Here is a 71,544-nt window from a genome sequence, read left to right as displayed (position 1 = left end):
GACTTCTGGGAGTTCAAGATGCCTGAAGCTTTACAGGTTAAGAGCCTTTGGAATAAGCGTGCTTGTGGTCTACTTCTTGTCATAAATCAAGTGATAAAATGGTTTCAAGGAATCACCGTAAGGAGACAGAAACAACTTCAATGAAGTTGGCAAGGAGGTACTCCGCATGGATGTCAAAAGATTACACTAAATCGTAGAGCAGGCAGAGAGCTTTGGAGTGCATATGAGACCCGGGACAATTTCCGATGTCTGCACACTCACAAAGTTGGTTGTTAAGCAACGCTGAAAACAGAAAATAGATGTCACCTACCTGATGACATCTATTCGTTCCATCTGCAGCCATCATTGGTGGTGGCTGTAGATGGCATCTTGGGTATACCACCAACCCCTAAAGTATTATCCACTTGTAAGGAGTGACATTCAAGTGAATTTAACTGGTCATTAATGTCATAGCCCCAAGCAATTCTTTTTATAAATGAATACTCTGACCATCGAGGAATAATTGTAGGCTATTAGGAGTTATTTTTATTTTAATTTTTTAATGTTTATTTCTTTTTCAAAGAGAGAGAGACACAGGGTGTGAGCAGGGGAGGGGCAGAGAGAGAGGGAGACCCAGAATCCGAAGCAGGCTCCTGGCTCTGAGCCATCAGCACAGAGCCCGACGCCGGGCTCGAACTCACAGACCGCGATATCGTGACCTGAGCCAAAGTCGGACGCCTAACCCACTGAGCCACCCAGGTGCCCCAGGAGTTATTTTTCTTTTAAACACACAAGCGCACACACTTTATTTAGTCCCTGTTCTTTCCAAAATCTGTTTTAAAATTTCTTCCTCAAGGTCCTGTCCTGTCTATGGGGGGGAAAAAAAAAACCCACCTCTGCTTTGCATATTTCTTATCCTTCCCCAAATCTCCTATTTGGATTTTTCCCCCTCATTTTCTACCTACTGCCCAGGAGAACCACATGACAATTTTATATTCAAAGGAATTTGCATGATATAAATGCGCTCTTAAACAAGCATAATAGAAATGTATTGCTCTATTATAAATTACTAATATAATCTCATTTCCATCTGGGAATTCTATAAGGCATGGTTAAATTTTTAGTAATGGTAAGTTAATGACATATTAAAAATGAAACAGGAACCATTTATCTGAAGTATCAACAATATTATTATTATATGTTTTAAAAGGTCATCATTTATTTGAAACATAATTATAGCATGACTCTAAACCACACAGAGGCTTACTTTTAAAAGTATACATTACATTTTCCCACTGATACTTAGCTGTATTTTAAACAGTGGTGGTTGGATTTTTAAAGAGAGGAAGCACTATATCATTATCGTGTGTTTGTCCTTTGAACAAATTTGGCCCATAGGGCAATGACCTTCTAAAATCAAAACCAACGGTGCCACATGAATGAATCGATAGTGTTGGGTCTGCTCTTTTCTTTTGCCCTAGATTCAGGTTCTAGGGGTTATGTGAACTTAAGATAAAAAGGAATATGATGAAAATAACTTGGCTCGCTGGGGGGAAAAAAAAACGCACTTGGGCAAATGGGGAAGAGTCAAGTGTACCAGTTAAATGACACTTTTTTTTTTTTTTTGGTAAAGATCTCTCCAAATGATTATGATAAACTGAATGTGGTGTGTGTCGGCAGTTAATGCCAGGTTATTTAAGAAAACGAAGGGCGTAAATGATCCCAAAGAGGATATTTCAGGGCTTCTGTTTCACTTAACATGTATCTTCTGCCGTGTTTTTCTTAAACAACTGCTTAAGTCGTTTTACGTTGCCCCAGGGGCACGTCTCAGTCTGGCGGTAAGGGATACAGGCTCCTTGAAGAGTGCTGTGATGGGAAAGACCCAGGTCAAATGAAATAGTTACCACAGGAATATTTACCCATAGAAAGTTGAAGTGGTAAGAATTAATTGGTGTTTATATCACACTATACAATGTATACAAAATTTGCATATATGTTCCCCAACTCCGGGAGATAGGACAAGTATACATAGTTATTACTCCTAGGTTACAGATGGATGGATGGATGGATGGATGGATGGATGGAAACAGAGAGGGAAAGAGGGGGAGAGAATGAACCAATAATAGGATTTTATTCTTTTATTTATTTACTTTTTTTGAAATGTTTACTTTTGAGAGAGAGCCAGAGCACAAGTGGGGGAGGGGCAGAGAGAGAGAATGAGACACAGAACCCGAAGCAGGCGCCGCACCATCAGCACAGAGTCTGACACGGGGCTCGAACCCACAGACCGTGAGATCGTGACCTGAGCCGAGGTCAAGAGTCAGACACTCAACTGACTGCGCCAAGCAGGTGCCCCTGGATGCTAAGAATTTAACCCCACCCTCCGCCAAGATAAGGTGCTTTGGCTTTGGTGATGGTGGTTTGTTCACGATGTTTCATCCTTCTCAACTGGTATAGGGCAGAACAATTTTTGTAGATTTGAAAGACCCTAATTCAGTCATTTCAAACTCCAGGGCACTAAAAATTCACCAGGGGCACTTGTTTCAAAGGAGATGCCTGGTGGGGGGTTGCCTGACTGGTTCAGTCTGCAGAGCATGTGACTCTTGATCTCGGGGTTCTGGGTTTGAGCCCCACGTGGGGTGTAGAGACTACTCAAGAATAACATCTTTTTAAAAATTGAGATGCCTGGGCCCTACCCCCAGATATTCCAATTGAATTTCTCAAGTAGGGCCAGTGAATTTGAATTTTTGACACCCTCCCCACCCCCAACCCCGGGAATTCAAATAAATGAGATCGAGAGACTCATGTAGCCCTCAAAACGTTTCCAACAAGATGCATCTTGCCCATCTAGGCATACCCTTTCTTTTGAAGCTGATTCATAGAACAAATTGAGAATTCATCCAAATGCTTGGAGCTCTCATAAGAGGGTGGGTGATCTTTGTAAATCCCTCTCTGTTTACGACGAATGCTCTGTTTTCTCGAAGCACCTTGACCATAGGGATGAGTGAATCGTGGGCTGTGTTCTGCTGTGGGTCTGTCGATCTCTCTCGCTTGACAGTGGGCTACCAAAGGCAAGGGCTTCCCTGTTAACAGTCTCTCCCCTGCCTTGAACTTGCCCGGAAGAGGTTTGCAATAAATGCTCACTTGACTGGCCTAAATGGACAGGATTTTAAAAATGAGAGACGTGTGTGCTTTCCTATTCCAAGAATTGCTCAAAATTGCCTTGAGATAATTCTCTCCTCCCCCTGGGCAGGGGAAGCTGCCTGTAGGTTCTCTCTACCCTCCGAAGAGGCACGTGGAAAATACGGTTTTAAAGGGCTGTTCCCCCTGTTTCAGGCCTCCCTTCAGCCCACCCCAACCACAAACTGATGGAGAACAGAGAACTGACCTACCCATATTTTCCTAAAGTATTTTCTCATATAACACTTGGATCCAAGCAGAAAAATTTCACTGAAATGTTGAACCCATCGGAAAGCTTTTTAGTGAGGTCTCTGTTCAGGTCTTGTTTGATTAGTTATGAGCCTGAACCACATGCGTGCGCGTGCGCGCGCACACACACACACACACACACGTGTCCTAGCAACAACATCTGCAAAAATGTCCCTGACCATCGTTCCATCGTGCTACTCAAAAATATAAAAGAAAATGAGTTAAATAAAAACACACAACAGTGAATGTGTCTGCCGGGAGAACTTCCTTGTGTTTTACATTATCACAGCTCAACATTAAGTCAGACCCTTAACTGGATTTTAATGTATTTAAGCAATAACCATCAAGGCGCAGGGTACTTTCTGGGAATTAACGAGAGGCACCGAGGGTTGATGGCCCAAAGTCAAACCAAGGACCGTTAACCCCAGCTGGCTATTAATTCCCCAGGAAATGCCTGGCTGAAGCTGGTATTACTATTTATAAGCCCTTTATATATATGAAGAAAAGAAATACATATATCCCCCCTGCCGTGCCTTCATTTTGCAGAGTGCTGTGGGAAAGTGGGGAGCTGAATCACAGTGTTGCTGCCGCATCAGGCCTTTTCTGCTAAATTAAAAGTAATTATCAAAATGAAGGCTTTGGTCGACAGCCAAAGACATACGTCAGAGCCCCCACACCACCCTCCTCTTCCTCGTCCCTGCCACCGGTAAATTAAAGGGAACCATTAACGGCAGCACCTTCCCGGGACATTTTTTAATGAGGTCTAACACACAAGCCGTAAAGTGCATGAATCTTAAGCGTACAGCTTGATAGAATTTTCAGATATGTACTCACTCGCATTATGACCCAGATCAAGGGTTAGAACACTTCCAGAACCCCTTAAAGCCTTCCCATTCTTTCACCCACGCCGCACCCCAGCAAAAGGGGGCCACAGTTCTGCCCTCGATCCCAGAGAGTCGTCTTGCCTCCTCCTAAATGTCATACAAATGGAATCATACAATGTGTACCCCCTTTGTGTCTTTCTTTTTCCCCCCTCACCCAACATTGTGTCTGTGAGTTCACACAGGTGGTCGTGTGTCGGCCTTTTGCATTGGTGCTCCCGTGTGACTTTCTTTTTCTTTTTAAATGTTTACTTACTTTCGAGAGGGAGAGTGCGCTCATGAGTAGGGGAGGGGCCCAGTGAGAGAAGGGGACAGAGGATCCGAAGCGGGCTGTGCACGGAGGGCACAGAGCCCGATGTGGGGCTCGAACTCACAAACCGCGAGATCATGACCTGAGCCGAAGTCAGACGCTTCACCTCTCCAGTGTAATTTTCAAAGGTGTTCAAGGTTTAGAAAGACAGAAACCGAAAACGTTTGTCTTTTGCTGACCTGTAAGAGGGTTTTCCGCCTCAAAGTGTGAATGTCCAGATTTTTAAAAAAAAATTTTTTTAATGTTTATTTATTTTTGAGACAGAGAGAGAGAGAGAGAGAGAGACAGAGCACAAGTGGGGAAGGGGCAGAGAGAGAGGGAGACACAGAATCCGAAGCAGGCTCCAGGCCCCGAGCTGTCAGCACAGAGCCTAACATGGGGCTCGAACCCAGGAACCACGAGATCGTGACCTGAGCCGAAGTCGGACGCTTAACCGACCGAGTCACCCAGGCACCCCCATAGTATTATTTGTTAAACTTACTCTGAATTCTGGATTTAGTGGGTGCTGAGTAATTATCAGCTATAATATATTCACTGAATCCTCCAGTAGCTTTTCATCGGGGGCGCGGGGCACATGATGGGCAATCGTTAACAGGGAGCCCACTGCCCTACCGAAATATTAGGAGATACTCTCTGAGCGAAGATTCCATGTTTCAATTGTTGAATATAAAAAGCGTATGGCACGATGATTAAATCACGTGTTGGGCAGTTACTCTGGTCGTCCATTGCTGTGTGACAGGTCACCCCAACTTCGTACCAGAGAGAAGAAGCTATTCTATTAGGCTCTCACATCGTGCAGGCAGGGGACAGGGGACAGCCAGTGTGGCTTATTTCTCTTCCACCGTGTCTGAGGCCTCAGCTGTGATGATTCAGACAGCGGTGCGTGGCCTGAGTGGCTAAGCACTGGAATCATGTAGATGTTTCGTTACAAATGGCTCCAGCGGGGGCACCTGGGTGGCTCAGTCAGTTCAGCGTCTGACTTCGGCTCAGGTCGTGATCTCACAGCTCGTGTGGGGCGATTTGAAGGCCGGAGGTAATAACTGGAAGACCTATACATGGTCTCTCCGTGTGACTTGGGCTTGCTCACAGCCTGGGATCTCAAAACAGTCGGACCTCTCGCATGGTGGCTCGGGGCCCCAAGAAAGAACGTTCTAGCAAATGAGGTAGAAGCTTGCACCGCCTTTTGTGATCCGGCCTCGGAGGTCACCCAGAACCGCTTTCACCGGACTCTTTTGGTTAAAACAGTCAGCCGCCCGGCAGGATTCCAAGAGGCCGATGGGGGACAAAGATTCCCCACCTGTCGATGGAAGTATCGGAGAATTTGCAGCCATGTTCCCAAATCATGACAGTTATGCATTCACTAATGACTTCTATTGAATTGCATAAAATCTTCACCGTCCCCAGAAAGCCAAGACCGTGTTGGCTTCCACAGGAAAACAATGGAACTGGAAGCTGTTGATTTGGGACTGTTTAATACTCTGGTACCCAACTAACTTTATTCTGTACTCACGGGACATCTTGGATCTTCAGGGAAGTCTTTAAACCAAGCCCTCCCATTAACGCGTGAGTGCCTCCTGTCTCCTCACCCCTTCCTAGGCAGTGCTGTAACTTGAGATTTTCTACCTACTTCTTCCCTGTCGGAGCTGAAGGGGAATTTCCTGCTTCCTGTGTGAGCAATGAGTATGCCTTACCTTAGAAAATTCTTGCTGGCTGGGAAGCTGCGATCCAGCTGAGGAGATAACCGTGAAGCAGAAGAATCGATATCTGAGGCCACAACCCAGGTCGATAACCTTGCGGTGAACGTGGCCCCAGTTATCTAGCAAACAGTTGCGCAGAGTACTTGCGTTTGTTATCGAGCAGATTCGTCATTTTGCAACCATCAATCTTTCTGTATGTTTGCGCGTTCTAATCTAGAATCAAATGGTCCACAACATCAGAGGGCACTAGGAGTTCGTATGTTGGTTCACTCTACGCATCTTACAGAGGAGGACACTGAGGCCAGGGAAGTCGCCGGGGAGCCTTCTCCAAGGTCAAATGGCTAGAAACCAACGGAGCACAGAATGGAACCCAGGCCTTCTTACTGCCCTCTCCATGCAGAGAGAGAGGGAGACACAGAATCCGAAGCGGGCTCCGGGCTCTGAGCTGTCAGCACAGAGCCCGACGCGGGGCTCGAACTCACAGACTGTGAGAGGGTGACCTGAGCTGAAGTCGGACGCTCAACCGACTGAGCTGCCCAGGTGCCCCTAACTATATGACTTTAGATATGCTCTCGACCCATTCTTAGATCCGTGCAGCGCCCTTCAGGCTTACTTTTAAAAATGCTACCCACAGAGGCACCTGGGAACAGAGGAACTAAGACACCTCTCTCTTTTTGCTTTTCCCCTTCTCCTTCCTGTCACTAGATTGAGGGCGGGACTTTGGTAGGAAGACCAATGGGTTGGAAGAGCCGGAAGAGCTGTTGGCCTTGGGTCGTATTTTTCTGGGGTTTTAACAGTATGTGGGACCTTTTCCCCCAGAGGCATATTTGGTATTTTGTTAAGTTTATTTATTTATTTTGAGAGAGACAGAGACAGCATGAGTAGGGGAGGGGTAGAGAGAGACAGAGGGAGAGACAGAACCCCAAACAGGCTCCCCACGGCCGGCACAGAGTACAGAACTCACGAAGCCAGATCATGACACGAGCCAAAACCAAGAGTCGGACACTCAACTCACTGAACCACCCGGGTGCCCCCATGGAGGTACAGTTAGGACCGGGGGTTACCTTCTACTTAGCAGATGTCTTTAGCTTCAAAGGGCTGAGGGTACCAGGACAAGGTTCAGAGGACAGGAAGTGTTTGCATGAGATTCAAAGGTAAAAGGTAGAGACATCGCAACCTCACATACTCCACATTTTCCCAAGGCAGCCTTGATTTCCATTTTTGGCTAAGTGTTTAGCCATGTATTAGATGGAGGGCTTTCCAAGCAAACTAAGAATAGAAAAAAAAAAACTTTTTCAACGTGGTTAAGAAAATCTAGGGCTGGGCGCCTGGGTGGCTCAGTTGGTTAAGCGTCCGACTTCAGCTCAGGTCACGATCTCGCAGTTTGTGGGTTTGAGCCCCGCATCGGGCTCTGTGCTGACAGCTCAGAGCCTGGAGCCCGCTTCGGATTCTATGTCTCCTTCCCTGTTCCTCCTCTGCTCACGCTCTGTCTCTCTCTCTCAAAAATAAATAAAGGTTAAAAAATTTTTTTAAAAAAAAGAAAAGAAAATCTAGGGGTGCCTGGCTGGCTCAGTCGACCGAACATGTGACTTTTGATCTGGGGGTTGTGAGTTCGAGCCCCACGCTGGGTGTCGAGATTACTTAAAAATAAAATCTTTAAAGAAAGGAAGTAAGGATCCTATAGTAAATTAGAAATAAGACACCGTTTTCCTAAAAGGTGATAGTAAGTAAGATAGTAAGATAAATTGTTTTTATTTTTTTAATTTTAAAAAAATGTTTAATTTGAGAGAGCGCAAATGGAGGAGGGGCAGAGAGAGAGGGACAGAGGATCTGAAGCAGGCTCTGTGCTGGCAGCAGTGAGCCCCATGTGGGGCTTGAACTCACCAACCAAGAGATCATGACCTGAGCCAAAGTTGGATGCTCAACCGACTGAGCCACCCAGGCGCCCCAGAAAAAATAAATTTTTTTTTAATTTTTTTTTCAACGTTTATTTATTTTTGGGACAGAGAGAGACAGAGCATGAACGGGGGAGGCGCAGCGAGAGAGGGAGACACAGAATCGGAAACAGGCTCCAGGCTCTGAGCCATCAGCCCAGAGCCCGACGCGGGGCTCGAACTCACGGACCGCGAGATCGTGACCTGGCTGAAGTCGGACGCTTAACCGACTGCGCCACCCAGGCGCCCCAGAAAAAATAAATTTTATAGAGATGTGCCTAAAGTGCAAATTGCATTACTAAATAAAAGTGACCATCTCCTATTTTTTTTAAGTTTTATTTATTTATTTTTGAGAGAGGGAGAGAGAGCGTGCCGGTGTGAGTGAGAGCGGGGGAGAGGCAGAGAGAGAGAGGGGGAGACAGAATCCCAAGCAGGCTCTGTGCTCTTAGCACGAGAGCGTGATTCAGGACTCGAACTCACCAACCCTGAGATCATGACCTGAGCTGAAATCAAGAGTCAGACACTCAACCGAATGAGCCATCCTGGTGCCCCTTCTAATTTTTGTGTGGATAGAACAAAGATCCAAGTCCCTTTTAGGACCATTTGAGATCATACTTTCAGAAACATCTAGAAAGACTGTATGTTTGACCTCATTACAAAAATGTATTCTGGGGCACCTGGCTGGCTCAGTCGGTAGAGCGTGTGACTCTTGATGTCCGGGTTGTGAGTTCGAGCTCCATGTTGGGCGTAGAGATTACTTCAAAATAAAATCTTAAAAAAAAAAAAAATGTGCTCTAACCGAGATGTCCTTTTGAAAGACATTCTGAATTTTCAGTGGAAATGGATGTTAAAAATCTGTCTAAATCATTGACAGCTGTATTGTGGTTATGTAAGAGAATGTCCTTTTTGGAAACACATTCTGAAAAATTTAGGAGCAAAGGGACATGATCTCATCAATGTGTTCTAAAATGGTTTTGAAAAAATACACACGTGCGCGCACACACACACACACACACACACACACACACACAGATGAGGATGATAAAGCAAATGGGGCAAGATGTAAACCGTTCGTGAATCTGGGCCAAAGGTACACGAGAGATCCTCAAATTTGAAATTATATCAAAGTAAAAAATTTCCAAAAAATGTCTAAATCGTATACCTTTTTTTAAAAGAATATTTATTCTTGAGAGAGAAAATACGAGTGGGGGAGGTGCAGAGAGAGGGGGACAGAGGACCCGAAGCAGGTTCTGCGCTGACAGCAGCTAGCCCAATGTGGGGCTCGAACTCATTAACCGTGGGATCATGACCCGAGCCGAAGCTGGATGCTCAACCAACTGAGCCACCCTGGCACCTCAAAATTGTATACCTTTCACAGCCACTGATGTAAGCTACCTGTCAATATCACATCTTCGTGGTGCCTAACCTGAACTGGAACTCCACAGACAAGGTTTTCTTTTTTCTTCTTTTTTTTAAATGTTTATTTTTGAGCGAGAAAAACAGAGAGTGAGCAGGGGAGGGGCAGAGAGAGAGAGGGAGACACAGAATCTGAAGCAGGCTCCCGGCTCTGAGCTCTGAGCTGTCAGCCCAGAGCCCGACAGCGGGGCTCGAACTCACAGACCGCGAGATCGTGACCTGAGCTGAAGTCGGACGCTTAACCGACTGAGCCACCCAGGCGCCCCTCCAGATGAGGTTTTCAAATGGTTCTTCGAATGTAGAGCCCCCATCTATTATGTCTTCACAAAGTACCCATTAATACCGAAGCTCCAAGCAAAGTTCCTGTCTTTAATTAAGCAAAGCCGAACAAACATTTTGTCAGAAATAATTTTTCTGACAATAGGAGCTGCCTGTCGATATGGCCAGGTGGCCCCAGAAAAAATTATTGCTTCCCTGAGCTAGAAAGGAACAGGAAGAGTGGTTGGAGGAGAGCATTCTTGTTTAAATAGGGATGAATATTTGATAAATATTTGAAAGGTGATAAAGGAGAAGAGGGAGGTCTAAGAGGGGTCGCAGTAAAGACTGGCAGGTGAGAACCTAAGGAAATAATAGGAATTTCAAAAATCATCATTCCTGGTACCAGACTGGAAAGTAGAAACTGTTTTTTTGCCCCTTTGGTGCTGCAAATAAAGGAAGCGGCTCTCCGCATAATTCCTGTTACATAAAAATGGCAAAACACAGGGTGACAAAAGGAATATGTCCAAACCTGGTGAGAAAATGAGTCCCAAAGACTGGTACAATGTATTTTAAAGAAAAAAAAAACAGAGGAAAATTACCCATCATTTGTTGGAAATGGAATCTTACTCAGCGCCACTTAATTTCTTACTTTGATGAAATGTGTTTATTCTTTCTGGTATTTTCTTGAAGTGACGGGGTCGTCTATCGAATTATAGTTCTATAAGAGTGAAAACGAACATAAGAATGGTGGTCATGTTTCTCGCTGGCGTCATGGTCTTCTGTGACCTGGCCTCAAATGTCATCATATGTCTGTATTCCCACATTGTATTGGGCAAAGCAGTCCCCAAAGGGAGCCCACAGTTCAAGGGTAGGGGACATAGGCTCTACCTCTTGAAGGAATGTCTGTCAAAGATACTAGCGATCATTTTTTACAATCGTTACACTGCATGACTGCGGCTGGTGCCTCGGTGCTTCCTTCCAGCCCGTCAGATTTCTACAAAGGCGAATTCACGGTCATTTCCCACGGACATTCCTTGATCAGCCATTGTATTAGTGTCTGATGTAGCGGCTTAAAACCACACTGACTTTTTCTCTCACACTTCCGGAAGTCAGACGTGCAAAATGGGTCTTGCAGAGCTAAACTCGAGGCATCCATCGCCAGAACCGCTTTCCTTCTGGAAAGGAAGGCAAGAATTCTCTGCGGGGAGAATATGTTTCCTTATGTCTCCCAGTTAGTTCCTAGCGGTCGCCTATATTGCTTGATTTGTGACTCCTTCCTTCATCATCAAAATGAACAGCGTTTCCTCTTCAAACCTCTCTCCCCACCCCTTCTCCCTGACCATGGCTTCTGTCCTGTCCTCACAGCTCCGAACTCGGACCCGCCTCCCTCTCTCTTATAAGAACCTTCGTGGTTACTTTGAGCCCACCTGGATAATCCGGGATCACCTCCCCATCTCAGGATCCTTCATTTATTTGCATCTACAAAGTGCCTTTTGCCATGTAAAGTAATACATTCACAGGGTCTGGGGATTAGAATGTGGACACCTTTAGGGGGTAATTATTCACCAGCCATAGCCAGGTGGCAGGAAGCAAAGGGTGGATTCTTGCCTTTAGAACCCCAAGGTTACTCCGTACTGCTTTGTAAAGTGCGGAGTTTAGGATGTGCTGGCCAAATTAAACTCTTAAAGAAACCAGAGGCAGTATGTTCCCTTTACCTGCAGAAATTGTTATTGAAAAGTTGGATGATAATCATCCATTGTATGACTACCAGCTTAATCTTGCCTTTGTCAGGCTTTTGTGAACGATTCCTGATCTGCTTTTCTAATTCTTCGTGGCAAAATTCTATGACAATTCTTTCCAGACTTAAGCCCACTGCCAGTCGCAGAGTCCATTTTCGAATAATGTGTGCCAAATGAATTGAATCTCTGCACTGCTGATGAAAATAATGGGTATGAGTTCTCTCTTTACCAGGTGGTGCCTTCACATTGCCAATAATAACCCACAAAATGTTTTCCTGAGAGAGTGTTTTCTTTCTGAGCACCATCATTTGCTTACGGAAGTGGTCAGATGATGTTTGTGATTCTGGCAAGTGGTGCAAAATAAACGAGATTTCTAGACAACTGGCAGCAAGCGGACATTGACCTTCTGAAGTAAGACGTTTTACACTTCTGTATCACAAATGCTAAGACTCGCCACCGACAAAGGGACTTTTCCCAATAATGTGTTTATCAAAGGAGAAGAGATGTAAATATCTCAGCTACTTAATTGCAGCAGAGTTCTCATGTGTACCTCCAATTTCTCCTCACGAAAACCCCGGGCCGGGCTGGCTAAAATAAACGCTCCTATTCTGATTTTGTCTGTATCCTCATTTTCTTTCCACTTAATTGGCCACGGTGGCCAATTCCCACCTCAACCCATGCTGAGCCATGTTGCTTACAGTTTTATATTAGGACTGAGATGTGAATTGCAGGGGATTTGTCTTTTCTTTTTTAAAATTTCATTTAATTTTCTAATTGTTTTATAATGTAGTTAACAGACCATGTTCTACTAATTTCAGGGGTACAATATGATTCAACAATTCTATACCTCACTCAGTGCTCATCATGAGAAGCGTACTCTTTTTTTTAATGATATAGTCGGATGTTAGTTTCGTTTTATGATATTTAAAAAAATTTTTTTTAACGTCCATTCATTTTTGAGAGACAGAGCATGAGCGGGAGAGGGGCAGAGAGAGAGGGAGACACAGAATCCAAAGCAGGTTCCAGGTTCCGAGGAGTCAGCACAGAGCCTGACGCGGGGCTCGAACTCAGGAACCTCGAGACAGTGACCAGGGCTGAAGTCTGATGCTTAACCGACTGAGCCACGCAGGCAGCACACCCCCCCCCCCCCGCCGCCCTGCTGCAGAATTGTACCCTTAATCCTCTTGACCTAGGTCACCCATCCCCCCACCCACCTCCCTTCTAGTAGCCATCAGTTTGTTCTGTATAGTTAAGAATCTGCTTCCTGGTTTTGTTTTCTATCTGCCAGTGCTCAGAGTTAAGAATTCCCATCACGATGTCTACATCACTGTCTATAGCCATTTCCACTTGCTAATGGAGAGATACATACAAAAATGGAAACTTAAGGAGGAAACCTTTAGAAAGGAGGTTCGCACATCAACCTCGCGGTGAGCAGAAACAAATAACTTTTAGGCGGAGTTATTTCTAGTAAATGATCCTCTCAAAGCTAGAAATCCGTATAACGTGTGCACATACCCCATGTCAAAGTCACCGTCTTCTGTTGGTCTGTGAGTGGCTATAAAAGCTACTCTTCCTTGAACACTGCATCTCCAAAGAGTCAGGCAACAGGTTTGCCCAGTGGGCTTCCACAGGGCTAGAGTTTCTCATTGGAAATGTCAGGAGATGCAAAAATGGGGGTCTTTAACAGAAAGCCAAGAACCTGCTAGAAAGCTAAAGTGTAAGCAACTAGACAAATCCAAAGGGTGTCCTAAATGTCTGGGCTAGAAGCAGGTATACGTACAGAGCCAGGAACCTAAGCAACAGAGAGATGGAAAGAAATGATATGGGTGGAAGATAGTAAATGGAGAGTATTCTGGGGCAAAAGCTTAGAACGGGAGCTACTGTCTATATTTTGCCTTTTTTTAAAGGTTTTTTGGGGGGTTATTTATTTGTTTTGAGAGAGAGAGGGAGAGAGGGCACACGCAGGGGAGGGGCGGAGAGAAGGAGGGACAGAATCCCAAGCAGACTCCGTGCCATCGGCGCAGAGCCTGATGTGGGGCTTGAACTCACGAATGGTGAGATCACGACCTGGGCCACGATCAAGAGTCGGCCGCTTAAGGGGCTGAGCCACCCAGGCGCCCCTGTCACATTTTCTTCAGAGTCCCTTTTGGGTATGCCTTCCGTTTCCTGTTGCTGAAACCCTAACGAACGTAGAGTCAGTGAGATGGATATTTACCATAGGTGGCTGGAAGTCTAAACAGGTCTCAACGGCGTTGCTATCTGTTGCGTGAGCCTGTATTCTGTGCTATAGCTCACCTTGTTGGGTGACTTGTGATTCAGGAAGAAAACGCTTTATTCCTGCCTTTTAGTGGCTCCTGCCGGGACGACAAGACTGCCAGACGCCCTTAGAACACCATGAAGGCCATGCTAAATATAAAGGGCAGGGGAAGATTTGCCCAAGTTCACTTGGTGTTTTCAGGTAAAGTCTCTGTTGGGAACACAAAGAAGGAATCACTGCTGGACCTCACGTTGCTTATCAGTGTTTGTTATATCTTTATCATAGAAGACCTTCCTGAATCAAGTCTGTCTTGGGTCAGGTTCCCCAGAACAGAGAACTGAGGGGAAGATTCAGGAAGAATCCCTTTATGGAGGACGTGCTCCCAAGAGAAACCCGGAAGGGAGCGGGGCGAGCAAGACCAGAATCCCTTTATGGAGGACGGGCTCCCAGGAGAAACCCGGAAGGGAGCGGGGCGAGCAAGACCTAGGAAGGGGGAAAAGCCACGACTGTGAATGCAGGAGTCTGCACCTCAGATCGTGTTCCCTTTGTGTCAAGAGAAGCGGCGGCGGGGGGGGGGGGGGGGGGCTTTCCTACTCCTGCGTCGTTCAGTTGTGGCTTATGGGCTGCCCAGGGTAGGAGGGGGAGGGTGGAAGGAACATTAACCTGCCGGGATCACAGCAGATCCAGCAAAGTGAATCGAGTAGCCCTAGGGTAGGTCGCCGAAGGCAGTTACAGGTGTGAGCAGTTAGGAACAAAGTAAAGCAAGCGGAAACTAGGGGGTACATAGAACCCATAAAGAAGGGTCTAGGGGATCTGACCACAGGACCGTCAACGGGTGAACCCACGGTTAAGCAAACTCCGGGGGGGGGGGGTGGGAAACAGAAACCCAGCTTTCCTCATATGCACATATTTAGGTACTGGAGACTCTGGAGTCGATTGTGAGTGACATCTTGTATCTAAGGTGACCAAACAGTATCCCAGGATGCTGGATTTTCGGTGCCGAAACCCAGGTGGTTCGGGGTAACCTAGGACGGTCAGTCACCCTCCCTGTATCTGAAAGGCCACCCAATGAAGGACTCTCAGGTTGCCTTATGGAAGTTCTAACCCAAGCAGAGGCAGCTGTTGAGTGTGGGAAGGTTGGAGACCCACCCTGATGTAGCTGCATTTGGAGCAGGAGTCTGGAGATCCGGAAAGAGATTGAGTCTCAACTAGGGATGTGGGGGGGGGGGGAGTGCTGCAGAAGAGGATGGGGAGGGCTTCCATTTTGGACTATCTTTAGGGCAAGGTGATGGCTTTTATGACCCAGGGCAGGAGAGAGTGTTCTTCTCAAGATACAAGTCTCTGGAGAAGATCCCAGTAATGGTGCTAGACAGATAAAACTCCCTCAGTATTGTTCTCATGCTCCTTAGTCTCCAGAAAGAAGGGCAAGAGGGGGGGGGGGGGAGATGTTTGAATGTGCGTTTGCATTTTTTGTGTGCCACCGAGTTCTATTGATGTGATAATAAATTTCCATTTAGCAAAATTCTTGTTTAGCTTCGTTTCAGATCTAATGGGAATGACGATGAGTAAGAACACTTCAAATTATATCAATTTTCTATATGAGAAAATATGCCATTTTCGTGCCATTTTTGTTTTTTAAAAAGGGGGAATCAAAAGGTGATTCATGACTGCAGCTTTTAACTTATGTATGAGTTGAAACATTTTCTAAAGAATGTTGGCATGATGATTTCATCCTGGATAAGCTGAGAATGTTTGAGTGAGGGTTTTAAGTTATTGCATTAGAGACAAGTTTGTATGCAGGCGTCAATTGTAACTGTAAGAATCTTTTGGATTTAATGATTCCCGGAGCTGGAATGGGGGTTCGGAGGCCTTAACTGCAGATGAAAAATATTTAGGGAGCTTTAAAATGCCCCAGGGCCCAGACCCCGCTCAAGACCAGGGAAATCTGAATTTCCGGGGGTGGAGTCCGGGCAGGTGGGCTTCGTGGGCCCACGATGTGTGTCGGTTCCACGGGGTCCTGCACTTACAAGGGCCCTGCCTTGGGTTTAATGCTCTGCCGTCTTGAAACCCGAAGTCATTTTTTTGAACGAGGGGCCCTGCAAATTATGTAGCAGGCCCTGGGTCTGGGCATTAGCATCTTTTTTAAAAGCTTCCCAGGCGGTTTCGGTGTAGGAAGCACTGAATAAAGTGTACTAATAAAGAAGCTTTGGATCAGCTTGCCAGTAAACAGTGGCCTCTCTGCTGATGAAAGAACCCGGAGCCAAAGCCTCTCGAAAAGACTGGCGGTTGCCCCGCCCCTGCGCTGCTGAGCTGGGCCTTCCCCCCGCCACCCCCCCCCCCCCCCGCGAGGCTCCTGACCCCGCCCACTTGCCCTGTGTCAATGGAAACTTGCAAGGGGCCTAGCGGTGTGAGCCTTGTGGGAAGCGCCTACCGCATCTCCTACGTCTAGCCCTGGAACCTAGGGTTAGACCCACAAGGGTGAGCACTGCTTTCCCCCGCCCCCCACCCCGGTCCCAAAAGGCGTGACCTCACCATTAGCAGGACAGAGACTAGGGAGAAAAGAAGGCAGAAAGCCCGAAGTCCTAAGTGCCTTCCCTTACTGTCCTCACCCTCCGGAGGGGACCTTGGGTGAATCTTGTGTTCTTTGAGTCAGAGACTTCCCTCCCCCATCTCTGCGGTTGGAACACTTGGACTTCTGCACAGAAAGCAAGGAAACTCCAGAGCACCTGGGTGGCTCCGTCAGTTAAGCCTCCGCCTCTCGGTTCGGACTCAGGGAGTACTGGAATGATCACTTCGGCCTTGGGCAGTGGGTAAGTTTTGTCCTCACTGCAGCCTGGGATTGGCTACCTTTCCCCTGCGCCCCTCCCCAAGGTTTAGTGCCCTGAGACCCACCTGCTGGGTGGCATTTCCAGGCACAAATCAGCCACCCGGGTCACACCATCAGGTAGGTTTACTGGTTGATGGAGTTCACGTGACTGTGAACGTCATAACAAAAATACCATGAGTGGACCACTAGCATTTTGGATTGTTGACTTTTCTTCATGGGCCCGATTAAAAAAAAAAAAAATCTAGGGGCACCTGGCACCTGGGTGGCTCAGTCGGTTAAGCATCCAGCGTCGGCTCAGGTCATGATCTGGTGGTCTGCGAGTTCAAGCCCCGCATCGGGCTCACTGCTGTCAGCACAGAGCCCGCTTTGGATCCTCTGTCCCCGTCCCCTGCTCGCACTCTCCCCCAAATAAATAATAAATATTTTTAAAAAATCTAATACAAAATTTGCTTTCATTCTACTGTGATACTTTGATTCAATCTGTGGGCTAGAGTTGAGCCACTCCCGCACATTTTCGGGAAGGACTAACTCCAGGGAGGTCTCGAGCAACTCCTGACTGCTTCAAACATTTTCAAAAGTTTCTAGCGTCTAGGTATCGGAGATCCAACCACAGACACACGGAGAGAATTATTCCGGTTTTCCTTTCTTCGGAGAATTGACACTCTGCTTTTTCTTTCTCTTGGCACTTCTCACTAAAGAACCACGCTATTCATGTTCCAAGCGGTGCAGTCTTCTCTCACACGGATTTGGTTCTCTTTTCCCGATGATATACGAGGTGGGAGGATTTCTGATATTGACTGTGGGTTTGTTTATATCGGGGTCTGTCCCAGGCGTACATTTCAAAAGGAGTTCGGCACTAACAGCACACCTCCAGCGTCTCCATTAAGGAAGGACACTGGGGCTGCATCTAATTGGAATTCGGAGGTGGGGGGCAGGCATAGGGAGTCCTGCTGGGGCTTGCTTGAGGTTGTATTTGCATTGCAAATGCAGTATTTTTCTTCAGTTCAGATATTTTAGGGGGAATGGCTGGAGAGGGGGTGAGAGCTCGTGGAAGTGGTTAGAGAGGCTTAACACCCCCCCTCCCCCCGCCCTGCCTCCGTGCTAACCTTTAGGGCCACGAATGCTTCCTGGCCTTGGGAGCAGTCAAGGGAATAAAGCTCCCAGCGGCCCCTTGACTTCCGTGTTCCAGTCCCATGTCATGACCAGATCCGAGTCAAGGCTATAGGACTTCTCGATCGAGCTCTGCTTCTCTCCGCCCTGCCCAACCTTCATCTAGTTCTTGCTAAGCTCTGCTTCTCACTTCAGCTTGGCAAACGTTTATGGAGGATGCTCTATGAACTCAGCGTTCTGCTAGGCAGTGGCAGGGGGGATATAACGATGAGCTGATAAACATACAAGTTGGGAACCGACAAGAGTTCAGGCTGGGAAGTCTTCCAGACTTATTTACATTTTAATTTGGGATTACCAAAAAGCGTTAGTTAACACAAAGGGAGGTAGGACTGAATCAGTGGAGCACGTTGGGTGTTGGGGGTGCAACGTACACAGAGGATCCCGTCCTGCACATTTTAAAGTCATGCCACCGGCGTATCACGCAGTCTCAAAAGAAGAGAAAAATCTCCAACATTCTTTGAGCACGTTAAGATTCTGTGACCCTATGATTCTCACTTGCAGCCAAGTTCCATCTCGGAGGAGCCACGAGATTAGGTAACGTCTTCCAATTCCTGGATGATCCTACCCTGCTGGCGTCCTTCATGTACAGAGATGATTCTGCCTATCAGTTTTAGACGTTCCCCAATTAGACATTTACTCTGTGCTCGATATGGCAGATTATGGGCTGGCGTCACCAGGAGTTGATGATTTCCCGGTATATTGGTTTCCTTAGGGCCGCGGTAGCATAGCATCCACACACGGGATGGCTGATGAAACCACTGAAATTTAGTGTTTCACAGTCCTGGGGGCTAGGTGTCCTAAATCAAAGCATTGCCAGGGTCTCTAAGGAAGGATCCTTTCTTGTCTCTTTACATCTTTGGTAGTCTCGGGGGTTCCTTGGCTTGCGCCAGCCTAACTCCGTCCAATCTGCCTTCACCTTCACACGGCCAACTTCCCTGTGTGCGCATGTCTCTGCTCTTCCAGCAAAAACACCGGTCATACTGGATCAAGGGTCCACCCTACTTTAGTATGGCCTCATCTCAACTTACATCTTAATTACATCTGTAAAGACCCAGTTCTCAAGTAAGGTCACATTCACACATATCGTGGGTTAGGACTTCAACATATCTTTTTGGGGGCACACAATTCCACCCACAGCATCTAGTGACCAACAACGTTTGTTTATGTCGAGGGATAAGGTTTTGATGGGCAGCCATGAAACAGACCAAAGCAAAATGGTCCACGGGGGAGGAAACCATGATCTGACTAACTTGATGTGCTTATCAGTTGTGCTAAAGAGTCCTACAGGTATTCTCCTATCTATAACAGTGGCTTTAACCTTCCTTCCTTCCCACCTCCTTCCCTCCTTCCTTCCTTCCCTCCCTCCTTCCTTCTTTCCCTCCTTCCTTCCTTCCCTCCTTCCTCCCTTCCTTCTCCCCTCCCTCCCTTTTTTCCTTCCTTCTTTCCTCCTTCCTTCCTTCCTTCCTTCCCTCCTTCCTTCCCACCTCCTTCCCTCCTTCCTTCCTTTTCTCTTTCCTTCCTTCCTTTCTTCCTTCCCGCCTCCCTCTGTCCTTCCTTCCTCCCTCCCTCCCTTCCCTCCCTCCTCCTTCCTTCCTTCCTGCCTCCCTTCCCCTTCCTTCCTTCCTTCCTTCCTTCCTTCCTTCCTTCCTTCCTTCCATCATGACATGATCTGGTTAAATATTTGGTGTTGGGAAATTGATGGGAAGATCTGGATCCGAAAAGAGTACTTTCGGAGCACCCGGCTGGCTGGCTCAGTCAGAAGAGACTGAGACTCTTGACCTTGGGTGGTGAGTTTGAGCCCTATGTAAGATATATGAGTTTACTTAAAATAAATAAATAAAATTTTTAAAAAAGGTACTTTCCTGTGAGTAAGGTAAATATTGAAGTACTCCTTAGTTTGTCACATACCCACAAACCATCAGAGAGAGTTTACCATGAGTTTCATAACTGAAGGATCTGTTGTAAGTATTCAGGTTTATATTTGGCTTTGGATTATACATACACCCCCCCCCCCACGCACATTTTAAGTAACTTAGCTTAGAGCACCAACGTTTCAATCTGAGCATTATGGGTGGTAACGTCTCTTATGTGAGATAACTGGGGACACAGTTCCCTGGCACCAAGAGACCAATTAAAGTAATTGGCATTCTGCACGTTTGAATCAATGATGTTGCTCACTGAGCCCAATCAACCAAAGTGAAGAAACCCAGTGCATGCTTTTCTTAGAGCCAGGAGAGGAAAATCTGGCAAAAGAGCTGTCCTCGCAGCCCCCCTTCCCCATAAAGCATTTCCAGTCCTCAATTATCATAGAAAAGAAAGGACAGAAGACTATGCATTATGTTCAGGCTCAGTGTGAGTTATGACGCAGCCCAAAGAGGAAATGGACAAAAAAATTACTAAAATAATGATCAGGAGAAAATTGCCCAAGAGGAGAAAGCTGGTGTGTCCTAAAATCCTGTGCCGGGGTGAGGATCAGAATGGATGCCGATAGGATGAAGCTGGTACAACACACTCGTGTTTTGTTTTAACCTCACTGCTTTGAATACGGACTGGGTCTACATGGGATGTTCGGATCGGTCCTCGTCAGATTCACACACGTTTCAAAACAACTTTTGAAAACAAATGGAGACTGACACGGGATCCCTAGGGACAGCAGGAGTGTCTGGTTGCACTTTTCTTATTTAAAGATTAGTGAAAAATTCTCACTAGCACAGGAAGGAAAAGGGAAATGTGAAATGTAATGGTATTTGGTCAGTGGAGCTAGGGATTTGTAGTGGTGAAAGAAAATACAGATGAAGTTATTTGGATTGTGCTTTTTATATATCTCTTAGCATAATTCGGGCTTAGAACGGATCTCCACTGTGATTTTGTTGGCTTAGTTTTGACCTGAACAAAACGGATTTGCTAGTTCTGTTTCTTCTTTTTATTCAAATGGCACACACCCTCCGGGTTTTGAGAAATCTGATGGTTATCTCTTAGTCAGAACCAAGCTTGCAGAAGTACTCCTTCCAATTTTGGATGGTTAATCATACTGGATTCTTACCAAAGACCTCAAGGGAGACTTAACTTGAAGGACAAAGATGGTTGTCAAGCGGTGGAAGTTCAGGGAAAATAGTTTAGGCAAAGGTGGATTCAATAAGGCAGACGGCAAGAAATAAAATATGCTTCTGGGGAAGAAGCAAGGCAAAGCAAACACACAGGAACTCATTAAAGAAGTATGAATATGCTTTTCATTAGTCAATTTAATTTTGGTTCAAAATGTTAATTAAAAAGTGTACATTTCATCCTTATAGGGCTGGAACTTAAAACAAAAAAACCTCTTGGTTCTCAAGTGTTGGGTTCAATTACTAAAAGCGGGGTTGACAAACAGGCTTCATCAGTGTGAAATTTAGTATCATGAGCCTGGAGTTTGATTTTGGTAATCGATTATAATGAATTTTCCTATCCCTTTCAGGAAACAAAGGCTCAAAAAATCATGGTTATCTATTGCTTTACTTACATTTAGGGAGAGAATTTTGAAGGGAACAAATGTAAGAGGACAAAAAACAAAACCAAACCAAACCTGTCCTTTGCCAAATCTAAGAACGTTGCCAACCTGGGAGAAAAAGGATCCATTTTCCTACATAACCACATGTAATAATTTCCATGAAATTGACATTTTAGAATGATGGCAAAAAGCCAAATGAAAATTTATGGATTCCTGATCCCTAAATTCTGAGCCCATTTGCTTAAGAAATACCTAAAATACACTTTAAAAAGAACCCAATTAATATAATTACAGAGGGTTGAAACAACGCACACAAACGGGATCTGTTTCCGTAAAACACAGCTGTTCTGTTATTTATATTTTGCTATTATTTAAAATGAGAAATGTGGCCATTATGTCAAGCAACTTTTTCAAAGGAGTGAATCTGTTGTCTTCTGCATCATTACATTTTTAAAAGGCCCCTACAACCAATTAGCTTGGAAATCTTATATTCAAGCCTCCTCTGAATATTGCCCCACTTGTAACAAGGAAAGCGTTACATCCAGGTATTTAACGTAACAGAAACAAGGCACAGGCAGCAACTTCTCTCTCGCTCACTCTACCCCCCGCTTCATCAACCCCCTTCCCCCCAAGAAACGAGGCACCCTTTGGGCCTCGGAAGGTGCCTAGCGGGGAGTGGAGCCGCCGGAAGAGCGAGGGCAGAGCGCGCGGTGCCCACACCCTTGACCGCGGGGTGAGCGCGGGTGGCCGCCGTTGGCGCGGGAGAGGGGCGCGGGGTAGGAGTGCGGGGTCTAGGCGGAGCCCCCCACCCCACCCCCCTCCGCCCGGGTCTGGGCATCTGCGACACGAGGCCCGGGGCCCGCAGCCCCCGGCTGGGCCCGGGCGGGGATGGGCGGGCGGGGGGCGGAGCGCGGCGCTGCGCGGCGGGAAAGGGGCGGGGAGGACAGCTCGGGCTCTGGCGGGCAGAGAGGGACGGTGGCAGAACCTGCGGGCTAGGTGGGAGGCTCACCCTCTGGGAGGAAAGGAAGCGAGGATCGCGCGGCCGGAGAGCGAGGAGACGCTTGGAGTCCAGGGCTCGGGCCGCCCACACCTCCTCCTGCGGCGGACACGGCACAGCGAGCGGCGCACCGGCCGCATCCGCGACCCTGCGCGCAGGTGGGCACCCCCGAGCGCGGCGCTCTGCGCCCTCCAGGGCCGCCGCGGGCCGATTGCCCTGGCTTCCAGGCCACCGAGCTCGCGGCCGAAGGCCGGGCAGGTCCGGGGGCAGCGGGAAGGTGCCCGGCCCCTTGGTGTGCACGCTTGTGTGCGCGCGCTGGGCGAGGTAGGGAAGAGGTGCGGCGCGGCTGCCTCCCTCGGGATTCTCCCCCTCGGGTCTCACAGTCCCCACCCCCACCCCCTTCTCACGAGCTGAGCCCCCGAGCGGCTTTGGAAGACTGCGCTCCCCCCACCCCCATCTCCGTGGTGCGTGCAGGTCGCCCCTCTCTTCGCACTCTACACCCGGCAACCATCCGGAGGCCCCCTGCCCTGGGCCCGCGGGACTGTAGAAACCCGGGGAAAGCAGAGAGTGGTGGCAGGACCAGCCGGGGCGTGTGCGGGGAAGGCTGGAGTTGTTCGAGTATTGTCTGCCCGACCGGTGCCTGAGCCCGCGCGCTCGCTCGCGCCCCAGGGCCGGAGTGGGGTTGGGGTGGGGGGGACGGGTGGGATGGGGTTTGCCGAACTTCTCTCTGAAGGCTGACGGTGCACATGCACTTGGCGCCCCGTGCACGTTTGGACGAGGGTTTAATGGAGGCACGTGGGAGCAGGATTGGTCGCTGGCGGGCCCCCAGAGAGCCTCTCCGGATGGCCCAGCGCGTGTTCGGGGTGGGGAAGGGAGTGTTGAGTGTGTGTGAAATGTCCGTCCTAGGGAGCAGGAGGAGAGTGGCTCAAGGAGACTTGATTTTCTTGGATTTGCTGCAATTCCTTAAACCGAACCAGGCTTTCGGGGCGTTAAAAAGGAAATTACCGGTAAGTGGGGACAGATCTCTGGTGGGGCTAAAAAAAAAAAAAAAAAGGCTCGCGGGGTTGCGGGCTCGGCGGGCACGCCGGCTGGGTGGCTTGTGGCGCTATCTCGCCCGGCGGGTGGGGGTGGGGCCGGGGGTGAGGGTGGGGGTGGGGGTGGGGGTGGTGCTTGTGTCTTTGGCTTAAGGTGCCGGAGCTGGGGTACTTGTTCTCGGTGGACTGTGGGACTCGCAGGAGGTAAAAAGCTGTGCGGCGCGGTGTGTTATTCGCAATTAACTCTAGAATCTGTGTCTCCGTCTCTGTTCGGTCTCTCTCACACGCGCGCACACACGCGCACACACACACCCTGTTTCCGTCTGTTATTCTCACTCAACTCTAGAATCTTTGTCTCTCTGCTCTCTCACTCACACAGAACACACCCTGGTTTGATCTGTGATTCTCAGTTAACTCTAGAATCTGAGTCTGTCTCTCTATCTCTGACTCTTCGCGCGCGCGCGCGCACACACACACGCGCGCACACACACACACACACACACACATCCCTCTCATCTCATGGCCGCATTAACTCATTGATAGTTGCTCGTGGATTTTTATTTATTGCTTGTTGTGCTCCTGGATTTTGATTCGTCTTTTTATTCCCCCCCCCAAGGGGGGAAAAAAACCCTACCTGTATTAAAATCTGTGGGGTTTCAGCGTTGTTCGTTCACGTTCAAGATGGGAATAGGGCAGTATGATGAAAATAACCCGATCTAGCTGCTGTTTAGATTGGATAAAGCACTAGTTCATTTTAGACTTGATATTATTATTTGAAATGTACGTTTTACAACCCCGTGGAGAAAGTATCCTTTGCCTGGATCTCGCCCTCTTTTTTTTTTTTCTTCCTTTGTGGTAATTGACAGAATTCTTAATTACCCAGTTAACAAAGTGGTTGAGTTGTCTTCTGATTTTAAATGGCAGATCTTGAAATGGTTGTAGGTTGGCGTGTGGATGACTCCATGTCTTTCTTTAATGAACTGATCAGAATGGTGTTCGTCTGAGACTTAGTGAGTGTATGTTTCGATTCCTAAGTAATTTCTCAAACCATCCGGGGAGAGGGACTCCTCAGAAATTCTCCACACAGAGGAGAAAGAACACTTTTACCTCTTGGAGCAAATATTTGGGCCACTTTTCCCCCAGTTGTCCCTGTTAGTTGCCTGGAAAAGATGTGTGGTTGATGAGTACATGGCTTATTTCTCTTTTAAGTCTACAGGTGGCAGTGTGGAATCCAAAACGGGAGCTTCCAGAAGTGGTGTCTGAAAAATAAGAGTGAATATGCACGAGGGAGCTCGGACAGGAATCACAAAAACCGCAGGTATGTGGAACAATTAATATACCTAGCCAGCTTTGTAATTATTGCATTCCAATATCTTGACATTTACATAGACTTTCATGAAGTGAAACATACTTTGAGGTATTCTCAGAGGAGAAAACAAAGCTCATTTTATTTTAGACGATGGATTTAAATAAAATGCTGCAGGTCTGTCTGTTGCGTTACTTTGTAACTGTTCTAAAAGAAGCGTTGCTTTTCTGTTGTGGCCATGTGGCGTTTGCCTTTAACCAGTTGTTGCTTGACGCTTGCTGTTAAAAACACTCCCTGAACAAATCACCCTGTTGAGCCTAGGTAACAGCTCTGCTTTTCACAAAAACTACGTCTCACAGTTAACTTGGCATACGCTTATCAGAATACCAGTGCGTTTTAAACCAGCGCCAACCCCCCTTTTTAACCATCTCGTCCTTTTTTTTTCTCCTGCCAAATCTAACACATACGAGGTACCTTCATAATTCACCGCTTCGCTGAATGAATGGCAGGTTTAATATGGGATCAACGACCACCAAGTTCAGCAAGTTTTTCATTGTGATGCATTTTCAGAGGATTTGCCTTGATGATCGTTCAAATAGAAAGTTTTGCATATTTTTTTTACAGTTTATTTGGAGGAAGAGAGAGTGACCATGAACGCGGTGGGGGTGGGGGGGCGCATAGAGCGAGGGAGGGAGAAACCCAAGCGGGCTCTGTGTTGCCAGCGCAGAGCCCGAGGAGGGGCTCGAACCCTTGAACCGTGAGATCATGACCCGAGCCGAAATCAAGAGTGGGATGCTTAACCGACTGAGGCAACCTCTGTAAAGTTTTGCGTATTAAGGCCCCTTTTCAGCAACTGGGTAGCCCAGTGTTATGAATGATAGAAGAAGTCGGGGGGGGGGGTCATCCTTGTGGATTTTTATCTTTCCTCACAATGTTGGGCCGTAGCTAATGCTCTCACAAGGAAACGAAAGTCATCACCATATTGGCTGTACGAGGGACAGGCATCAAAATGGCTGTTAGAATGAAGCTTTCTCGTTCCACGGGGTGTATGCATTCATCACAATGCCGGAATGTGGTGATGTCTTGTGATTTTTGACGTTCTGCCTTTACAGCTGAAGAGGGACTGAATTAGCCCCTGCCAGTTGAGGGTGTAAAACAAAGTCAGATGCTGTTCTCGAAGCTTAAAAAGATCAAATTGGACACTTACCAGTAGAAAGCAAATCGGGAGCTCTGACTCAGAAAGCATAGGCTAAGCTAGGGACCTAGAGGTTCCTACTGTAGAGACCCCACGGACCTATGGAGTGGCTTCAGGAAACCCCGTCGTGACATTTAGGAGCACGTAAGTTTGCACTGCGTGGGACTTCGATTCGTGATAGGACTCCGGCGCTGGGAGGTAACCAGTCATCCCCAAGGCATCTGGCACGAATAGGGTCTAATCTTCTAAGTCAGAAGGGAAAAGAGCAAACAGTTGAGATTTTATGCCTCTTTTGGATCCTACTGTTCTCATGGTAGAGACATGAGGTGCTTCAGAGATCTATCATTTTTGTGGTGTAACATGCATACAACAAATTGTAAAATGCGTTATGCTAAAGTGTACTGCTTCGTGAATTTTGACGTGTGTGCACACCCATCCATGGGAGCACCACCCAGGTCGAGATCTAGAACACTTCTAGGCACCCCCCCCCCCCCAGTTTTTATCCCATTTCCCACCTGAAGGTAACCACATTCTGGTTTTTCTTTCACATCGTGATTTGTCAAAACTGGGGGCGCCTGGGTGGCTGGGTTAAGCGTCTGACTTCGGCTCAGGTCATGATCTCACGGTTTGTGGGTTCGAGCCCCGCATCGGGCTGTGTGCGGAAGCCCAGAGCCTGGAGCCTGCTTCGGATTCTGTGGCTCCCTCTCTCTCTGCCCCTCCCCCTCTCACACTCTGTCTGTCTCCCTTTCTCAAAAATAAATAAACATTAAAAGAAATGAAAAAACATCCCTCCATCCACTAGTTTTGTCTCCCATGACGCTCCACATGAATAGTGTCCTATAGAAGGGACGCTCGCACCTGCCATTCCCATTAACACAATGTCTAGGACAGTCGTCCATGTTAGTGCGTGTGGTAGTAATTCAGTCTCGTTTATTGTTGATTGGTAGTTCCGTTGTATGGACGTAACCGCATTTGTTGATCCGTTCTGTTGCATTTCTGGGTTTTCAGCGTGTGGCCAATGTGAAAAAGCAGCTATGAGCATTCTTGCTAACGTTTTTCACTGCACGTACCCACTCATTTCTCTTGCCCACATTCCTGGGAATGGAGTGGCGGGGTCATAGAGTAGGCTTTTATTTAGCTTTAGTAGACAATTGCCAAATAGTCTTCCAAAGTGACTGCAGCAATTTAAAGTCTACCAGTAATTGGGGTGCCTGGGTGGCCCACTCGATTAAGCTTCTGACTTGGGCCCCGGTCATGATCTCACAGTTCCGTGGGTTCGAATCCCACGTCGGGCTCCGTGCTTGACAGCTCAGAGCCTGGAGCCTGCTTCAGATTCTGTGTCGCCCTCTCTCTCTGCCTCTCCCCCTCTCATGCTCTGTCTCTGTCTCTCTCTCTCTCAAAAATAAATAAACATTAAAAAAAAAATAAATTCTACCAGTAGCGTAAGGAGCTCTGTGTTTTTGCTAACACTTGGTTTTGTGGGGCCTTTTAACTTCATCTATTTTCTAAATATTTATTTTTGAGAGAGAGGGAGAGAGTGAGCGCATGTGCGAGCGAGTGGAAGAGGGGTGGAGAGAGAGAGGGACAGAGGATCCGAAGCAGGCTCCACATTGACAGCAGAGAACCCGATGCAGGGCTCGAACCCGTGGACCCGGAGATCATGAACTGAGCCGAAGTCGGACGCTTACCTGACGAAGCCACCCAGGCGCCCCTAACTTCAGCTGTTTTTGGTGGGGGCATTCTGGTATCTCCCTGTGGGTTTTAAAATTAAAAAAAAAAAAAAACCAACTGTCGTAAAAACACACATAACACTACCATCCATCTCCAGAACTCTTTTCATCTTGCAGAACTGAAACTGTGCCTGTGAAACAGTAAATCCGTACCCCCCCCCCAGCCCCAATCCCTGTTCTCTCTTCCCCCAGCCCCTGACAACCACCATTGTATTTTCCGTCTCTATGAACCAGACTACTTTAAAGGACCTCAGATGAGTAGAATCATAGAATATGTGTTCTTTTTTAACTGGCTTCTTTTACGTAGCATAATGCCCTTAGGATTCATTCACGTTGGGGCGCCTGGGTGGCTCAGCTGGTTAAGCATCCGACTCTCTTGATTTCGACTCAGGTCATGATCTCACGGTTTGGGAGATCGAGCCCCGCCTCTGGTTCTGTGCCCACCGCGCAGAGCCTGCTTGGAAGGTTCTCTCTCCTCTCCCTCTGCCCCTTCCCCCACTTGTGCTCTCTTCCTCTCTCAAATAAATAAGCTTAAAAAAAGAGTCATGTTGTAGTATGTGTTAGAATTTTTTTTAAGGCTGAATAATATTCTGTACACCTAAACCCCATTTTGTTTAGCCACTTGTCAGTCCGTGGACACTTGTTTGCTGCCCCCTTTTGGCCACTGTGAATAGTGCTGCTCTGAACATGGGTGTCGAAATATTTTGAGACCCTGCTTTTCTATTTTCTGGAACTGTGTGTAGGGGGTTCTGATTTCTCCTCATCCTTGCCAACTTCTCTTCTCCTGTCTCCTCTCCTCTCCTCTCCTCTCCTCTCCTCTCCTCCCCTCCCCTCCCCTCCCCTCCCCTCCCCTCCCCTCCCTTCTTTTCTCTTCTTCCTTTCCTTTCCTTTCCTTTCCTTTCCTTTCCTTTCCTTCTTTTTTCTTCTTTTCTCTTTTCCCTTTTCTTCTCTCTTCTCTCCTTTTTTTTCTTTTCTTTTTCACTTTTCTTCTCCCTTCTGTCTTTTTTCTTTTTTTCTTTCCTTTCCTTTTCTCTTTTTCCTTTTCTTCTCTCTTCTCTCCTTTTTTTCTTCCTTTTCTTTTTCACTTTTCTTCTCCCTTCTGTCTTTTCTTTTTTTTCTTTCTCTTCCTTTCCTTTTCTCTTTTCCCTTTTCTTTTCTCTCCTTTTATTTCTTCCTTCTTTTCTTTTTCCCTTCTCCCTTCTCTTTCTTTTCCTTTTGTTTCGTTTCCTTTTTTCTTTTTTTCTTTTCCCTTTTCTTATCTCTTCTCTTTTTATTTTCTTCCTTTTCTTTTCTCCTTTTTCATTTTTTCTCTTTCTTTCCTTCTTTTTTCTTTTCCCTTTTCTTCTCTCTTCTCTCCTTTTTTCTTTTTTCCTTTTATTTTCTTTTTTCCCTTCTCTTCTCCCTTCTGTCTCTTTTTTCTTTTCTTTTGTTTCCTTTCCTTTTTTTCTTTTCTCCTTTTCCCTTTTCTTCTCCCTTTTCTTTTTTCCTTTCCTTTCCTTTCCTTCTTTTTTCTTTTCTCTTTTCCCTTTTCTTATCTCTTCTCTCCTGTTCTTCCCTTTTCTTTTTTCCCTTTTCTTCTCTCCTTTCCTTCTCTTCTCTTGTCTTCTCTTGTGTATCTTTTCTTCCTGATAGTAGTCCTCCTAATGGGTGTGAGTGGGTCCTTATTTATGGTTTTAATTTATGTTTCCTGGTAAGTAATTTTAAGTGCCATTTCATATACTTGCTGGCATTGCAATATCTTTGTGGGAAATTTCGATTAAAATGTTTTGGCCGATTATGATTTTGGTTTTGATTTCTTTGTTTGAGTCCTTTCATATTCTGCATAGGAGTCTTTCGTCAGGTATACATATCACAGATATTTCCTCCCAGTCTGTGGCTTGCCTTGTCACTCACTGTCTTCATGCTATCTTTGGATGGTTTTTAATGAAGCCCAGTGATGGGTTTTTTTTTTTCTTTTATGGCTGTTGCTTTTTGTGTTCTGTTTATAAAATCTTTGCCTGCTTTGGGGTTATTTTTTAAAGCCTCTCTTTTAGTTATTGAAAATACATGAAGGCAACCTGTTTGGAAAATGCAGTATATTACTTATAAGCTTATTTCAAAATTTTTTTTTCAACATTCATTTATTTTTGGGACAGAGAGAGACAGAGCATGAACGGGGGAGGGGCAGAGAGAGAGGGAGACACAGAATCGGAAACAGGCTCCAGGCTCCGAGCCATCAGCCCAGAGCCTGACGCGGGGCTCGAACTCCCGGACCGCGAGATCGTGACCTGGCTGAAGTCGGACGCTTAACCGACTGCGCCACCCAGGCGCCCCTCTTATAAGCTTATTTCAAAAAAGTGCCCTAAGAATGAAAGTTGGTAATGGTCTTTGCTGCAGCAGGTGCCAGAGAAGGGGTTTGAAAAGGTGTGTTTTTGAATAAGATACGTGGACACAGATGCTGTTACTCAAGTGGCCCCTGCTCCGGTCTCCCCGTGACACTGATTATGTCCTCAGGACCCGTCTGGAGTAGGAAGTACCCTAGGGAAGAGCCTGGTGATGACTTAGCTAGGGGAAAGAATGTGGCAAAATGGATGACGATCCATTTTTCCTTAATTCATAATCCATACTGGCTGAATGATCCTTCCCCTCTCTTTTCCTTTCCTTCCCTTCTTTCTTCCGCAAGAAGGGTTGCTCTGTTTGATCTCCCTTCTTTCCTTTGCCCCTGAAATAGGAATGGCCCTCAGGATTCTGCCATTCGTTAGCTTTTTGTCTCCTCCACCTGTATCTTGTTGCCTCAGAGCCCTGTGTTCAAGTTCCCTCTCAGGCCTTGAGTTGTTGCCCTTCTCCCTCTGCCCCTCTGCCCTCTGTTCTAAAGACTCCCCAGGTCTTGGGGCGCCTGGGTGGCTCAGTCCGTTAAGCGACCGACTCTTGATCGCAGCTCAGGTCATGATCTCCCGGTTCGTGAGTTCGAGCCCCACATCGGACTCTGTGCTGACAGCACGGAGCCTGTGTGGCATCCTGTCTTCCCCCCCCCCCCCCCCCCCCCCATCGCTCCCGCCTCTCAAAATAAATAAACCTAACAAAAAGCAGACTCAGGTCTTTATCTCCTACTCCCACCTCCTGGCCTTCCACAGAAGGTCTGGATCTATGTCCTTATCTGCCTCCTGGACGGCTCCCACGGGATATCCTCCAGGTGCCTTTGTAAAGCACACGTGTTGTTCTTCGGTCTGCTCTTCCTGCTTTCCTGCCTTCATGAATGTATTTACCATGAATCCAGGATCCCAAAGTAGAAATCCTGGCCCTGTCTCCAGCCTCCTGCGCAGCTCCTATCCCTCTCACAGCCTATATTTAGTTTGGTTCGGGTCCCCTTTGGGATCGCAGTAATAGCCTTCCGACTGATCTCTCTGATTCTTCCCCTTGCCTCTAACCCCCCACCTGTCATCAGCTTTCCTTTCCCCAAACGCAGGTTTAATCGTGTCATTTCCTACTTAAGAATGATTTGTAGCTCTCTACGGCCTACAAGAGGCATTCACATTCCTTCGCCTTCAACCTTCTTTTCCTGTTCCATCGTCTGCCGTTTCCTCCCCGCACTCCATCTGTCCTAAACTATTTTCCATTCCTAGAACATTCCTTGAGTTCTTTCCTCAAGCATCTGTGCTTTCTGCACGTGCCGTTTCTCTTCTACTTCTGACGCCCGTTCCTATCTGCTGGTGACCTCCCATTTTTTGCTTTAAAGTGTTGTGTTTATTATTTATTCTCAGAAAGACAGAGAGAGCGTGAGCAGGGGAGCGGCTGAGAGAGAGAGAGAGGGAGGGGGAGGGAGAGAATCCCAAGCAGGCTCCACCCTGGTAGCCACGCTAGATCCCGGGAACCGTGAGGCCACGGCGTGAGCCGAGATCAAGAGTTGGACGCTTGACCGTCTGAGCCACCCAGGCGCCCCTACTTTTTCTTGAAAAACTGGCTCCCGTGTGACCTTTTCTTTGAGGGAGCCCTCCTGTCCTCTAAGTAGATCGTGTTATTCACACTTCTTTTAGGGTTGTTAGAGGGGATGCCAAACTTTGGCACCACTGCGTGTTAATCTTGGTGGTGCCCTCCGTAATTACCGAGAGTAGTACTTCCAATGTGAAGGCATTTAACACTTGCTCACTGAATGAATCCTTTCTTTACTATAGCAGTTAGCTTTTGCTGCTTAACAGAACACCACAATGTGGGTTGAGTCAGTGGTTTCAAGCCACCCGCATTGTCATTAGTTAGCTCTTAGGTCGGTTGGCTATTTGGACGGGACTCCGCTAGGCAGGTCTTTGGATCTGGGCAGGTTTTCTGCTGGGTGGGTTGGGGGCTGGCTCTTCTAGGATAGCCTCAGCTCCAGCCCCATGTTTTTGTGGTTTTTTTTCCTTTTAATTTTCTTTCTTTCTTTCCTTCCTTCCTTCCTTCCTTCCTTCCTTCTTTCTTTCTTTCGTTCTTTCTTTCTTTTTTAAAGTAATCTCTATACCCATTGCGGGGCTCAAACTCATAACCCCAAGATCCAAGAGTCCGGGAGTCACATGCTCTTCCGACTGAGCCAGCCAGGTGACCCCCCTGTGCTTTTTTTTAATTTTTTTTTTAACATTTATTTATTTTTGAGACAGAGAGAGACAGAGCATGAACGGGGAGAGGGTCAGAGAGAGAGGGAGACACAGAATCGGAAGCAGGCTCCAGGCTCTGAGCGGTCAGCACAGAGTCTGATGCGGGGCTCGAACTCACGGACCGTGAGATCGTGACCTGAACGAAGTCGGACGCTCAACCGACTGAGCCACCCAGGCGCCCCCCCCCCCCGTGCTTTTTTTAAAAATATCTTTTAACCAGGCTAGCTCGGGCTCGTTCGCACTGGGGGTGTTAGGGTTCTAAGAGGGCCCAGGTATGCAAGGTCTCTTGAGGCCTAGGCTTGTAACTGCCTCCAGGTTACTTCCTCTGAATTCTGTTAGCCAAAACGAGCACGGATAGAGGAGAAATATTGCAGCCCTTTTTGCGAGTAACATACTGCGTTTGCCTAGAAGCAGGAATATGAGATACGGCCAGGGGTGGTCCAGGGGGTTGGAGGGAGGATGGTTGTAACCCCAAGTGCATCCAATCGCATCCAAGAGGAGCCCAACTAAGATGGCCCCATGTTTCCTAGCGTGCTCTTGATTCTCCCCTCAAGTCCTCTGTCCTCATCCTTTCATCCAAAGCATATTTGAGACAGCCCCAGTTTCTTTTTGGCCTTGATGAGGTACCTTTGATGCTGTAGGATGGGCGGATTGCTCTCGGTGCGGGAGAATGGACAAGCATCTCTCTGTTTCCTCTGTATTCTGGAAGCCGCTGTAGATACCTTTGGGCATTGGGGACCTTCTTGTTACGACGCATCCTTTAGTGTTTGCCATCGATTTGCCTCTCACATCCCATTTATTTATTTATTTATTTATTTATTTATTTATTTATTTTAGATTGTTCAGTTTCTTTTTATTTTTTTATTTAAAAAAAATTTTTTTTCAATATATGAAGTTTATTGTCAAATTGGTTTCCGTACAACACCCAGTGCTCATCCCAACAGGTGCCCTCCTCAAGGCCCATCACCCACTTTCCCCTCCCTCCCACCCCCCATCAACCCTCAGTTTGTTCTCAGTTTTTAAGAGTCTCTTATGCTTTGGCTCTCTCCCACTCTAACCTCTTTTTTTTTTTCCTTCCCCTCCCCCATGGGTTTCTGTTAAGTTTCTCAGGATCCACATAAGAGTGAAACCATATGGCATCTGTCTTTCTCTGTATGGCTTATTTCACTTAGCATCACACTCTCCAGTTCCATCCACGTGGCTACAAAGGGCCATATTTCATTCTTTCTCATTGCCACGTAGTACTCCATTGTGTATATATAAACCACAATTTCTTTATCCATTCGTCAGTTGATGGACATTTAAGCTCTTTCCACAATTTGGCTATTGTTGAGAGTGCTGCTATAAACATTGGGGTACAAGTGCCCCTATACATCAGCACTCCTGTATCCCTTAGGTAAATTCCTAGCAGTGCTACTGCTGGGTCATAAGGTAGATCTATTTTTGATTTTTTGAGGAACCTCCACACTGTTTTCCAGAGCGGCTGCACCAGTTTGCATTCCCACCAACAGTGCAAGAGGGTTCCCGTTTCTCCACATCCTTGCCAGCATCTATAGTCTCCTGATTTGTTCATTTTGGCCACTCTGACTGGCGTGAGGTGATATCTGAGTGTGGTTTTGATTTGTATTTCCCTGATGAGGAGCGACGTTGAGCATCTTTTCATGTGCCTGTTGGCCATCCGGATGTCTTCTTTAGAGAAGTGTCTATTTGTGTTTTCTGCCCATTTCTTCACTGGGTTATTTGTTTTTCGGGTGTGGAGTTTGGTGAGCTCTTTATAGATTTTGGAGACTAGCCCTTTGTCCGATATGTCATTTGCAAATATCTTTTCCCATTCCGTTGGTTGCCTTTTAGTTTTGTTGGTTGTTTCCTTTGCTGTCTCACATCCCATTTAAAAGGCATTTTGGGGGGAAGAGAACGTCAGGAAATGAAAAGAGGTCTGACTGATGGCGGCCGTTCACGTGTGAAAATTGAAGATCTTATACCGAGAAATGGTCGTAGTTTACCTGGTCATAACGTGTGTGTGCTTTTCCAGCTGCTATGAACGGAATATTCAGAGTGGAAACATGAGTTTAAAGGTTCCTGGTTTGCTACCTGTTAAAGGATTCTTTTTAAGGACTCTCATACATTATAAGAAAGTGTAGTTACAATATATGGGCAGGAGCTTAGTTGAAATCTACATGAAATGCTTATTAGTAAATATTCTGAGACAAACATATATGAAGTGACCCTGACTTTCCAGAAGTAGTAGAGTCACCTTGGGTCAGTTTTGAGTTTTTCCAGAACTTTGTTATAGTACAAATTGGTATGTATCAGTAGAGCTGGTGGAAGGAAAGAAAACGGATCTAAATTTTTCCTCATTCAAGCCCATCTCTGCTGATCCCGGAAGTAAGATGGACTGGGGAGTGACCCAAATGGGTAAAATGAAGGGACACTTGAAGGGCCTCGAGACCCCCTTTGGACCTCTTTCTGACCTTGTACAGGTGTTTTGCCTGCCTATGCCACTCCAGATCGGCTACTGACACAGTTAGAGGCATGAAACATCCACAACACGAGTAATCCTCTGTCAGAATGACAGATGTGTTACTATTTATGGGGAAAATAGAACTTTCACTTATGTTAAACAAAATCTTCTTAAAATTTTTTCTCAGGGCATGCTTCTCCTTTTATTTTGTAGAGAACAAAAGACACTGCTCACTATATTCTGTTTGTAAGTCAGTTTCTTCCTGGATCTCTGTATCGCATTCGCTGTTTATTTAAAATAACGTAAATTCGAGGGGCTGTAGTTCCATTATTTTTAGAAGACCATGACTAGTTTGAGTTAGAAAATTGTTATTTTTCACTGGTAACAATTGAGCGAGGGAAGGAGTTTTAACAGACTGAAATAGGATCCTCATCGAGATAGGTGTTTGTTTTTTGTTTTCTTTTTGAAACAAGTAACTCATTTTTATAGTGTAGTTTTTATTAAAATTTTTAATGTTCACTCATTTTAGAGAGAGAGAGAGAGAAACAGACAAACAGAGCGGGAGCAGAGAAGGGGCAGGGAGAGAGGGAGGCACAGAATCTGAAGCAGGTTCCAGGCTCTGAGCTGTCAGCACAGACCCTGACACGGGGCTTGAACCCACAAGCTGTGAGATCGTGACCTGAGCCGAAGTTGGACGCTTAATTCACTGAGCTGACCAAGCGCCCCTATACTGTAGTTTTAATTTTTTTTAATGTTTTTATTTATTTTTGAAGGACAGAGAGACAGAGCATGAGCAGGGGAGGAGCAGAGAGAGAGAGGGAGACACAGAATTTGAAGCAGGCTCCAGGCTCCAAGCTGTCAGCACAGAGCCCGATGCGGCGCTCGAACTCACAAACCGTGAGATCATGACCTGAGCCGAAGTTGAACCCTTGACCGACTGAGCCACCCAGGCCCACTTCTATTCTGTAGTTTTAAAGAAATGTTTATTTATGAGAGAGATAGAGAACAAGTGGTGGTGGAGGGATCAGGGAGAGAGGAGGACAGAGGATCCAAAGCGGGCTTTGTGCTGACAGCTTAGACCCTGACATGGGGCTTGAACTCATGAACCGTGAGCTCATGACCTGAGCCAAAGTTGGATGCGTAACTGACTGAGCCACCCAGGCGTCCCTCATGTCTTGTTTTTCTAAGAGCTAGTTTGATAATCTAGACAATAGTGTAAAATATTTTATACACTATATTCCTGACATGTTGCGTAATGTGAATTCTCCTTCATATTATGTTTACTGATGTATAGATACATCAGTATAGTCTATATATACTATACTATGGGCGTGTGGGGGGGGAGAGACAGGCAGAGAGGGGGGTGGAGAGAGAGGGAGACAGAGAACACACATCCTCCTGCATGAGGTTAAAACAAAAGCTGTACAAAAATCATGAGTAAGCATAGAGCTGATATATTCAAACAGCCACATAGAGCAGTGACTTGAGCTTTATCACGGATTGTTAATATTTACATTGGAGAAGGTTATGATAGGGAAATGACTAAAGAATTCAAGGTGATAGGTTTAGGAGGAGCCTCAGACACCACACTGAATGGTGTTACGGGGCACACTGTTGGCTTTTCAGTGGGGATTTAAAAACATACACATTTAATATGAACTAGATGGTTGGGAACGCCTGGGTGGCTCAGTGGGTTAAGCGACCAGCTCTTGATTTTGGCTTAGGTCATGATCTCACGGTTCGTGAGGTCGAGCCCCGGGTTCTGTGCTGATAGTACGAAGCCTGCTTGGGATTCTCTCTCCCCCTCTCTCTGCCCCTCTGCTTGTGCTCTGTCTCTGTCTCAAAATAAATTAAAGAAAAAAAAGATAAACTAGATGGTTAATCAGTCATCCTCCTGTCCTTTGAATACTAATCCCCGCGTTGGAAAATATTTAAAATGACCTCCCTGTTTTGTAAAAACCATGTTTTTGTTCCTGATTAACGATGGCAAAATTTTCTTCTTGTTACGCCAGCTGTCAGTATTTGGAGCACAGAGGTTGGGATCTCGGGCCCAGCGGTGGGTGAGGGAGGGTGTTGGACTGTGTTTTGACAAATGAACACAAACGAAAACGTGGCGTGTATTTGATCAGGAAAAAGTAACGGAGGAAAACACAGTAGAGTCTTTGTCAATATCCTAAAGAGGAAGAGGTATGGCTGCTTTAGCCAATCACGGCGCCTCAGATTTAACGGATGCAAAGTAAAAAGCCATGTGCGCCGAGGCGACATTTTGTGCTCTGGTGGTAAGGAACCCATGCAGAGGGTCGGCTGTTGTCTTTTCTTTACCTCCAGGGACGGCAGTGTGGGACATCTTCCCTCATTCACCGTCATGCATGGGAACCTGACTGCTGGGGTTTAAGTGATCGTCCCTGGCCGCACCTCTCTCGGTCTCTTTGACACGTTTTTCTGCTCTATCTGTGAGCATCAAGTTCACAGAGTGTGACCTAAGTCGGTGTGCGTGTGTGTGTGTGTATGTGTGTGTGTAGGAGCTCTTCCCAGTGATAATGCTGGGTCTCCATATCTCCACGGTCCGTGAATGAACACCTAGGGTCTTGTATTTTGCATCACCAGCAGTGACTTTCCATCACTGTTCGTGAAACTGTATATTGGTTAAAATCCATGCATTGCAGCAAGGGTTTTCACCTTGGATTCGATTTGACCTCAGACTGGCCTGGTGCTAGAATCAGAAGTCAGGAGGCTGCCGTTCATGTTTCCGGTCAGCTTCTAAAGAGCTGTGGGGGTTGGGTACATCATTCTTACTGCTCTGGGCTTTGGTTTTGTCAGTTTTTTTTTTTTTCAACATTTATTTTATTTTTGAGACAGAGAGAGACAGAGCATGAACGGGGGAGGGGCAGAGAGAGAGGGAGACACAGAATGGGAAACAGGCTCCAGGCTCTGAGCCATCGGCCCAGAGCCCGACGCGGGGCTCGAACTCCCGGACCGCGAGATCGTGACCTGGCTGAAGTCGGACGCTTAACCGACTGCGCCACCCAGGCGCCCCAAGGTTTTGTCAGTTTTTAACATGAGGGCTGGGCTGCTTGTCTCTAGAGTCCCGTTTTCCTCTGCTACTCTGTCAGCCTTCATGCCGTGGTTGTGGTTTTTTGTTTTTTTTTTTTTTCCTGATGTCCTTAAACTCTACCATGAGACTATCACTGGGATTAAAACATGTTGATCGCCTGAAATGAGGAGTTCCGTTACGATACGGTTAATGAACTGAGATCAGTGGCCAGGTAGAGACCAAGAGGCAACCATTCGAATTTAATGTCACGGCGGAGTTTTCCTGTACTTGGTCAAGAGCAGAGTGATTACCACCCTATTAAAGAATGTCAACTTTATTGTTGAGTTAGGGTACCCCTCGCACTGCCCTCTTTATTATAACCTCTCCAACAAGAAGAAGGTTAAGTTTTAGTGGACTGCATGTGGGGCTTGCTACCTGATTTTCCGTAGTGCTTGCCATGTTTTTGTACTAAGCATTTGACCTTCCCAAGTCCACGTGTGGTTTTTTTCCCTTACGTTTAACCTGGCTTTGGTTTGTGGAGTTTCTGGAACTTGAAGGTTGAGGTCTTTCATCAGTATTGCAAAGTTCGCAGCCATTTTCTCTTCAAATGCTGCTTCTCCCCTGTTCTGTCGCTTACTCTCTTCTGTGTCTCCAATTACGTGGTCAGGAGAGCTTCTCGTGTTCCTTATGATCCGTTTAGTTTTTCCTCTCCCCTTTTCTACTTAAAAAAAAATTTTAATTTCTTTTTTAAGTGATCTCTACACCCACCGTGGGGCTTGAACTCACAACCCCGATATCAAGAGTCCCACACCACCAACGGAGCCAGCCAGGCGCTCCCCCGCCCACCTTTTCTGTTTGGGTTTTAATAGGGTTGCCTTCCATTAACTTTTATTTATTATTTACTTATTTTTTTATTTATTTTTATTAAAAATTGTTTAATGTTTATTTTTAAATTTTATTTATTTTGATTTATTAAATTTTTTTTAATGTTTATTATTGAGAGAGACAGAGTGTGAGCAGGGGAGTGGCGGAGAGAAAGAGAGACACACACAGAATCCGAAGCAGGCTGCGGTCTCTGAACTGTCAGCACAGAGCCCAATGCGAGTCTTGAACCCACAAACCGCGAGATCATGACGTAAGCTGAAGTCAGACGCTTCACTGACTGAGCCACCCAGGCGCCCCAATGTTTGTTTTACTTTTGAAGAAGAGAGAGACAGAGTGTAAGCAGGGGAGGGCAGAGAAAGAGAGAGATGGTATTAGAGTGTGAGCAGGGGAGAGGCAGAGAGAGAGAGACAGAATCTGAAGCAGGCTCCAGGCTCTGAGCTGTCAGCACAGAGCCCAATTCAAGGCTCAAACCCATGAGCCATGAGATCATGACCTGAGCTGAAGTCAGATGCTTAACCGACTGCGTCACCCAGATGCCCCTCCATTAACTTTTATATTCCAAGTTTGCTACATCTTGTCTGCTATTAAACCCAACCCTGCTGATCAACCCATCTGAGTTTTTTCAGATATTATATTTTTCTTAATTTCAGGTATTTTATTTTTCTAGGATGTCCATTGGATTATTTAAAAAAAATTTTTTTTAACCTTTATTTATTTTTGAGAGAGAGCGAGACAGAGCATGCATGGGGGAGGGTCAGAGAGAGAGGGAGACACAGAATCTGAAGCAGGCTCCAGGCTCCAAGCTGTCAGCACAGAGCCCGGCGCAGGGCTCGAACTCAGGAACCGCGAGATCATGACCTGTGCCAAAGTCGGACCTTACCGACTGAGCCACCCAGGCGCCCCTAGATTATTTTTTTTACATGGATTCTAGTTATTTTTTGAAATTCTCCATTTTTTCATCCATTTTTTTTTCATTTTCTTTGACCAATTAATCCATTACTTTAAAGATTTTGTCTGCTGAATCCCATAATCTGGATCATCTTCGAGTCTGCATCTCTTGTCTTTGTTTTCTCTTGAACGTTGGTTACGTTTTCTTGCAATTTTTCTCCTGTCTGCTTCTTCTTTTTCTACCAGACCTGGTTCTTCCGGGCTTTTAACTGAAACCCTAGAAGATCTTTTGTCTTCTTGGCCCTGACAAACTGTGGGAGATTAAACTTTGCCCTTTGGGGATCTTGTGCTTAGCTCCCTGTCCCCTTGACTTTTAGTCTCTCTTTTTTTTTTATTTTGGGAAAGAGAGCACGCACGTGTGTGCACGCGTGTGCGGGGCAGGGAAGGGCCAGAGAGAGAGGGAGAGGGAATCTGAGGTCATGACCGGACCTGAACTCAAGAATCGGACACTCAACCGACAGAGTCACCCAGGCGCCTCCTGTCCCCTTGGTTTTAAAGTCTTGCCACTGTTTTGAGGAGAAACCTGGTGATGTACTCGAGGGAGCCCTCTTCCCTCAGTAAAAAATGTCGTCTCTGAAACACTGAAACCGGAGACTTCACTCTCCCTTTTAATGGCCTTTGGCCTCCCATCTCTGCGTCCCTCTTAGAGCTGCGGAACTCACAAATGTGGGTATTTCCCATTTGTCCCAGGAGCCTACATTAGTGTGTTCGCCAAAAAGCTTTGCTGGTTTCTTTGGCTCCCTAGAAATCTTCTCTCTAGGCAAATCTCCTCAGCTCCCAGGGGCCCCGAGGGAGGGAAATCCTCAGAAGGAAGGGCTCCCTTCCTTTGACATTCTTGACCTTGAATCCTTTAGTGGCTCGTGGAAGCCTCCTACTGTTTTTTTCTACCTAAAACCTATAAGGTGGGAGGGGCAGTTTCATACTCTCCATCATCTTCATGTCCTCTGTTCTCCTCGTGGAGTCCTCAGTTTACGCTTTCAACATTTTTCAGCTTCGTGATAAAAGTAGTGTTGCCCCTGAAGCACCTGCTGACTCATTGCCATATTTCCAAAGGAGGAAAATGGCACCCCTGAGACAATACGGTCTTCTTCAAAATATTTTCATTTCACTTCCTTAGGTTCCCAAGTTTCATTTATCCAGAAAACACTTTTCTTAGGTAGAAGATGGTAATGGAGGCCGTTTCAGTTGATTTAACGTCCTCTCAGACGGGTTCCTTATCGGGCACATTTACTTCTCTTTTGTCCTAAAACGAGGCATGACTCATTCCAAAGCCTGCCATTTGTGGGGGGAGAATTTGTTCCAGAGAATTCGAGGACCATTAGCGGGCAGCATCCATATGGTTTGCACATGTAGAAAGGAGAGAACGGAGCCCCTCAAAGTATTTAAATTGGAACCATTTCAGTGTTAAGGAGGAGTTTCTGTTGTTAACTTTTCTTAGAAGCTGGGTAAGACCTGGCCAGCACCGAGAGCCCCCAGGCCTGGCAGGAGCCCGGAGTTCTAGTACTTGTCCGAGGGGGAGGCCTCTGTTTTCACCTCCTGAGAATGTTAGGACATTGGAACAGTTGAACCCCAGTCCTTTCCATCTCTGCCCTTTGGATTCCAGTCATCCATCGCTTGGAAATTAAGGTTGTCCTTGACTTTCAATCGATTGAAAGGATCAAACTCTGCAAATTTCTTTTGACTCACACATTTTCTGTGTTTGTGACACCAAGTGGGAAATCCCAGATGCTGTGTGTCAGGGTCAAGAAACTATTTTTTTTTAAGTTTTATTGATTTATTTTCGAGACAGAGAGCAAGAGAGAGCTCACGTGCGTGCGTGCACGAGTGGGGGAAGGGGAGAGAGAGAGGGAGAGAATTCCAAGCGGGCTCTGCACTGACCCAGCGCAGAGCCTGATGCGGGGCTCAAACTCACAAACTTTGAGATCATGACTTGAGCTGAAATGGAGAGTTGGATGCTTAACCAACTGAGCCACCCAGGCACCCCAAAACTATATATTTAAAAAATTTTTTTTTTAATTTTTTTTTTCAACGTTTATTTATTTTTGGGACAGAGAGAGACAAAGCATGAACGGGGGAGGGACAGAGAGAGAGGGGGACACAGAATCGGAAGCAGGCTCCAGGCTCTGAGCCATCAGCCCAGAGCCTGACGCGGGGCTCGAACTCACGGACTGTGAGATCGTGACCTGGCTGAAGTCGGCCGCTTAACCGACTGCGCCACCCAAGCGCCCCTATATTTAAAAATTTTTTAATGTTTATTTAGTTTTGAGAGAGAGAGAGAGCGCGCGGGGGAGGGGCAGAAAGAGAGAAGGAGACACAGAATCCGAAGCAGGCTTCAGGCTCTGAGCTCCGAGCTGTCAGCACAGGGCCCGACGCGGGGCTCAAACTCACGAACCGCGAGATCATGCCCTGAGCCGGAGTCAGACCCTTAACCGGCTGAGCCACCCAGGAGCCCCAGGATTTTCTATTTACATAATCGTGTCACCTGCAAAGAGATAGTTTCCTATGTGAAGGTGCTTTATAAACAGTAAAGAGCTGTAAAAACATCAATTATCATTAGGGCTGTAATGACACATCCCGTGTCGGCAGTAACCATCTGTTTGTTGTGGCTGTCACTATTAAAAGCGAGATGTGAAATCAGCCCAAGGGTATTTAAATTATAGGCACCTTGACTTTTGTTCCCACTTCAGTTTTTTTGGGGGGGGCGCCGGGGAGCGAGGAGGGGGTGGGTAGGTGAACCAGGAGCAAAAGTATAAGCTCTCTGCTTGAAACCATTGAAATGTAGAGCTTGGAGGGGGCAGTGGGATGATTTTAGCAAGTCCCCCTCTTTGAAAGATGCCCTTGAAGAAGTGTAACTGACTTACCGAAGGTGACTGAGCCGCTTCAAGGTAAAACCACAACTGAGACTGTTACCTGTTTAAACCCAGATCTGTGCAGTGAGTTCGGCACTTTTGGCCAAGGACCCCAAGAGGTTTTTCTTGGCTTTCAAACCTTGAGATTCTGCTTTCTCGTCTTCCCCCTAACTTGCATTTATTTCTGTTTTTTTTTTAATTTTTTTTTAACGTTTATTTATTTTTGAGACAGAGCATGAACGGGGGAGGGTCAGAGAGAGGGAGACACAGAATTTGAAACAGGCTCCAGGCTCCGAGCCGTCAGCACAGAGCCCGACGTGGGGCTCGAACTCACAGCCTGTGAGATCATGACCTGAGCCGAAGTTCGGCCGCTCAAGCGACTGAGCCACCCAGGCGCCCCTTATTTATGTATTTAAAAATGCTTTTTCTTTCTTTATGTGAGAGAAAGCATGAGAGGGGGAGGGGGAGAGAGAGAGGGGGACAGAGGACCCAAAGCGGGCTCTGCGCTGACAGCAGTGAGCCCGGTGTGGGGCTCGAACTCACGCAACGTGGGATCACGACCTGACCTGAAGTCGGACGCTCAACCGACCGAGCCGCCCAGGCTGCCAGTAGAGTTTATTTTTGAGAGAGAGAGAGGGAGAAGAGAGTGCGCAAGCGAGTGGGGGAGGAGAAGAGAGAGAGAGAGGGAGAAAGAGAATCCCAAGCAGGCTCCGTGCTGTCAGAGCTGAGCCCGACTCGGGGCTCTGTCTCATGAAACGATCATGAGATGTGACCTGAGCTGAAAGCAGGAGTCAGCGGCTTAACCGAGTGAACCCCATTAAAAATGAAGTCTCGCCTTGAAAGGTCAAAGTTGGAGATTTCATTGGCAGTTTATTGAAGCCGTCTGACACGGGAACAGACCTGTGGAAAACAGAGGACAGACCGTTAACCGGAAGTCGCACAAAATCTTGATTATATTTTGGTCAGTTTCCTTTCTGTCTTTCTTCCCCCTGTGCGTGTGTCTGTTGCGGTCGACCCACAGCCGCAGGCGTGGTTTTGTGGGTTTTGTTTTGTTTTTTTTTTTTCATTTTACATCATGCATCCTTCCGTATCATGCGTCTCTGATAATGATTATGTTTAATGGACCGTAGGTCGTTTCCAATTTTTTTTTTTTTTTGTATTCTTACAAATAATGCTGAAAGAACAGCTTCTGCCCGGAGCACAACCCAAAAGCACGATGCCGTGTCTGCTCGCATTAGTCAACGTGTGTCATAGGGCCGAACCCAAAGTCAAGTTAAGTGGGGACTTGTACTTTTCCCCCATGACAATTGAGAGGGTGACTAATGCTGTGATACAGAGGGAAAAACCGTTGGGAGTCACGAGCCCCTTGACCTCCTGGAAGGGAATGCGATGGTGAGATGTAGAACATAAAAAGTGGACAGGTGGAGGCAGGCCGATGGATTTCGAATTCAGGTTCTGACCTTGAGCAGAGGCCGTGTCTTCAGATGTCTCCCGTGAAATGGAATAATGAAGAGAAATGACGTATAGCATGTTGCGCCTGCCTGACACGTAAAAAGGCTGCCAGCAAATGTTCCCTTTGACGAAATTTTGCCATGGTACCGAATGTGCTGTTTGGATGGAACTTGACTTGCCTGGGTTTTGACTGGTTTTGACTCAAACGCACACAATGCGGAGGATTTTGTAGGCATAAAAGAAAAGATGGGCGTAATTTCTGGATTATTCTCCTTAAGTCCCCTTTACCAAGTGCATCATCCCCGGGGAGCTAATTTAAAATTCCTGCCTCCGTTCCATTTCCAAGGTGATTATGTGTTCTTTGTTACTTAAAGGGTGGTCCAAGGGCCAGCGACACCCCTCACCTGAGATTCGTTATGTACATTAAAATGTGAACAACACTGATGCGGATTGTCCTTAGAAACACGGTGTCAGGGGCGCTTGGGTGGCTCGGTCGGTTAAGCATCCGACTTCGGCTCAGATCGTGATCTCAGGCTCGTGGGTTTGAGCCCCACATCGGGCTCTGTGCTGACAGCTCGGAGCCTGGAACCTGCTTCAGATTCTGTGTCTCCCTCTCTCTCTGCCCCTGCCCTGCTCATGCTCTCTCTCTCTCTCTCTCTCAAAAGTAAATAAACATTAAAAAAAATGAACAGAAACACAGTTGCAAAAGTTTTCTTTGCAAATTATGATTTGCCTTTCAATTGGACCATAATGAAAAACGATCAACAATATTTAGGTAAAAATTTTTAAAAACCTATTTTAGGGTATATAATTTAAAATGGGCATAGTTAGAACAGTAATCATTTTGGATTGTTTTTCTCTTTTCCAGCTTCTAGGAAAAACAGTTATTTTGCCTAGACGGTTTAATTTCGATGATGACCTTTTGGCCCATGACCTTTGGTTTGGCTTATTTGAATTTTAGAAATCTTACTTAGATTTTATAGGATTGAACTTGAACAGTATTAGAAGTAATCTAACGTGTAATATTCGGAATCTTTGGAACAAAATGATAATTCTTGAACTAAAGAATCTGTTCTTATCTGACCCTGCTATATGATAGTAATCTTGTTTTTGAGTTTTTTAATGTGTAGGTTGTATGTCAAGAGGGTGTGGACACTGAATGAAGTCGGTTTGTTTAAAACTCCTTTACACACTTGGGGTCCCTGGGCGGCTCAGTCGGTTGGGCATCCGACTTCAGCTCGGGTCATGATCTCACAGTCCGTGAGTTTGAGCCCCGTGTCGGGCTCTGTGCGGACGGCTCAGAGCCTGGCACCTGCTTCGGATTCTGTGTCTCCCTCTCTCTCTGCCCCTCCCTTGCTCACGCTCTCTCTCTCTCTCTCAAAAATAAATAAACTTAAAAAAATTTATGAAAAATCCTTGACACTCTCAGATGCCCCACCAGCGTAAGGTTTTTGCCTGGTTTTACGGCAAACGACAGCCCGTGGGCCATATCTGTACCTGTGGTTTAAGTAAAGTTTTATTGGAACACAGTCCTACCCATTAAGTTACTCAATCGTCTATGGCTGATTTCACAGTACAGTGACAGAGTAACAGAGACCATGTATGGCCTGCAAAGCTTATAAGCTATTTACTCTCTGGCTCTTTACAGAAAGTTTGTATCAACTAATGAAGGATAACTTTTTGTATGTGTGTGAAATTTTTGTGTCTGAAGAATGTTGTTTTTTTTTTTTTAAGTAAGTCTCTTTTCTTTAAATGTTTATTGACGGGGGAGGGGCAGAGAGAGAGGGAGGGGGAGAGAGAGGATCCCAAGCTGTCTCTGTGCTGTCAGTGCGGAGCTCAACTCGGGATTCGTGCTCACGAACCCGTGAGATCATGACCTGAGCCGAAATCAAGAGTCAGGCGCTCAACCGACTGAGCCACCCAGGTGCCCCGTTTTTCTTTTTTCCTTTTCTTAATTTTTTTTTTAAATTTATTTTTGAAACAGAGACAGAGCATGAGCAGGGAAGGGGCAGAGAGAGAGAAGGAAACACAGAATCGGAAGCAGGCTCCAGGCTCTGAGCCGTCAGCAAAGAGCCCGAGGCGGGGCTTGAACTCACGGACCGTGAGATCATGACCCGAGCCGAGGTCGGACGCTCAACCGACGGAGCCACCCAGGCGCCCCTCTTTTTTCCTTTTAAATAGAACCGAGGAGTCAGGCTAACGTTGAATAGGTTTTTATTTTTCTTCTTCCAAATTATATGTTCGTGTTTGGGCCCTGACCACGGGTGAAATTAACCTCGCCACTTTTTGGACCTGTTTCCTTTTAAGTCTCTCAGCCAGTCCTTTTCAAAGAATTGAAGATAATGCTGTCCTCAGATGCTGACTTCATTACACAAATGCAAGAATTCATCAGCGAGCTGTGTATTCTGTATTTCCCCGCTGCGTGCTACTTGCTTCTTGCAACCCAAAGGCTATTTTTCTCTTGGAACCCAGAAACCTTAGGCTCTTCCTTCCCTAGGGTGCCGCCTTGTGGTGGGCTGTGGGTCCTTCACCGACAAACTCCCGCACAGGTTAGTCATGGAGGAAAGTGAGTCAGCCCCGGTGTGACTCATGCCAAACCCATCATACACCTAAGAGATCGTGAGTCACTAGACAGAGACAGCCTGCTGGTGGATCCGATTTGGAAAAACTCCCCTATTGTGATTTTCAACCCTTTTCCTCCTAGTTCTAAATGGGCTTAGAGTAAACATTAGGAAAAAGAATAAAGACCTGACTCATGGGGGATGTTTTGGGGATTCAGTCTTGATTTTAGCTAATTCAGTATTATTCACGCTTTGTTTTGTATGGTTGTGGGTATATATTTTAAAATGATGTATATAAATAATTATAGTATTATGTATATGAATAATTATACATAAATTATATATAAATTATTTATTTTTTTAATGTTTATTTTTGAGACAGAGAGAGACGAGCATGAACGGGGGAGGGGCAGAGATAGAGGGAGACACAGAATCTGAAGCAGGCTCCAGGCTCTGACTTATCAGCACAGAGCCCGACACGGGGCTCGAACTCATGGGCTGTGAGATCATGACATGAGCCGAAGTCAGACGCTTAACTGACTGAGCCACCCAGGTACCCCTATTTTTATTTTTTTTAAGTAGGTTCCATTCCCAACGTGGGGCTTGAACTCACGACCCTGGGATCAAGAGTTGGATGCTTTACCAACTGAGCTAACCAGGAGCCCCTAGATATATGTAATATATATATAATTATATAAATTATATTAAAATTAATATGTTAATATATTAGAATTATATATATATACACATATACACATACTTGTATGCATATCCACGTATTATGAGTGTGTGCACGTGTATTGTGTAACTAATTCGCATTTCTGGTGAGCCTTGTTACCAAAAGTTTCAGAGAAGAGGCTGTGATTTTTCCCCTATACAGGCCCTTTCTGTGTCTGGACCCCATCCCAACTGTGATGAATTTTCCTCAGGGAGGTGTTAATCGACCACTCACTTTTTTTTTTTTTTAATTTTTTTTTTTCAACGTTTATTTATTTTTGGGACAGAGAGAGACAGAGCATGAACGGGGGAGGGGCAGAGAGAGAGGGAGACACAGAATCGGAAACAGGCTCCAGGCTCTGAGCCATCAGCCCAGAGCCCGACGCGGGGCTCGAACTCACGGACCGCGAGATCGTGACCTGGCTGAAGTCGGACGCTTAACCGACTGCGCCACCCAGGCGCCCCTCGACCACTCACTTTTGAGTCCCCACACCAGAGGACCTTTATGCGAAGAATCCCATCCCTTGTCTTACCTTCCACTGAAGTTACTTCTAGGGAAAACATGTTGGCAGAGAATAGCGGTCCACTGATAACTCCACTGATTCAAATAGCTACCACGGTAACTGCTGCGTTCTTACCTAAAGACTAGGACCCTTCTCAAAATCCGCATAAAGATACCATTTATTTGCAACTATTCACAGGGGGGAGAAATACATGTGTACTAAACAATTGATTGTTTAGCTATATATACATGTGTATATATGCATATATGTGTATGTGCACATACATATGTATACATATATACATATATGCATATATGTATGCTTATAATATATGTGTATATGTGCGCATATATGCATATGCATATATGCGCACATATACACACACGCATATATATGCGTGTGTGTATATATATATGTACATATACATACATGTATATATACACGCATATATATACATACACGCATATATATACACACACACACATATATACACATATATACATATACATGCTGGGAATTAATGTCTTTAACTGCAAAATACAGTAGTAACGAGTAAACTTAGGAGCCGGCTTATCCTGCTCTAGCTTTCCACTCGTCCACCTGCATGAAGATAGAGATGTGCTACTTACAAGAATTGACAGATCTGGGATAGATTCAGCACAAACAGCCCTTTCGAGACAGTTCAAACTATGGTGTTCAGCTAAATGTTCCCCTAGTTTAAAGATCTGTTCATTTCTGAATGTTGCCAGGGATCTGAGTTCTGTGAGCAGCCTGCAGCAAGGGTTTGGGTGGTTGCTATGTGCAAAAGCCCTAGAGTAAGCAAGCGGGAAATGATACCAGGGTGGGTAAATATTACTACAGTAACGCCTGATTTCTATAGGAGAAATTTGGAAAATAAACCCGGAATCCCTGGAGCATGGGTGGAAATACACGTTGCCCCAAATGGACAGTCCGGAAAAACCAGTCACGCTTCTGCCCCGCCCCCCCCCCCCTCCACTTTTTAGTAAGGATACTTTTCTTTTTGATACGGACTAATTGAAAGCGTTACATGGTGAGCGACTTTCTAATGCACTACTTAGCATGGATAAAACCACAAGAGAAAGCACAAAGCCCCGAGAGAAAGCAGTGGCGTTCCTTTTTTCTGTTCTTAGCATGACATTGGCAAAATCTGCTCCTCATACGAAATGCAGGGTTCTGGAGAAGCTACGTGTGTGTGTCTCCTTTAATTCTGTTGTATCAAATACCTCTTGATCATGAAATTCTTTACATACAGCCTGGATCTCTTATAGCCATTGTTTTGACTGCGAAGGACTGACAATTATGTTTCTTTGCTGGCATTTCTTTTACCGTGGTGGTCTCCACCCTCGCGGCTCGTTAGAATCGCCAGGAGAAGGTTTTACAAACTATAGATACCTGTGTCATACCTCACAGTTCTGATTCACTTCTTTTTTAAAATGTTTATTTAATTTATTTTTGAAAGAGAGAGTGAGTGTGTGGGTGTGAACAAGTGGGGAGGGACAGACAGAGAGAGAGAGAGAGAGAGAGAGGGAGACAGAGAATCCGAAGCAAGGTCTAGGCTCTGAGCTGTCAGCACACAGCCCGACGCGGGGCTCAAACCCACAAACCGTGAGATGGTGACCTGAGCCGAAGTTGCACGCTTAACCCACTGAGCCACCCAGGCACCCCTGAGTTCATCACACTGTTTTCTCACAGGGTGAGTGGATCTCCCGTGGCCTTGCTCAAGCAAGCGCGTAGGAATAAGGTGGAATGAGGGGAGGAGAGCGCGCATGGGCCGCTCAGGCTCCCATGGCGAATACTTGTGTACTTGAACACGTTTGGGCTAATGCGCATAAAGGCTCATTGTCGATGGAGGGCCGTATATGTCCTTCATGCTTTCAGGTTATGCTGTGGCCGTCTAAGTATATGTCAAAGGGGTTCTTAGAACTCTTTTCAGAAAAAGAACTGTTGGAGTAGCCTGCTAAACCCGTGTTTATGGAATGTAGTAAATGAAATTAACGAGAGTCCTGTACAGCTTGTCACCTGCACTTGTCGATTTCAAGTGAGGTACCTTCTGATGATCGAGTTTTATTAACTGAAGGGCTGGTAAACCCTTTGCTCGGAACTGTGTGTCAGTTCAAGACCATACGCTTGTTAAGAATAGTGGGGACGCGGGGCGCCTGGGTGGCTCAGTCAGTTAAGCGGCCGACTTCCGCTCAGGTCGTGATCTCGAGGTCCGTGAGTTCGAGCCCCGCGTCGGGCTCTGTGCTGACAGCTCGGAGCCTGGAGCCTGTTTCAGATTCTGTGCTTCCCTCCCTCTGACCCTCCCCCGTTCATGCTCTGTCTCTCTCTGTCTCAAAAATAAATAAACGTTAAAAAAAAATAATAGTGGGGACGCAGCTGAGATAATTACAAAAGCAATTTTCATTTCCTGACCTTCTATTACGTGACAAGACCCTGCAGATATTTTCTCTCTAATCCTCATGAGGTAAGTGGAATTCTTATTTTGCAGGACAGGAAACTAGACTTTGCTAAAAAAAAAAAAAAAAAAAAGCAAAAGACAAACAAACAAACAAAAACCCCCAAACTTTCAAGAATGCCATGCCACTATGTGGTAAAAGTAAGATTGAAACTTAAGGTTTTGGGACTCTAAAACCTGTGCTTTTACCTGTCCTGGTAAGGAGACTGTCTTTCTTCCTGTTAGTCCTCTTTTTTTTCTTTTTAATGTTTATTTAATTTATTTTGAGCGCTTGCGAGACAGGGGAGTGGGGAGAGGGACAGAGAGAGTCTGGAGCAGGCTCTGCTCTGACAATGCAGAGCCCGGCTCAGGGCTCAAACTCATGAACCGTGAGCTCGTGACCTGAGCTGAAACCAAGAGTTGGATGCTCAACCGACCGAGCCACCTAGGCGCCAGTCTCCACCCCCCCCCCGTCCCCCCGCACCCCCGCCGTCATCTGTTTTTTAAAAAATAACGACGTTCCACTCAACGTGTTTCTTCAACGTTCCAAATTAGTTCAGAGTTCCAAATTAGTTTAGCCTTATGTCTCAAAGAGCCGTTTGCCATACGGATCTGCCCTTTCCCCCTGTTTTGTAGCTGGTTCTTTGGGGATTTATCAAAACCTCTTAAGTACGTGTGCATGTGTATGAAACACAATATACATGCGGGAGTGCAGTGGAAACAGTGTGCCGCTGAAAGAGGCTGTAAACAAACCCCCATCTAACCACCACCAAGGCCAAGAAATGGAACCTGGAAACCCTTTTCCACCTCATTATGCCTTTCTTCCGGAGAAATCCCAACTTTATGCAAATCCCTGCCTTGTTTTGCGTTTTAATTTTGCCACCTACGTATTTATCTCTGAATTATGTAGTTCTGCCTGTTTCTGACCTTTATGTAAATAGATTAATACATGTGGCTTTATCCTGCACATATTTTGTTAGACTTAGTTCCACGTACTTGTTATATTTTGATGTGATCGAAATGGCGTATTTGTCAAAAGCTTATTTCTAAGAATGGCTAGTGTATAAAAATACATTTTATTTTGGAGCTCGGCTACGGTCAGCAGTCTTGCTAATAAAAACCCTGGAAGGGGCGCCGGGGAGGCTCAGTTGGTTGTGTCCGACATCGGCTGAGGTCATGATCTTGCTGTTCATGCCCCGCCTCAGGCTCGCTGCTGTCAGTGCAGAGCCTGCTCGAGATCCTCTGCCTCCTTCTCTCTCTGCCCCTCCCTCACTCGCGCACTCTTCCTCTCTCTCAAAAATAAACATTAAACGAAAGTCCTTTAAAATTGTAATAATTGTGAGGTCTTGAGGTTTTTTTTAAATGCTTTATTTATTTTTGAGAGATAGACAGAGTGTGAGTGGGAGAGGGGACAGAGAGAGGGAGACACAGAATCGGAAGCAGGCTCCTGGATCCGAGCTGTCAGCACAGAGCTTAACGCGGGGCTCGAACTCACAGACCGTGGGATCATGACCTGAGCCGAAGTCGGCGCTTTACTGACTGAGCCACCCAGGTGCCCTGAGTTTTTTTTTTTTCCTGTGAACATACTCTTCTCATGTGTAAATGCATTTTTTTTTCTTCCACGTTAATCCCTATATATTTTTCTTGCCTTATTGTCATGGCCAAGACCTCTAGTGCTACGCTGAAGAAATGATGGCAGACCTCCCGTCTCATTCCCTTTTCTAAAAGGAAGTGCTTTTTATCTTTTACCAGTTAAATGTTAGGCTTATACATTTTTGGCGTGTATCTTCTTCTAGAGTAGGAATTTCCCTTCTGTTCCTCAAGTTTATTTTTTTTTTATCAATAGATGTTACTTTTTCTGTACGTATCGAGATGACAATTCGATTTTCTTTCTTTTAATCTGCTAATATGGTCAGTGATATTGACCAACGTAAAAAAAAAATTAAGAGTGGAATCGAGATGTAAATTCAGTTTCAGCAGGCTGTGTGATACTTTTGAAATAATAATATAGATTTGATGTGCCTGGTATATTTTTTGAAGATTTTCTTTTTGTAAGTAACCTTACCGCCAGTGTGGGGCTCATATCTACAACCCCAAGATTGAGAGTCGCCTGCTCTACTGACTGAGCCAGCCAGGCGCCCCCCCGCCACCTTCATTCTTGATTGATATGTTCACTGCTTATAGAATTCCCATTTGGCAAATAATTCATTTGAGCTCTTTGAAGATACCATTCCATTGCCTTCTGACACCAGTAATTCTTTCCTTGTGGACAATCAGTTGTCAGTTTAATTATTGCCCCCACCTTTTTAAAAGAGTTTACTTTTAAGTAGTCTCTACCCCCCACGTGGGCTCGAACTCACAACCCTGAGCTCAAGAGTCACACGCTCCACTGACTGAGCCAGCCAGGCGCCCCTAATTATTGCCGCTTTGAATGTGATTTGCCTCTTCTCTCAGGCTACTTTTAAGATTTTAATTGCCTCTTTGGTTTTCTGCATTTTTATCGTGTTGTGCTTAACGCACAGATTTCATTTGCCCTTCTCGGGTTTATTAGGGCTTCTTGAATCTGAGAGTGGAATCTTGAGTGAATTTTGGAAACTTCTCCACTGTTCTCTTTCTATATTGTTTCTAGCCCATTTTCTCACGTGTTAATTAAATATGTGTTAATTATTTTAGGGTATTTTCTCTATGTCCTTCCGTGTTGGTTATCTGTTATTGCACACAAGCCATTCTAATAATCAGTGGCTTACAACAGCACGCGTTTCATTATTTAAGATTCTGTAGGGGCGCCTGGGTGGCTCAGTTGGTTGAGCGTCCGACTCTTGATTTCAGCTCAGGTCACGGTCCCAGGGTCGTGGGATCGAGCCCCTCATGCTGGGTGTGAATCCTGCTTAAGATTCTCTCTCTTTCCCCTCTGCCCCGTCCCCTGCTCGCCCTCTCTCTCTCTCTCTCTCTCTCTCTCTCAAAAAAAAAAAAAAAAAAAAGGATATTGTGAGTAGACTAGGGCTCAGTTGGATGATTCTTCTGCGGTTCTTGCTTGGGATCTGTCATGAGACTGCAAACAGAAGGCATCTGGGGCTTTAGCATTGAAACTGCCTTCACTCACTAGTGTGGTGCCCTTGATGGGGACAGCTGGGAAGGCTGATGTCAGCAGTGCTGACAGGACATCTTCGTGTCAGGACTAGGTCTTCTGTTGGCCTCTCATCATGGCTTCTTCATGTGGTCTGTCCAGTGGGACAGTTAGGCTTTTTTACATGGTGACCCAGGGCTCCTAAAAGGGCTTCCAGAAAAATGAAAGTGGTCAGGCTTTCTTAAGACCTAAGCCCAGAACTGGTACAGTCTCACTTTGACACCATTCCTTTAGCCATTCCCTTATGCCTCCGTCATTTATTCTGAATCCTTTCTTTCCCCCCAACTTTGCTTTCGGCTCAGTCATTCTTTCTTCATCTGTCGAGTTTCTAATTTAGAAAACATTGAATTTCACACGTAGAACTGGTATTTTCTTTTTTTTCAAACTCGTGTCATTAAACAAAAAAAAGTTTCCAATTCCCTACTGAATTGTTTTGTTTTTTTTTTTTTTAAAGATTTTGCTCGTGAGTAACGTCTGTCTACACCCAGCGTGGGGCTCGAACTCACAACCCCGAGATCAAGCGTCCCATGCCTCACCGGCTGAGCCAGCCAGGCGCTCCAACCTTAACTGAAGTTTTTAAGTTTGGCTTTTAGCCCCGTGAGTGTGTTAAGCATAGTTATTTTACCGTCCGATTCTCACAGTTTCTGGTATTTGGAGTCCTGTTGTTTTGTTCTGTTGTGTCTTGTTTCTGTGTTTTCTCGCTCACGATTGCTTTCCTTCCTGCATAAATGGTTGTCTTTGGTTATGTTCGGATGCTGTGTTTGAAGGGCTAAGATGCCTTATGCCTCTAGAGAATGTTTTTGTTTTCTTCTGTCGGATGCCCGAAGTACTAGCTTTCTGGAATCCTCTTATTAAGCTAAGTCATCTGAGCCACTGGCTGTAAGTCCATATGAGGGCTGCTGACTTTCTGTTCACTTTGCTTTTTCTATCGCCAAATGAGGTGGTCTCTGTGGGCCCCAACTTCTGCCTTTTTTCTCCCCCAGAGGCCATCAGAAATAACCTTCATCCTCTCGTGTTCCTGGGGAATCCGCAAATACAGCCATGTTTTCACGTTTGCTTCATATTTTTTTTTTACTTCCCAGCAACATGACAAGGTTAGTTTCGTGGCAAGAAATAGCATCTCTCTCAAATCCAAATGGACAACTTATTAAGAATTTGAAAGCCAGGGCGCCTGGGCGGCTCACTCAGTGAAGCGTCTGACTTCGGCTCCGGTCATGAACTCATGGTTCGTGGGTTCGAGCCCCATATCGGGCTTGTGTTCTCAGCCTGCCATCATTTCTTCTACTCAACGTAGCTCTAGAGGTCTTGGCCGTGACAATAAGGCAAGAAAAAGATACAAGGATTAAAATGGAAGAAAAAAAATGGTATTTACACAGGAGAAGACTATGTTCACAGAAAAAAAAAAAAAAAACAAACTCGGGGCACCTGGGTGGCTCAGTCAGTAAAGCGCCGACTTCGGCTCAGGTCATGATCCCGCGGTCTGTGAGTTCGAGCCCCGCGTCGGGCTCTGTGCTGACAGCTCCGAGCCAGGAGCCTGCTTCCGATTCTGTGTCTTCCTCTCTCTCTGCCCCTCCCCCACTCATTCTCTCTCTCTCTCTCTCTCTCTCTCTCTCTCTCAAAAATAAATAAACAAATAAAACAAAAAAAAAAACCGTGAAAAAAAAAAAAGAATTTCAAAGCTGATGGCATAAAAATACTTTACAAAAAGTAAAAGCCCGGTTACCATGCCTCAGCGAAGGTCACCCCGAGTGCTATTACAGGTAATTCCGATCATTTCCACTCAAGTGACAATACTGTAGCATAGACTGACATCTACACAGGCACTTAGACATTTAATGTCAAACGGAACTGTATCTGGGCGAAACAGCCCCATGTATGTCCTCCCACCCACCATTTGACTTGATACTCAGTGGTTTCCTCATGATTTTCTTTAACATTTTCTTTATTTTTGAGAGAGTGCCAGTGGGGGAGGGATGGAGAGAGGGGGACGGAGGATCCACAGCAGGCTCTGTGCTGAGAACACAAGCCCGATACGGGGCTCGCGCTCACGGACCGTGAGATCATGACCTGAGCCGAAGTCGGACGCTCCACCGGCTGAGCCACCCAGGCGCCCCGGTTTCTCATGATTTTAATAGCTCTTTGGTACCTTTTAGGATGTTTTCTTCTACTTTGCCCGGCTGCTATCTTCAGGGGGTGTACTGGCCTTGACTCTCTGGGCCATTGTTACAGAAAGTAAAAGTTGCTGTAGTTTTTCGTATTGATTTGCTTTTCAGTCTTTATTCCTGAGGTTTTAGGCGCATTCTTTACACGTAGAGGGAATACATATTAACGGTGATCGTGGAGGACCAAATAGCTTGTCACACCCCTAGTTTAATATTTGGTCGGGTCAGGCTGGGCTTCCTGTGTTTTGCCTCATCTTTAAACTATTTTGTAATCCTAGACCATTCGAAGCACATCCTAGGCACTGTCTGGGCCTCATGCTCCTCCCGCATAAGAATTTTCTGGGGGAAAGTTATTACAAATGACCTGGTCCAATTACTGCATCTTTCATAGACAGAAACACACGACAAGAACGGTCAAGTACGTTGAATGTAAAGTTACGGACTTCATTTGTTCAGATACAGTTACATTTGGCACGATTAAATGTATAAAGGCCCGTGTAGATGTCTGTCTACGCTTTACTTTTTGTCGCCACTGGTTTGCAAATTCTTGAAAAAAAATTTTTTTTTAATTTTTTTTTAACGTTTATTTATTTTTGAAACAGAGAGAGACAGAGCATGAACGGGGGAGGGGCAGAGAGAGAGGGAGACACAGAATCGGAAACAGGCTCCAGGCTCTGAGCCATCAGCCCAGAGCCCGACACGGGGCTCGAACTCACGGACCGCGAGATCGTGACCTGAGCCAAAGTCGGACGCTTAACCGACTGAGCCACCCAGGCGCCAAAAAAAAAAAATTTTCTTTTAATGTTGTTTTTTGAGAGCGAGACAGACAAAGTGTGAGCGGAGGATGGGCAGAGAGAGGGAGGGAGGCACGGAATCCGAGGCAGGCTCCAGGCTCCGAGCTGTCAGCACAGAGCCCGACGCGGGGCTCGAACTCACAGACCGTGAGACCGTGACCTGAGCCGAAGTTGGACACTTAACCCACCGAGCCAGCCAGGTGCCCCTTTACATATTTTATCTTTAAGTGATCTCCACAGCCAACATGGGGCTCCAACTCACGACCCCGAGATCGAGAGCCGCGGTTTTTCCAACCGAGCCAGCCAGGCACCCCCCGTACGTTAAAATCCTAACTCCCAAAGTGATGGTATGAGGAGGTAGGACCTTTGGTGGGAGGTGATGAGGTCATGTAGGCTTTGCCCTCATGAAGGGGATCGGTGCCCTTACAAAAGGGCCTCCCTGCCCTTTGCAACTATGTGGATGGAACCGGAGGGTATTAGGCTAAGTGAAATTAGTCAATCAGAGAAAGACAAAAGTCCTGTGACTTCCCTCATATGAGGACTTTAAGAGACAAAACAGGTGAACCTAAGGGAGAGGAAACACAAATAATCTAAAAACAGGGAGGGGGACAAAACAGAAGAGACTCATAAATATGGAGAACAAAATGAGGGTTGTTGGAGGGGCTGTGGGAGGGGGAGGGGCTAACTGGGGAAGGGGCCCTGAGGCATCTACTCCTGAAATCATGGTCGCACTAGGTGCTAACTAATCTGGATGTCAGTGTAAAAGAATAAAAAATAAAATTAAAAAAAATAATAAAATCGTGAAAAAAAAAAGAGAGAGCCTCCCTTCCCCCACGTGAGGTTACAGAGAAAAGATCGCTATTGGGAAGCAGGCCCACACCAGACGCTGCCTGGCCTTGGACTTCTCGGCCTCCCGATCTGTGAGAAACAAATGTTTGTGTTTGGGATTTGTGTTACGGCAGCTGGAAGGGACCGAGGCACCGTCCGCGTGGTGGTATTGCCTACTGGCTTGCGTAGCTGAGTATCTCTTGGTTTAAGACCCTCCAGGCAGAAGCGAGACATTTGGGAGCCATCAGTGTACAGATGGCATTCAAAATCGTGAGCTCGCATGAGGCCACCAAGGGAGGCGGCCGTGGGAGAGAGGGGGAGCCAGCTGAGCGCCGAGCCCTGGGACACCCTGCTTGTGATACAGTCGTGGCACCCAGAAGGAACCAATAAAAGACCGAGCAGCTGCGGCCGGGAAAAGTAGGAGGAGAACCAAGAAAGCTGAGTGTCTTGGGAGTCACACGGGAAAAGCATTTCAGAAAGCGTGTTCAGTGGTGTTTCAGTAAGATGGGGACTAAAGGTGGACCGTTGGCTGTGGCCATGTGAGGTCATGGTAGAGCTTGAGAGGCACCCTTTTGGCGAAGGGATGGCACGGAGGGGGGCCATCCTTCATTGGAGTGAGATCCGGAATTAGCAAGTACGGGAACAGAGAAGTGGGGCTGTCCTTGGAAGGGGGCACGAGGTCAAGGTTTCCACTCTGGTTTTTAAGGTGGGAGAAACCCAAGTGGTGGTCACGTATATATGCGGATAAGGAGGATAGAGTAGCAGTAGGGGAAGGAACATTCATGAAACCAGAGAAACTGGGGGCAGTTAACAACTGATGTCTCTGCAGAGGCGAGAAGGGTCTAGTACAGGAGGGGGTAGGCATCACCCAGGAGGTTAGCATGTTCATAGGAGAAGAAGGTAGGGGAGGTAGGCATGTTGGAAGTCATTAGCACTAAGGTCAGACAGGGTCCGCTCTCTCTCTGCCTTCTGGACACATGGGAGGATTGTGCTTGCTGGCCCCTGATGGCATGGGGGGGTCACGTGACTGCTTGTGGCCAGCGAATCGTTCTAAGCGACACACGTCATTTCCGCGCTAGCCCTTCATTGTCCGTGCGAACATCGTTGAGTTATTTCCCCCTCTTCCATGGCCAATAGCAACACTCCAGACACTGGTTTCTCATCAGCCGACATCCCTGAGTAGGGACCACATAGAGCAGAACCCTTAGCGGACCATTATGGACGTTGAGCATCCTTTGCTGTTCCTGCCACATGAGCTTAGCCCATCCTGAGTGTTGTAGGCACGGATGTAGATAGGAGGACTTCCATGACGGTGGGGGATTATGGGAAGTCTGTTATGGTTGTACCTGGCGTGGCAGTGGAATAGGAAGGCGAGAGTGAAGATAGGGGAGAGGCATCGGAGATTGGAGGAGAGAGCAGAGGGGGTAGAATAGTCATTAGGGAGAATCTTAGACTAATTGGGCCAGGAAGACGGTACGATTATCAATCGGGAGGTACTCCAGGCCCATTTGAGGTTGGTGGCCATGATTAAAATGAACAGTTGGTGGGGGTGTGTTTTTCTGCGACTGCTGTTGACCGAGTGGGCACAGGCATGGTGTAGACAAAGGAAGCGTTGGATTTCACCAGGCAAATATGACCGTGCAAAGGGAATTGGAGATAACTCATACGAGAGTGATTATTTAGCGTATCCTTTTAGGACTTTTAATCAGCCTCAGACACATTCATTCTTAGGGTAGCTGACACTGAGGGCTGAGAGACATAGTAAAAGTCAAACTCGTGTCATGTAAACCTTGGTTTAAAATATACAAAGTCCTGGGGCGTCTGGGTGGCTCAGTTGGTTGAGCGTCTGACTTCAGCTCAGCACATGATCTCACGGTTCGTGAGTTCAAGCCCTGTGCTGGGCTCTCTGCGGTCAGCACAGAGCCCGCTTCAGATCCTCTCTTCGCCCTCCCTCTTTCCCTACCCCCGTTTGCACTCTCTCTCTCAAAAATAAGTAAACATTGAAAAAAAAAGTAAAATTTTACAAAAGACCTACTTAAAAAAAAAGAAAAGAAAAAGAAAGGAAAGTGGCACCTGGGTGGCCGGGTCAGTGGAGCGTCTGACTCTTGATCCCGGGTCGTGATCTCACGGTCATGAGTTCAAGCCCTGCGTGGTGCGTGGAGCCTACTTAAAAAAATTAATTGATTAAATACAATTTACAGAGGACTTCTGCACACGGCAGGATATTGAAAAGGGGAGACGGTACTGTTGGGTTGGTCATAAAACCGGTACAGCTCCTTTGGGTTGAGGAGCAGGTCCCTTGTGTCCCCATGTTTATCCTCTGTGCTTTGTGAAGTCACTGCCATAGTGGGTCCTCTTTCTTTTTTTTTATTCCCTCCTTTCTCTCTCTCTTCCCCTAAGTATTTCTCTTTAAAATATCTGCACTCTCCATGTGTGGTTTACTATTTTTTTAATCTTTATTTTTATTTTTTTTTTGGTGTGTATTTTTATTTTTGACAGAGAGAGGCAGAGCATGAGCAGGGGAGGGGCAGAGAGAGAGGGAGACACGGAATTGGAAGCAGGCTCCAGGCTCTGAGCTGTCAGCACAGAGCCCGACACGGGGCTCGAACTCACAAACTGTGAGATCATGACCTGAGCTGAGCTCGAGTCGGATGCTTAACCGACTGCACCACCCAGATGTCCCTTCCGTGTGTGCTGTTCCCTTAGTTTCGTTGTGGGATTTGGCTCACTGTTGGTTGAGCAGATGGGGAGGGAAGAGAATATGGGTGTGGCGGCTTAACTCAGTTCCCAGTGAGACCCAGTGGCCCTGTGAGCTCCAGCCCCCACAGTGGAAGTGTGACTGACATCCCCCCCTGATGACCCGTGAGCTCTCCGCAAGTCAGAAGTGCGGAAACTGATGCTTGAGGTTACTCGCGTGATTTCTGCAGCCATGAATTGTTATTACCTTCACGCACACACCCCCTTTGTTGACTCCCGACTCCCCACCCCCCTGCCCCCACGTAGGGAATGTTGACCATTGATGGGAGGAATTGTCCCTGATTCTACCAGTCGGTTTCATGTGCACAGTGTGCCCCTTTCGGACCACGTAGGATCTCAATACTGTCCCAGAGGACACTCATTCAAAGCTTCTGGTCTTTCTTTGCAGCTTCTAGGTACAGATGTTGGTTCTAATTCTGGAACTGTTTAGAGGGACGCCCTGTGTTGCTGTTGGGTCACTAGAAAGCTGGAGGGGCCAGCTGCTTCTAAGCGTTGTTAAAGGTGTCTCTTCCATCTCTGTCTTTAGATAGGGACAAGAGAGGGCTGGTTTGAGGAGGCCCTGCCGTCTGCTTTTGTGCTGAGCTTGAACCCTGGACTGAGGATCCCACATGCCCATCCTCGTGAGCATGTGTGCAGCCTGCCCTGCCTGGTTTGTGGGGGGGCTGATGCCCACATGGGGCCGCTGTGCTAGATCAGAGAGAAGCAGTTCATACCTGGGGTGTCGGGGTTGAGGTTGAGAGCCTGGGGCTGCCCTTGAGGATGGAAGGGACAGGGTTTGGCCATTGGGAGAAGTCTTCTCTGGCGTCCAGGAGTCCCCCAGTGCTCTCGTTAGAACTTTCTTTTTTGGTGTATCAGAGATCTTTAATGCTTCCTATTAAAACACGAACACCTTTGAGAAGAAGGGGACTTCAGACCCTCTTGAACAACAAATACCGTGTAAAGAGTCCTTTTTTTTTAATGTTTATTTTTGAGAGAGAGCATAAATGGGGGAGGGGCAGAGAGCGAGGGAGACACCGAATCCGAAGCAGGCTCCAGGCCCCGAGCTGTCAGCACAGAGCCCGACACGGGGCTCGAACCCACGAACCGTGAGATCACGACCTGAGCCGAAGTCAGACGCTCAACCGACTGAGCCACCCAGGCGCCCCTTAATGTAAATCACACAGAAACTATGCAAATATATTTCTTCACCTCGTTGGTGATCTCACGTGCCTGAATGATGCCTGTGGTGAAACTCAACGGAGACTTGTTCAGAATCCTAGATCCCCCCCAAGACCACGGAGTCATGAGCTACTGGGAAATGCAGTTCCATAGTACCTGTCTTTCAGTGTCTAAGGCCAAGATACAGAAACGTTCATTACATTTCTCTACAGGAGAACGAGCCTTGGACATTTCGAGTCCGCTCCCTTACGTAATCGTTCTTAGCCGTGGAAAGTTGAAGTCACGAGCTTTAGAAAGTGTGTAGGTGTCCTTTGAGGTCAACCTTTTCCGAAAAGAAAGCCGGGCTGACGCGAGTTCGCCCTGCCTTTTTGCTCTGTCAAGAGTTACTGTGCTCCTTACGAATAATGTTGTCTCTGTAGAGTAACTTCTACGTTTCGGAAGAATGCGTCATGGATCAGTGTTGGGAGTAATGGGAAAGTAAAGAGAGGCCCGGGAGCGAGGGAACCAGTCACAGTTGTTCGTGAGCCTTGTACACTCCCTCTGCGCGTGAATTATTCATTTTGCTGCCCTTGTGATAATAGCCACAGTGTTCCGTCTCTAAGGCTGTCTTGTGATATATCCCTTCTTGCGCTAAAAGGCTCCATATGATTTAGAAGCCAATTCGGCATACCACGCATACCATTCGAGAAGCATGTCGGGATCCTTCCTGCTACGAAAATGTCATGCATGCTTCAAATGACAAAGGTTGTCGCCAGCAGTGGTTTCGAGTACTTTGTAATTCTTCTAGAATCTTCAAAGCACTTTAATTCGAGGGTTCTCATTTTCAGTAAGAGAGCTCGCTGAGATACTTGGCTCTGCCCTTTAATATCCAAATGTTGAATTGGAAATTGAGAATGGCCAAAACGTACGGTGAAGGCAGTGTGTGTGTGTGTGTGTGTGTGTGTGTGTGTGTGTGTTTAATCGTGGTAAAAAAAAAAAAAAGAACTCACATACCATAAAATGTGCCATTTTAGCCATTTTTAAAGGCATACGGTACAGTACTGGTAACTGTATTCATATGGTTGTGCAACGGACCTGTAGAACTTTTTCATCTTGTAAAACCGAAAGTCTGTACCCATTAAACAGCCCCACCCCCGCTTCCCCCGCCCCTCCCCCAGCCCCTGGCAACCAGCATTCTGCTTTCTGTTTCCAGGCGTTTGACTCCTTTAGATACCTTGTATAAATGGCATCCCACCGTATTTGCCTTCTTGAGACTGGCTTATGTCACTTAGCGTAATGCCCTCGAGGTTCACCCAGGTCGTAGCATGTGACAGGACGTCCTCCTTTTTTTTTTTTTTTTTAAGGCTGAATAATATTCCGTTGCCTGCCTGTACTCCATCTGATGTGTCCATTCGTCCGCGAAGGTAGCGTATCCTGTTTTGCAAAGTGCTCTTCTGAAAGCTTTTCTTGCGAGTGAAAGCAACCGCACCACGGAGACTGTGGAAAAATCCAGTCTGAGCCCCTCGTGCTGAGAGAGATCAGACTTCCGGTGATGTTTTGTATCAGCTTTTTAGACTGGCAAAACTTGGCATTTCCTCAACTGAAAAACTCCAGTGTAAGAGGTTCAGGCTCACACTCCGCCCCCGCCCCCCCCACCTCCCTCCTGTCCCCCCACACACCCCTCTTAGCATTAAGGTCCCTCAGATTGGCCGTTTTAGGGGATGGTGCGCCTGGGAAGCAGGACAGTGGAGAGCGTGTGATGAACATGGACGTTTTCTCCTCAAGTTGTGCTTCCCTCCAAGGAATCTTCTAGAGGGAAGAGATAAGGGGAAAGGGGCGGGGTGGGAAGGCAGCCGTTGCAGCAGTTGCGAAGATGGATGACGTATGCGCTCATTAGGGTAAATAATGGGTTTTCTCACCGGGCTCTGGAGTTTTCTCACACACGGGCCTCTCTGTGGATTCCAGCCACCGACTCGGAGTTGAAGCAGCTCTGGCTCCAGCGAAAGCACACACACACAGTAGGCTCCGTGGTCTGGGTTTGGTCTAAATGTTGCCCGAGCGCCAGAAAGGCAAAAGGTTTGACTTGAAGACGGAACACACGGTTTGGGAGACTGAATCTTGTAGCGTTACTCTCGCCTTTTCTTGACCTAGGGTCTTCCTCTGAGCCAACGGAGGAGGCAGATTGGGGAGGCCTGATGTGGACGGTGGCGGGCCTCCTTGTCCTTCCAGAAGCCGTAATGGCAGCCGTGTCCTGTCTTCCAGAGGTATGAGCTGTGAGGATGAGCCTTTCCTTGACTATTCTTGGGTAAGGGTGAGGGAGGAGCAACAGAGGGTGGGAGCCCCTCTTCTCCTTCTCCCTGCAGGAGTGAGTGATCTCCATTCTGTCCCAGAAAATGGCCGCCCCCACCCCCGGCCCACCCTAAGGTGGGCCTTGCCCGGCTCTGCGGCTGTTTCTCCTCCCAGGAAAGCCCAGCAGGGTGCCATGGGGTGGGTGAGGGCGGGAGGATTGCCCGTGGCCGTGCCCAACAGCTTGAAGGAGAGACCTGAAGTGTCTGGGGGGAAATGCCTGTGTGCTTGGAATGTGACTCCCTGGGATCCCCAACCCTCAGGTGCTTCAGCAATGGAGGCTGAGTATGGGGTGAACGGGGCAAGGGGGGAGGGGGATTGAGGGGCCAGGTGTACCGTTCTTCAGCTGGCTCTGGCCTGCCTCCTGGGATGCACAGGTAACTGCCACGTGTCAGGGACAGTCAGCTGACTGACTTTCAGGCACGAGTCGGTGAGGGCCCTGACAGATCCGTGTGCCTCATAGCAAGGGATCGTTTTTTTTAGGAGGCAGATGGGAAGGGAGGCAAGGACTTTCTGCCTCGCGGATGACCGTTCGGAGACCCGAAGAAAAACTTTTCAAAGATTTTTGGCAAGCAGCTTCTAAAGATAAGTTTACAGTGTGGGTTTCGTCTCCAAACATTTTTTTTTAATTTTTAAAAATGTTTACTTACTTTTGGTAAAGAGAGAGACAGAGCATGAGCAGAGGAGGGTAGGGAGAGCGAGGGAGGCACAGAATCCGAAGCAGGCTCCAGGCTCCGAGCTGTCGGCCCAGAGCCCGACGCGGGGCTCGAACCCACAAACTGCGAGATCACGACCCGAGCCGAAGTCGGAGGCCTAAACCCACTGAGCCACCCAGGCGCCCCTCCCAACATTTTTCTTTCTTTCTTTTTTTTTTTTTTTTTTTATGAAAAACTCCCAAGTCTACAGCAAAGCGGAAAGAGTTTTGGAGTGGGCACACATAGATGCCTACCACCTGGATTAGTAGCATCTTAAGATACTTGCTTTTTCAAATACCTAACCATCTAGTTGCTCGTCTAGCCATCCATGAGCCCATCTTATTTTCCGATGTGCTAAAAAAACAAAAAAAACCACTTTTCCCCAAATGCTTCTGCATTAGTAGTTCAGTGTTTGTTTTTCAAAGGCTTTGTAGGTAAAATCTGCACGCGGGGAAACGCACAGATCGGAAGCGTAGGGTGCGGTCTTTTCCATCATTTTGTCAGATGTTACCAAACCTACCCTCTGGATCTTGTCGCAGAATTTCTATCAATTATTCAGGAAGTGCAGTTTTATTTTTTTTTTTATTTTTTTTTTCAACGTTTATTTATTTTTGGGACAGAGAGAGACAGAGCACGAACGGGGGAGGGGCAGAGAGAGAGGGAGACACAGAATCGGAAACAGGCTCCAGGCTCCGAGCCGTCAGCCCAGAGCCCGATGCGGGGCTCGAACTCCCGGACCGCGAGATCGTGACCTGGCTGAGGTCGGACGCTTAACCGACGGCGCCACCCAGGCGCCCCAGGAAGTGCAGTTTTAAAAGCCGTTGGGAATGAGACCGTATGAGGAGCATGTTGTAAAGATTCTGTTCGCTGTAACATGAAGTTTGTGCCTTTACCACCCTGGCCTTTCTCTTAGTTCTTTTCCCCTCTCCACTCCCTTTCTCCTCCCCACCCCCTCCCCGCCAGGAGGGGGGAGGTGGTAAGAAAGCAGAGTGGTTGATTGAAGATTTTTTTTAAGTTTTACTTCGATACCTTTATGAGGCATTCTTTTTTTTATTTGAGGGAGGAAGGGGACAAGGGCAAAGGGAGAGAGAGAGAGAGAGAGAGAGAGAGAGAAAAGCACAAGCAGGGGAGGGGCAGAGAGAGAGGGAGGCACAGAATCCGAAGCAGGCCCCAGGCTCCGAGCTGTCAGCACCGGAGCCTGATGTCGGGCTCGAATTCCCGAACCACGAGATCGTGACCTGGGCTGAAGTCAGACACACCTTCTAGAAGGAGTGTACCGTTGACTTGGGAAGAGAGGATGGAGGTATGTGGTAGGTCGTGAAGAAGCAGGATATAGTAAGTGTAGGAAGTGCTCCAAGAGCAAGCAGTGGCTGGCAGCCAGTGATTAGGGAAGGTTCTGGAGGGGTATCTGCCTGGAGGTGGTTCTGTGTGGAGGGAGAGGAAAAGGGGAGAGGGCTTTGAAGGTCCCTGTGGCCTGCTCACAGCAGGGACACTTTGGCCTTCAATCCAGCAGAACTGATGGCCGATTCGAGGAGGTCTTGACCGATAACGTTGAAAAGGTAACTTGTCACGATTGTGACGGGCCGTAAGTGACCGGTCCTTTGGAAAGGCCAGCACGGTCTCTAGTGTTCCCTGGATTATTTTCCATTTCTCCCCTGTGGTTAGCAGAAATCCTACTCTTTGATTTTTTTTTTTCTTTTGGTCAGGAGAACGAATGGTATCCGTTTCTCGATCCATGGTTCGAATAAGAAACTTTTCATCTGAAGGTTTAAAGGCGAGCGTCCCCTTTTCACGAGAAGAATGCAGAGTTGTACTCCTTTTATTAATGGGGACTTGGTCACTGTTGAAACCACAAACAAACAAAAAAGGCCCAGCAGCATTTCTTGCATATAGTTACTGGGCTCCTTAAACGTTGCCAAATACCGAAGGGAAAGGAAAATCAGAAAAGTTTGGGGGGGGGGGGGGTTGGTGGTTTAAAAAATATAGTGACTAACTCCTTGTGCTGACTAATGCCAGTGAACTCATAATGAGTAACAATAGTGAATTTAGAAGGGAGATTAAATAGAGCAGCTATTTAAAGGTTGCTTTAATTCAAAAGACAGCCGAGTTGGTCACACAAGTCAGGATTCCCTTTGGGAAATTCAGAAGTAGTTCATTTCACCCCTACAAGGAAGGTTCTGTCTCTCTCCTTTATCGAAAGGAGTCCTCTTAGGGGTGGTTAGAGATCAGTTCTGTCAAGGGTGGCTCCTTTTCCACTCGTCTCTTGGGGTGGGGGGATTCTTGGCAGATGATGTTGCTTGTGCTTTTGTGTTGGAGAAGTAACATAGGTGGCCGCTGATAAGCAAGAACAACCCATCGATGTGAAACAAACAAGCAAACAAACAAACAAACAAAACTTGGTTGGTGATGCCCGTGAACTGGAAACACAAGGTTTGCTTGAGTTTATTTTCTCAGTTTTTGTTGCTACCCGTGGCATACAAAGAGAGGAACTGCCCGACCGTCCTTTTCGTATCTGTAAATTTTTTCAATTGAATATTTTTAAAAATGAAGATTATAAAATCGAGCAACAGTGCAGCTGACCAAAAGGTACAAACGTGGGAAAATCTGTTGTGGAATTTTCAATGATCTGAGTGTTGACCGGAAAATGGTTTGTTGTTTTTTTTTTTTTTCCATCCTTGTTGAAAATATTTAAAAAATAGATTTTTTTCAGTTTATTTTTTGGGAGAGAGAGGGAGGGAGAGCAGGGGAGGGGCAGAGAGAGAGGTAGAGCGAGAATCCCAAGCAGGCTCCACACTGTCAGTGCAGAGCCTGAAATGGGGCTCGAACCCATGAACTATGAGATCATGACCTGAGCCGAAATCCAGAGTCGGACGCCTAACCGACTGAGCGACCGAGGCACCCTGAAAATATTTTTAAATGTTCATTTTCCTTGGAACTCCTTTTTCCCAACTTCACTTGACCCTGAGACAGATAAGGGGACTTGTCATTTCCTGTCACACCATCTGTCGTATTTTTATTGATGCAGATTAGGGAACCGGTCTCTAAGTCCCCATTAGACTCCAGCCCGGTGCCCAGCATGTAGTAGGTACTTACTAGTTGATCAAAGAAAAAAGGTAATCACATTAAAGATGGATTTATGTAGATGTGTTTTGGGGATGATGATGTCATAGATGATTTTATCTTGAAAAACATATCACACTCATCTAAACCTGTGACATGACTGCATATTCACCTTTTAGCTAAAATCTTTACATGAGTTTATTTTCCCATTGCTTTTTCTTTTTGTAAGTTTATTCATTTTTTAGTAATCTCTACACCCACCGTGGGGCTTGAACTCACAACCCCGAGATCAGGAGTCCCAAGCTCTACCGACTGAGCCCGGCAGGCACCCCTCGTATTGTTTTTTTCTGTTACATTTTGTTTTCTCTCCGTATTTGGGATTTCCAGGCACTTAGGTCACTCTTCAATTGTATATTGTGTATGTATTGAGAACATAATAATATTATAATTATAGTTCTATATAGATAAATAATTTTCCCCCTTTAGTATGATAAATAAGTAAGAAAATTATCTCAAAATGCATGAATTTGAATGGCATGAATGGAGAAGACAAAGCCTCGTTTCCTTGGTGAAGATATTATCTGAAGGTCTTTGAACAATTTATTGAATGGGGTATTTATTTAACGAAATTCAAGTCCATAGGCAAGTTCATGAGCAATTTTGCTTTTTTTAAAGAAATCTAATGGCTTGGAAATAATGAATTGAAATTCTTATTAAAGCATATGAGTTTTCTCTCAGTTTAATTTCTTCAACATGAAGAAGCCAACATTTGCATGTAAAGCTGGAGGTAATTTAAGTAATTTTGCCTTCAATTCAGCGGACTTCTTTTTCAGAGTTCGAGGTGCTGAGGGCAGACTCCCAAAATACCCTTCCCCCCCAAACTGGTGGTTAATTTAGATGAAGTTTTAGAGCACAAGAAAAAGCACACATTCTGTAGAACTTGGTGTGGTAGTTAAGGAAAATTTCTCGTAAAAATTTGGCTTTCACAATCAGAGGAAATAGTTGTTAAAAAGAAATCGTTTGTAAGATCCAATTTGGTCATTGTCTTCTACCCTTTATAGACTTTGTTGCTTATAGAAGACTGAGAAACGAATAGAGAGAGGGATTTCTATGGACGTTTAATTAAAGAATTGCCTCAAGCTTTTTGCGTGCCACCTTAACCTAAACTGGGATCGTCTCCTGTTTTCCTGTCTTCTGGTTGGGGCTGGGGCCAGGTGCTCGAAGTATGGTCTCTCCTGTAGAATCACTATTTCCAGTTCGTTCGGATGTACTCTAAATGTTCATTCCGTACCATTCAGAGATCGAATGCTCTCCAATCTTATCCGATCCAGAACTTGGGAAATAGGTTCGTGAACAGCATGACTCGATTTTCATTTTGACATGTAAGCGCCCCCAAAGGCGTTTAATCCCTTCTTTTCTTTTTCTTTTTTAAATTGTTTTTCTTTTACATTTTATTTATTTTTGAGAGAGAAAGAGAGGACACGCGAGCGCCAGTGGGAGAGGGGCAGAGAGAGAGGGAGACACAGAATCCGAAGCAGGCTCCAGGCTCCGAGTCGCCAGCACAGAGCCCGACGTGTGGGGCTCGAACTCACAAACCGGGAGATCGTGACCGGAGCTGAAGTCGGACGCTTAACCGACTGAGCCACCCAGGCACCCCTGATCCCTTTAAAAAAAAATCGGGGCTCCTGGGTGGCTCAGTGGGTTAAGTGGCCAACTTCGGCTCCGGTCACGATCTCGCGGTCCATGAGTTCGAGCCCCATGTCGGGCTCTGTGCTGACGGCTCAGAGCCTGGAGCCTGTTTCGGATTCTGTGTCTCCCTCTCTCTGACCCTCCCCCATTCATGCTCTGTCTCTCTCTGTCTCAAAAATAAATAAAACGTTAAAAAAAATTTAAAAAAAAATCACATTAGCGATGCTGGAAATCCCTTGCCTAAACTCAAACTTCAGAATGGAATGGAACTCAGTCTCTTGGGCCTGTTAGAGCTTCTCAGCAGAGAGCAGTGGCAAGGAGCACGGGTGACCGAAATGTTTTACAAGGAAGTTATTGAATGGACCAGGAAATGCTGCAGGTCCATCAGATTCAAGTGCAGAAACCAAACCATCCTGGATCTCGTAGACTCTTAGCTGTTCGCGGGAGGACGGGAAGCTTTTAATGTCGGTCACCGCTAAGGAACACGGGTTGCTTCAGGACGGGGCACGAATGACGGAATTCCTTAAACTTGATCTCAAAATTCTGGAATGCGAATGAAGCTTGAATCCTCAAGAAGACATTTGAAGAAAATAAAGCAAACATTGTTTCATGTAGCAAGAGCCAAGTCATAGAACCCATTGTCCAAAGACGTGGTGCCCGTTGACGCCAGTAAATTGAGCTCAAGAAAAATTTCTGTCAGGTGACGCCGGAAGAGGGGTCTCTGGTCACTGCAGAAAATAGGGTGCCGTCTACCCGGACCCTTTCCCTAGTGGAGTCAAATCCTGTTGTGCATTAAATACTTTCTTTTTTTTTTTTTTTAATTTTTTTTTTCAACGTTTTTTATTTATTTTTGGGACAGAGAGAGACAGAGCATGAACGGGGGAGGGGCAGAGAGAGAGGGAGACACAGAATCGGAAACAGGCTCCAGGCTCCGAGCCATCAGCCCAGAGCCCGACACGGGCCTCGAACTCACGGACCGCGAGATCGTGACCTGGCTGAAGTCGGACGCTTAACCGACTGCGCCACCCAGGCGCCCCCATGAAATACTTTCAGAAGATGCAGGTTCCTCCTAAAAACCCGTAACAATGGATTTTCTTTCTCCAAGGGTGTGTGTGTGTGTTTTAACCTGTTTCTTTTGAGCTGATTTTGCGTGTGCAGAAGAGTTGCAAAAAATACCATGAACAGTTCCTGTATACCCATCAGCCAGTTTCCTCAATCTCACGTTAACAGTGGTACGCCTACCAAGACCAGGAAATGAACGTTGGTGCAAAACGGCCAACGAAACTCCACGTTTTATTCAGATCTCTCACCATTTTCCCGCTTGTGTTCTGTTTCCGTTCCAGGATCTCATCCAGGACCCTACAGTCCTTTTAGTTATCTCGTATCCTTTCTCCTCCAATCTGAGTCGGTCCCTCCGTATAAAGGGTGTTTATTACCAAGAATCCCTGGAGATCGTGGCTGTTAGGTACATTTGATAATAAGGGGATTTAGAGTGTTGAAAGGTAGTTACGAAATAAGAATTTTAATCTAGACACTTGTGAGCATCACTGAATGTATAGAGTTATCAGCTCTATTTATTTATTTAAATGTTTATTTTTGAGAGAGAGAGAGAGAGCATGTGTGCATGCATGCGCAGGAGGGGCAGAGAGAAGGGAACAGAGGATCCCAAGTAGGTTCTGTGCTCACAGCGGAGAGCCCGATGTGGGGCTCGAACTCACGAACCGTGAGATCACGACCTGAGCCGAAGTCGCATGCCTAACTGACTGAGCCACCCAGGCACCCCTACGAGATTTTATTTTTAAGCCATCTCCACCCAACCTGGGGCTCAAACTCACAGCCCCAACTGAGATCGAGAGTTGTGTGCTGTACTGACTGAGCCAGCTGGGCACCCCTTTATTTTAAGACCACCCAACATCTTCTAAAATCATTTTTTTAATATTTGCAAAATGCTTTAGAAAGTTCTGCTTGCTCTGAAAAGTAGTGAGAGGCAGGAACCAAGCTTTGACAATTTGCTCATTTTACTTAAAAGCAAATTGAGCCATAGGGGAGTTGTATATTTTGCATGCACTTGAACAGAAGTTTCAGGCACACTGGCAGGTGGAAAGAAAGACGGCAAATTACCACAGCGATTGAAAAGTAAACCTCATTTCATCAACCTTTTTTTATTATGACAGTAACTGAAATTGAGAAGGAAAGACAAAATCTTCCAAAATTGTATACCCTCGAATAAATCAGATGTTTTACTCGTCAAAAGGTGAGATCGTAAGTGCTTTCAAATGCCTTCAAAATATTTGTCCCGATGATCTAGTTTGTGTTAAGATTATTTAGTTATGTTATGAGAGGGAGAGTCAGCGCGAGCGGGGGAGGGGCGGAGAGAGAGGGAGCGACAGAATCCGAAGCAGGCTCCGCGCTGTCAGGGCAGAGCCCGATGTGGGGCTTGAACTCCGTCTCTCTCTCTGCTCCTCCCCCGCTTGTACTCTGTCTCTCTCTCGAAAATAAATAAGCATTTAAAAAATAGAAATCAAAAGAAGATGCTGTATATGAAAGACGAGAATGACAAATTGGGGGACACAGTCCCAAGCTTATTTTATTGATTGATGGCTTCACGATCCAGTTCTGGTGGAACTGAAAGCGGTGGAAAGGCCCGGAATTTCCACAGAGGATGTAACATTTTCTTTTCGTGCTGCCCCACACTCAACCTTTCTCGAATCAACCCCAACGTGGTGATGCCATTTGAAATGAAACCACCTTCTAAGCAAAGAGGCACGATACGGGGAGGCCTCCCTTGGCCAACACAAGACCCCTGATTTCGGAAGACTCCTCATCAGGTTGAT

At 46.5% G+C, this 71,544-nt stretch overlaps 1 long non-coding RNA gene and 1 other non-coding gene across 2 annotated transcripts; one reads left to right on the top strand and one right to left on the bottom strand.

Annotated features, from left to right (window-relative positions):
- Positions 1-22,359: 22,359 nt before the first annotated feature.
- LOC109496507 lies at positions 22,360-63,968 on the top strand. Its single transcript, XR_002739850.2, has 5 exons — positions 22,360-22,539; positions 23,288-23,388; positions 24,625-24,733; positions 63,072-63,184; positions 63,750-63,968. It is a non-coding gene; the product is annotated as an uncharacterized LOC109496507 (long non-coding RNA).
- TRNAR-UCG lies at positions 60,839-60,923 on the bottom strand. The gene has a single exon. It is a non-coding gene; the product is annotated as a tRNA-Arg (tRNA).
- Positions 63,969-71,544: the final 7,576 nt, after the last annotated feature.

The sequence above is a fragment of the Felis catus genome, chromosome X, assembly GCF_018350175.1.
Source record: "Felis catus isolate Fca126 chromosome X, F.catus_Fca126_mat1.0, whole genome shotgun sequence".
In the NCBI taxonomy this organism is placed as follows: Eukaryota; Metazoa; Chordata; class Mammalia; order Carnivora; family Felidae; genus Felis; species Felis catus.
The sequence above is the reverse complement of the archived record's forward strand: the minus strand, read 5'-3'. Positions and strand labels throughout refer to the sequence as shown.